Source organism: Orcinus orca, chromosome 3, assembly GCF_937001465.1.
Source record: "Orcinus orca chromosome 3, mOrcOrc1.1, whole genome shotgun sequence".
Lineage (NCBI taxonomy): Eukaryota > Metazoa > Chordata > Mammalia > Artiodactyla > Delphinidae > Orcinus > Orcinus orca.
Genome location: NC_064561.1, coordinates 140954593 through 141026681, shown reverse-complemented (window position 1 = coordinate 141026681; position 72089 = coordinate 140954593). Strand labels below are relative to the sequence as shown.

Below are 72089 nucleotides of genomic sequence, written 5' to 3'. Positions count from 1 at the left end.
TATGTAAGTTCCCTGCTTATTAAACCTGCCACCTGCCCATCTGGAATGAGGGGCCCGCCTCTTCCTTCCCTCTCTCCTTACCCTCAGTGTACGGGGCTAGTTTTCCAAGCAACACCCTTCTTCTTTGTTTTCTCCAAGGAACACACCTACTTCCCAAGGCCTGGGATTTTGGTCTCCTTTTCCCTCCCTTCTTTTACCTCCGCTGTGCCTACAAGCCTTTTAGTGCTTCTTTATCCTAAAACAAACTCTTCCTTGAACCTGTCTTTCTCTTCTTCTTTTTGCTCTTTATATGTTAGTAACATGAGGAATCTTTCATGATTGAGTCTCAGATGCTTTAAGAGATTCTTCCCTTCTGCAATTGCTAAGCCCAAGACTTCGAAATTACTCACTGCACTCTGACAAAATAAATATTTTTCACACTCACAGCCTAATCCCGCATGCCTGGAGTCATGCTGTTCCTTCTTGCTCCATTGCTTCAGTGCCTAATCTGGTGAAATACCTCTGACCTCCGCTAGGGTTAGGTGGCTCTCAAAGCACTTGGGGAATTATAATAAAAATTGTTAAGAGTTAAGAGCTACATCTATTAATTGCTTACTATGTATTAGGCACTGTGCCAAGCATTCTCTGCTTATTGTTTTGTTTAAATGCACCTTTGTTTAAATGCACAAATCCCATATGTGCTGTGCTCTGTTTATGTATCTGTTTCCCCAGAGACAGAAAGCTCCTAGAGGTCAGGGCCTGGACACTCTTCATCTTTATACTCCCAGCACCTAGCCCAGTGCCTGCACATAACAGGCACTACTACATTAGGGAGTGTTTGGTTTGATGTGAAATCTAACCCTCCTGGTAGACTGGTTTAATCCTTCTTCTTCTTTTTTTATTTTGTTATATTCATTAATTTGTTTTATAATTTAGGTTCCATATATAAGTGATAACATACAGTATTTGTCTTTCTCTGACTTATTTTACTTAGCATAATACCCTCCATGTCCATCCGTGCTGTTGCAAAGAGCAAAATTCCATTCTTTTTTCTGGCTGAGTAGTATTCCATTGTATATACATACCACAGCTTCTTTATTCATTCATCTTTTGATGGACACTTAGGTTGCTTTCATACCTTTAACCATGCTTCTCCTGGAGCCATTATTCCCCAGCCTGACCCAGAATAAGGCAACTCTCTGGTTCAAAGGTTGACAAATGTTTTCTCTGCAGGTCCAGAGAAATGTAAATGTTTTTGGCTTTGTGGGCAGCTACTCAACTCTACTTTTGTAGTGGGAAAGCAGCCATAGACAATATGTAAACAAGTGAGTGTGGATATTTTCCAGTAAAACTTTATTTACAAAACCAAGTGGCTTCCCCTGCTCTAGACAACTAGACTTATATCTGCAACCAACAGAACATGCACTTTCTTTCCAAGGGTCAGAGCAAAGGGCTAGAGGTACTTACTATTCGTCCTGGTATTTGTCCCCAAGTGGCTTGCATATTCCCAAAGATTTCTGGAAAACACTGTAATTTTAGAATATATATATTTTAATATTAGTAATATACTCTTTTTAAAAAAATTTATTTTATCTATTTTTTATTTTTGGCTGCATTAGGTCTTCATTGCTGTGCACGGGCTTTCTCTAGTTGCGGTGAGTGGGGGCTGCTCTTCATTGTGGCGCGCGGGCTTCTCATTGCAGTGGCTTCTCTTGTTGTGGAGCATGGGCTCTAGGCGTGTGGGCTTCAGTAGTTGTGGCTTGCGGGCTGTAGAGCACAGGCTCAGTAGTTGTGGCTCACGGGCTGTAGAGCACAGGCTCAGTAGTTGTGGCGCATGGGCTTAGTTGCTCCGTGGCATGTGGGATCTTCCCGGACCAGGGATCAAACCTGTGTCCCCTGCATTGGCAGGCGGGACTCTGAACCACTGCACCACCAGGGAAGTCCCTTAGAATATGTTTATATCTTACAACCTATGAAGGCCATAAGGTCTTTTATTTCCATGTCAAACTTAAATTCATTCTGCTTTTAACTGAAACGTGTTGCTCCTTATTGTACTTAAGGAAAGGAACCCACTAACCTGGGATCTTGGCTAATGCTTTATCAGGTAATTATTAATCTTGTGCTTTTAGTTAGCTCTATGGTTTTGTATAGTTTTCTAGTATATCAGTTGCGTTAAAAAATAACTTAAAATTACCTTCAGAAAGAACCATAATGACAAAAGCATTACTGGGAATTTGGTGAATTAGGCAGAATTTGTTTTAGGCTATGAATGATGAAAAACAGACTGAAATTGCCTTCAGACTCAGATTGATCAAGTGTGTAAACAGCATTGAGGAGGGAGCTGTTTATATCCATCTCTTAGCTCTGTCCATCTCTGTGTTACTCTGTTCTCAGGCTAGCTTTCCCCTCATGGTAGCCCTGGGAAATGCCAAACTTCTATGCTTTCAGGTAAAGTCCAGTGAAAAATAGAAATTCTGTTTAGCAAACAGTTCCAATACAAATTTTGGGTCTGACTTTCATAGGCCAATATTGTTGACCTGCCAATCCATGGGTCACATAGGCCTGGGGCATGGCATATGCTGACTACCCAAGCCTGGGTCATATGCCCTTGGCTGATTTTTCTGTATTCTCCATCCAAACTACAGAGTAGGAAGCCGGTGCTTTCCCCATACTAGTTTCTTTTGCTGCTGTAACAAATGAGCGTAAATGAAGTGGCTTAAAACAACACCAATTTATTATCTTACAGTTCTGGAGGTCAGAATTATGAAATGGGTTTCACTGAGCTAAAATCAGGGTATCAGCAGGGCTGCATTCCTTCCAGAGGTTCTAGGGGAGAATCCATTTCTTGCCTTTTCCAGCTTCTAGAGGCCACATGCATTCCTTGGCTCATGGCCCTTTTCTATCTTTAAAGGCAGCATTCATATCACTCCAGCCCAGATAAATCCAGGATCATCTCCCCATCTCAAAATCCTTAACTTAATCACACCAGAAAAGTCCCTTTGCCATGTGAGGTAACACATTCATGGTTTTGGGTATTAGAACATGAATATCTTTGGTGGCGGCGGGGTGGGTAATATTCTGCCCACCACCCTCTGCCAGATCAGGGAGCTGTTACTAGGTGAAGGGGGAGTGGATGCCAGGCAAGTGACTTGGGATCTAGTTTCCAGTTCATTTATTTAGGTGCTGTGTGATTTGGGTAAATAATTTAATAGCTTTAGATCGTAGCTTCTGCACTTGTAAAGCAAGGAGGTTGTAGTAGATGATCTTGCTTAGATGCTCTTCCAAATCTTGTATTTGGTAGTAGATTGATAACATCTAAACTGGTGAGCATATGTGGGGGAAATGGGAACCCTCGTGTATTGCTGGTGGGTGTGTGAGTGCCAGGGTGCAGAGATAAATAGTTCTGGTTCTTTGTTTTTCTATTTCATATGAGTTTATATTTCTATATATACATCTGTATTTTTGCTGCCATATTATATTTATTTCTTATTATTTTTTAACATCTTTATTGGAGTATAATTGCTTTACAATGGTGTGTTAGTTTCTGCTTTAAAACAAAATGAATCAGTTATATATATATACATATGTTCCCATATCTCTTCCCTCTTCCGTCTCCCTCCCTCCCACCCTCCCTATCCCACCCCTCCAGGCGGTCACAAAGCACCGAGCTGATCTTCCTGTGCTATGCGGCTGCTTCCCACTAGCTATCTACCTTACGTTTGGTAGTGTATATATGTCCATGCCTCTCTCTCGCTTTGTCACAGCTTACTCTTCCCCCTCCCCATATCCTCAAGTCCATTCTCTAGTAGGTCTGTGTCTTTATTCCTGTCTTACCCCTAGGTTCTTCATGACATTTTTTTTTCTTAAATTCCATATATATGTGTTAGCATACGGTATTTGTCTCTATCTTTCTGACTTACTTCACTCTGTATGACAGACTCTAGGTCTATCCACCTCATTACAAATAGCTCAATTTCGTTTCTTTTTATGGCTGAGTAATATTCCATTGTATATATGTGCCACATCTTCTTTATCCATTCATCCGATGATGGACACTTAGGTTGTTTCCATCTCTGGGCTACTGTAAATAGAGCTGCAATGAACATTTTGGTACATGACTCTTTTTGAATTATGGTTTTCTCAGGGTATATGCCCAGTAGTGGGATTGCTGGGTCATATGGTAGTTCTATTTGTAGTTTTTTAAGGAACCTCCATACTGTTCTCCACAGTGGCTGTATCAATTTACATTCCCACCAGCAGTGCAAGACTGTTCCCTTTCCTGCACACCCTCCCCAGCAATTATTGTTTCTAGATTTTTTGATGATGGCCATTCTGACTGGTGTGAGATGGTATCTCATTGTAGTTTTGATTTGCATTTCTCTAATGATTAGTGATGTTGAGCATTCTTTCATGTGTTTGTTGGCAATCTGTATATCTTCTTTGGAGAAATGTCTATTTAGGTCTTCTGCCCATTTTTGGATTGGGTTGTTTTTCTGTTATTAAGCTGCATGAGCTGCTTATAAATTATGGAGATTAATCCTTTGTCAGTTGCTTCATTTGCAAATATTTTCTCCCATTCTGAGGGTTGTCTTTTCGTCTTGCTTATGGTTTCCTTTGCTGTGCAAAAGCTTTGAAGTTTCATTAGGTCCCATTTGTTTATTTTTGTTTTTATTTCCATTTCTCTAGGAGGTGGGTCAAAAAGGATCTTGCTGTGATTTACGTCATAGAGTGTTCTGCCTCTGTTCTTTTCCTCTAAGAGTTTGATAGTTTCTGGCCTTACATTTAGGTCTTTACTCCATTTTGAACTTATTTTTGTGTATGGTGTTAGGGAGTGATCTAATCTCATACTTTTATATGTACCTGTCCAGTTTTCCCAGCACCACTTATTGAAGAGGCTGTCCTTTCTCCACTGTACATTCTGCTTCCTTTATCAAAGATAAGGTGACCATATGTGTGTGGGTTTATCGCTGGGGTTTCTATCCTGTTCCACTGATCTATCTTTCTGTTTTTGTGCCAGTACCATACTGTCTTGATTACTGTAGCTTTGTAGTATAGTCTGAAGTCAGGAAGCCTGATTCCTTCAGCTCCGTTTTTCGTTCTCAAGATAGCTTTGGCTATTCGGGGTCTTTTGTGTTTCCATACAAATTGTGAATTTTTTTGTTCTAGTTCTGTGAAAAATGCCAGTGGTAGTTTGATAGGGATTGCATTGAATCTGTAGATTGCTTTGGGTAGTAGAGTCATTTTCACAATGTTGATTCTTCCAATCCAAGAACATGGTATATCTCTCCATCTATTTGTATCTTCTTTAATTTCTTTCATCAGTGTCTTATAATTTTCTGCATACAGATCTTTCGTCTCCTTAGGTAGGTTTATTCCTAGGTAGTTTATTCTTTTTGTTGCAATGGTAAATGGGAGTGTTTTCTTGATTTCACTTTCAGATTTTTCATCATTAGTGTATAGGAATGCCAGAGATTTCTGTGCATTAATTTTGTATCCTGCTACTTTACCAGATTCATTGATTAGCTCTAGTAGTTTTCTGGTAGCATCATTAGGATTCTCTATGTATAGTGTCATGTCATCTGCAAACAGTGACAGCTTTACTTCTTCCTTTCCAATTTGGATTCCTTTTATTTCCTTTTCTTCTGTGATTGCTGTGGCTAAAACTTTGAAAACTATGTTGAATAAGAGTGGTGAGAGTGGGCAACCTTCTCTTCTTCCTGATCTTAGTGAAAATGCTTTCAGTTTTTCACCATTGAGGATGATGTTGGCTGTGGGTTTGTCATATATGGCCTTTATTATGTTGAGGAAAGTTCCCTCTATGCCTACTTTCTGCAGGGTTTTTATCATAAATGGGTGTTGAATTTTGTCAAAAGCTTTTTCTGCATCTATTGAGATGATCATATGGTTTTTCTCCTTCAATTTGTTAATATTGTGTATCACATTGATAGATTTGCGTATATTGAAGAATCCTTGCATTCCTGGAATAAACCCCACTTGATCATGGTGTATGATCCGTTTAATGTGCTGTTGGATTCTATTTCCTAGTATTTTGTTGAGGATTTTTGCATCTATGTTCATCAGTGATATTGGCCTGTAGTTTTCTTTCTTTGTGACATCCTTGTCTGGTTTTGGTAGCAAGGTGATGGTGGCCTCGTAGAAGGAGTTTGGAGAGTGTTCCTCCCTCTGCTATATTTTGGAAGAGCTTGAGAAGGATAGTTGTTAGCTCTTCTCTAAATGTTTGATAGAATTTGCCTGTGAAGCCATCTCTCCTGGGCTTTTGTTTTGTTTGTTGTTTCTTTCTCTAATTGCTTTAGGTGCAAGGTTAGGTTGTTTATTCGAGATGTTTCATGTTTCTTAAGATAGGATTGTATTGCTATAAACTTCCCTCTTCAAACTGCTTTTGCTGCATCCCATAGATTTTCGGTCGTCGTGTCTCCATTGTCATTTGTTTCTAGGTATTTTTTGATTTCCTCTTTGATTTCTTCAGTGATCACTTCGTTATTAAGTAGTGTATTGTTTAGCCTCCATGTGTTTGTATTTTTTAAAGATCTTTTCCTGTAATTGATATCTAGCCTCATAGTGTGGTGGTCAGAAAAGATATGTGATACAATTTCAATTTTCTTAAATTTACCAAGGCTTGATTTGTGACCCAAGGTATGATCTATCCTGGAGAATGTTCCATGAGCACTGAAGAAAAATGTGTATTCTGTTGTTTTTGGATGGAATGTCCTATAAATATCAATTAAGTCCATCTTGTTTAATGTATCATTTAAAGCTTGTGTTTCCTTATTTGTTTTCATTTTGTATGATCTGTCCATTGGTGAAAGTGGGGTGTTAAAGTCCCCTACTATGAATGTGTTACTGTCAATTTCCCCTTTTATGGCTGTTAGTATTTGCCTTATGTATTGAGGTGCTCCTATGTTGGGTGCATAAATATCTACAATTGTTATATCTTCTTCTTGGATCGATCCCTTGATCATTATGTAGTGTCCTTCTTTGTCTCTTCTATTAGTCTTTATTTTAAAGTCTTATTTTGTCTGATATGAGAATTGCTACTCCAGCTTTGTTTTGGTTTCCATTTACATGAAATATCTTTTTCCATCCCCTTACTTTCAGTCTGTATGTGTCTCTAGGTCTGAAGTGGGTCTCTTGTAGACAGCAAATATATAGGTTTTGTTTTTGTATCCATTCAGCCAATCTGTGTCTTTTGGTGGGAGCATTTAGTCCATTTACATTTTAGGTAATTATCGATATGTATGTTCCTATTCCCATTATCTTAATTGTTTTGGGTTCGTTATTGTAAGTCTTTTCCTTCTCCTGTGTTTCTTGCCTAGAGAAGTTCCTTTAGCATTTGTTGTAAAGCTGGTTTGGTGGTGCTGAACTCTCTCAGCTTTTGCTTGTCTGTAAAGGTTTTAATTTCTCCATCAAATCTGAATGAGATCCTTGCAGGGTAGAGTAATGTTGGTTGCAGGTTTTTCTCCTTCATCACTTTAAATATGTCCTGCTAGTCCCTTCTGGCTTGCAGAGTTTCTGCTGAAAGATCAGCTGTTAACCTTATGGGGATTCCCTTGTGTGTTATTTGTTGTTTTTCCCTTGCTGCTTTTAATAGTTTTCTTTGTATTTAATTTTTCACAGTTTGATTAATATGTGTCTTGGCGTATTTCTCCTTGGATTTATCCTGTATGGGACTTTCTGTGCTTCCTGGACTTGATTAACTATTTCCTTTCCCATATTAGGGACGTTTTCAACTATAATCTCTTCAAATATTTTCTCAGTCCCTTTCTTTTCCTCTTCTTCTTCTGGAACCCCTATAATTCGAATGTTGGTGCATTTAATGTTGTCCCAGAGGTCTCTGAGATTGTCCTCAGTTCTTTTCATTCTTTTTTGTTTATTCTGCTCTTCAGTAGTTATTTCCACTATTTTATCTTCCAGGTCACTTATCTGTTCTTCTGCCTCAGTCATTCTGCTATTGATCCCATCTAGAGTATTTTTAATTTCATTTATTGTGTTGTTCATCATTGTTTGTTTCATCTTTAGTTCTTCTAGGTCCTTGTTAAGTGTTTCTTGCATTGTGTCTATTCTATTTCCAAGATTTTGGATCATCTTTTTTTATCATTATTCTGAATTCTTCTTCAGGTAGACTGCCTATTTCCTCTTCATTTGTTAGGTCTGGTGGGTTTTTATCTTGCTCCTTCATCTGCTGTGTGTTTTTTCTGTCTTCTCATTTTGCTTATCTTACTGTGTTTGGGGTCTCCTTTTTGCAGGCTGCAGGTTCGTAGTTCTCGTTGTTTTTGGTGTCTGTCCCCAGTGGCTAAGGTTGGTTCAGTGGGTTGTGTAGGCTTCCTGGTGGAGGGTACTAGTGCCTGTGTTCTGGTGGATGAGGCTGGATCTTGGTGGTGTGTTTTGGGGTTTCTGTGGACTTATTATGATTTTAGGTAGCGTCTCTGCTAATGGGTGGGGTTGTGTTCCTCTCTTGCTAGTTGTTTGGCATAGGATGTCCAGCACTGTAGCTTGCTGGTCATTGAGTGAACCTGGGTGCTGGTGTTGAGATGGAGATCTCTGGGAGATTTTTGCCGTTTGATATTATGTGGAGCTGGGAGGTCTCTTGTGGACCAGTGTCCTGAAGTTGGCTCTCCTACCTCAGAGGCAGAGCCCTGACTCCTGGCTGCAGCACCAAGAGCCTTTCATCCACACGGCTCAGAATAAAAGGGAGACAAAGTAGAAAGAAAGAATTAGTAGAGGTAGAAAGAAAGAAAGAAAGAAAGAAACGAAGAAAGGAGGGAGAGAGGGAGGGAGGGAGGGAGGGAGGAAGGAAGGAAGGAAGGAGGGAAGGGAGGAGAAAAAGAAAGAAAGAAGATAAAGTAAAATAAAATAAAGTAAGGTAAAATATAATAAAGTTATTTAAATAAAAAAAATAATTATTAAGAGGATAAAAAAAAGAAAACAGATGGATAGAACCCTAGGACAAATGGTGGAAGCATAGCTATACAGACAGAATCTCACACAGAATCATACACACTCACAAAAAGAGGAAAAGGGGAAAAAATCATAAATCTCGCTCTCAAAGTCCAGCTCCTCAATTTGGGATGATTTGTTGTCTAAAGGAGGGAAGGAAGGAAAGAAAGAACGAAGATAAAGTAAAATAAAATCATTCAAATAAAAAGTAATTATTAAGAAAAAAATTAAAAAAAAAAACAAAAAACGGACAGATAGAACCCTCGGACAAATGGTGGAAGCAAAGCTATACAGACAAAATCTCACACAGAAGCATACACATACACACTCACAAGAAGAGGAAAAGGGGAAAAAATCATAAATCTTGCTCTCAAAGTCCACCTCCTCAATTTGGGATGATTCGTTGTCTATTCATGTATTCCACAGATGCAGGGTACATCAAGTTGATTGTGGAGCTTTAATCCGCTGCTCCTGAGGCTGCTGGGAGAGATTTCCCTTTCTCTTCTTTGTTCTCACAGCTCCCAGGGGCTCAGCTTTGGATTTGGCCCCGCCTCTGCGTGTAGGTCGCTGGCGGGCGTCTGTTCTTCCCTCAGACAGGACGGGGTTAAAGGAGTCGCTGATTCGGGGGCTCTGGCTCACTCAGGCCGGGGGGGTGGGGGAGGGCGGGGCACGGAGTGCGGGGCGCGCCTGCGGCGGCAGAGGTCAGCGTGACGCAGCAGCCTGAGGCGCGCCGTGAGTTCTCCCTGGGAAGTTTTTCCTGGATCCTGGGACCCTGGCAGTGGCGGGCTTCACAGGCTCCCCGGAAGGGGGTGTGGAGAGTGACCTGTGCTCGCACACAGGCTTCTTGGTGGCGGCAGCAGCAGCCTTAGCGTCTCATGCCCGTCTCCGGGGTCCGCGCTGTTAGCCGCGGCTCGCGCCCGTCTCTGGAGCTCCTTTAAGCAGCGCTCTTAATCCCCTCCCCTCGCGCACCAGGAAACAAAGGGGGAAGAAAAAGTCTCTTGCCTCTTCGGCAGGTCCAGACTTTTCCCCGGACTCCCTCCCGGCCAGCCGTGGCGCACTAACCCGCTGCAGGCTGTGTTCACGCCGCCAACCCCAGTCCTCTCCCTGTGCTCCGACGGAAGCCCAAGCCTCAGCTCGCAGCCCCGCCCGCCCCGGCGGGTGAGCAGACAAGCCTCTCGGACTGGTGAGTGCCGGTCGGCGCCGATCCTCTGTGCGGGAATCTCACCACTTTGCCCTCCGCACCCCTGTTGCTGTGCTCTCCTCCGTGGCTCCGAAGCTTCCCCCCTCCGCCACCCGCAGTCTCCGCCTGCGAAGGGGCTTCCTAGTGTGTGAAAACCTTTCCTCCTTCACGGCTCCCTCCCACTGGTGCAGGTCCCGTCCCTATCCTTTTGTCTCTGTTTATTCTTTTTCCTTTTGCCCTACCCAGGTATGTGGGGAGTTTCTTGCCTTTTGGGAGGTCTGAGGTCTTCTGCCAGCCTTCAGTAGGTGTTCTGTAGGAGTTGTTCCACGTGTAGATGTATTTCTGGTGTATCTGTGGGGAGGAAGGTGATCTCTGCGTCGTACTCTTCCGTCATCTTCCCGGAAGCCCTGCCATATTATATTTAAATGATACGTGTGTATGTCATATACTCAGGCGATACGGTAGCAAGAAATCACTAGAAAAAACTGAAATGTTCATAAATAAGGGAATTTTGAATAAATTATGATGCATTCATACTATGGATTATAGTGAAACTATTAAGAAAGAATGAAATATATCTATATATTACCTGAAAAGGTGTCTTTGAAATATTACTAAGTGAAAAAGGAAAATTGTAGAATATTATGTATAGTCTGATCCTATTTTAGATAATTAAAAAAAGAAAACATTGTATGTGCATGTATATTTGTATATCTTTGCATGAAAATAGAGAAAGTTATGGAAGGACTCTTAAGGTTGATTACTTCTGGGGAGGTGGGATTGGATGAGGATGGAGAGATGATTATCTTTACATTAGTTTTTAATTACTCAAGTAATTAATGAATCAATATTTTGTAAGTTGCCCCTTTTGAATCCTGGCCCTCCTCCCTTCCCATTCCCTTGTTATGTGTTTCGTATGTGGCCTTCCTGATATTTTCTGTGTATTTACATATGTACATAGAGAGAATTTATAGTATTAAAAATACATGATACCGGGCTTCCCTGGTGGCGCAGTGGTTGAGGGTCCGCCTGCCAATGCAGGGGACGCAGGTTTGTGCCCCGGTCCGGGAAGATCCCACATGCCGCGGAGCGGCTGGGCCCGTGAGCCATGGCCGCTGGGCCTGCGCGTCCGGAGCCTGTGCTCCGCGGCGGGAGAGGCCACAGTGGTGAGAGGCCTGCGTACCGCAAAAAAAAAAAAAAAAAAAAAAAAAAGCAACATGATACCATGCTGTGTGGATCTTTCTACAATACACTTTTTAATTCCACAGCGTTTAAAAAATATATATCCATGTTAGTTCATGTAAACTATCTTATTCTTCTAAATTGCTGAATAAGACACCATAGCATAAGTAATCAACCATCTGTTTAGCTATTTCCCTGTTGATGGGCAGTTAGATTGTTCCCATTTTTTAGCTATTACAGTGTCACAGTGGCCACTCTTGTGGCCTTGTACATGTGTTCCTGTTTCTATAGGAGAGTCACCAAATAGTGAAATTGATGGATCCATAGGGTATAAAACTAAAAAAGTTTTAAAATAGATCTGGAATTTCCTTTAAAAGAATCTTGCCAATTGAAAAAAATATTGTCTAACTTTTAAAGCAAGCATGTATTACTTAGGTACTCAGAAATAAAGAGGTAAAGGTATTCTTTAACTCTCTATGTCCTACAGATATGTGGGTGAGACTAGGTAGATTTTCACCTGTCTGAGCTCTCTCCAGGGAGCCATACCACCTGAGGCAGGAGATGGAGAAAATTGCCTCAAAAAGCAAAGAGTAACAAGTCTTCAGACAGCTTGTTTCTGTCCACTTGGCATCTGGAACTTACCTGACAAGGTTGAAAAATTCATAAGTTTACAATTTGCTGTTCTCTTTACTGTTCTAGCACAAGAGGAAAGCATCCCTGAGTATCAGAAAACAAGATTTTATTCGAGTATGTGAAAATATTGGCTGAGGGGAAATAAGATTTTTGGAATTCACAGAAAAGTATGAAACTTCTCCTTTTATGACATCACCAGTGAATGTGGAACATACTCAGAAAGCTTAATGGGATTTTTAATGGAAATTAAAACCACTCAGTTAATGAATTTGTTAGCTTACCTGAGGTTCTTAGCTAAGACTTTAATACTCTTTTACAAGTGTATCTCTTACCAGCAGAGGGGCCCAAAGAGCTTTCCATGATTTAGAAACACCCTGGCTACAGGAAGAGAGGCTCAGAATCACCTTTGCCTGCCTAAAGGTGCAGAATATACAGTGTTTAAACTTGGTGTTCAAGAAACAATGCCATAGTTTTCATTTTAAAAAATTAATTTTAATTTACATGTAGAACAACATGTACACTGTTTAAAATATAATACCAAAAATTAACATAAAAACCTTTTTGTATATAAAAACACAAAATGATATAAAATATGCCCTACCCTTTCCACCCCTTCATTCTCTCCAGTCCTACTCCCCAGAGGCCATCATTTTCAACTCTTACTTCTTTTGCCGTGGGGAAAAATATGTATCTTTTTAATAATACAGTAACAAAGTACAGATTTAAAAAGTACAGATCCCCTCCAAAAAAAAAAAAAAGTACAAATCCCTTCACTAGTGGCAACCACTGTAATTAATTCATTGAATATCCTGCCAGAGAGATTCCATGTGATGAGTCTTTTAACAAATATAACAGTTCCAGAAAGGCAATACATTCACATAGTTCAAAATTCAAAAGCTTCCAATAGGAATTCAAAGAAAAGTGTCCTTCCTATCTGTGTCTCACAGAGTCCACATACTAAGTCCTATGTCTCCACTTATCAGCCTGAGAATTTAGCTACTGGCTTGATAACATGGCAGATGAAAGTTTGCTCTTGTACTCCCCATCCTACTGCCTTCCCCCACCTCCTGATATAAACATAATAATCACATTGTTTTGATAGACAGTATTCTTACTGCTGAGCTAAATACTGGAGTAATTTTTTTCCTTTTTTATAAAATACTTGGTTTTCCTGGAGTTCATTGCTTCACTTTTTCATTGGCTTAGCTTTTTTTTAATGCCCTTGTCACTGATTTTTCCATGCATATCATCAGATTTGTCAAATGCCAATGTACCAAATGTACTGCATGTCTTTTTCCACTCTCTGTCTTCTTGCTCTAAGCGGAACTGCCTGTGTTCTGAGCCTGTACAGAGCTCTCACCCTCCAACTTGCCTTCTCCCTCTACTCGGTGGAATCTCCTCGTGTCTGGGTCCCTGTGTTAACTTAAGTATCAAGGAGTCCACCAGACGGAGGGGCTCTAATGCCTTGGAGCCTACGTGAACAAACCAAAACCTAAGCCTGTAAATGCCTCAAGGTTAAGAAATTGAAACCCAAGGACAACTCATCACAAACAGCTGACCAGGCTTTCAGCTATAGCCAATCAATAATCTTGCTTTGCTTCTGCACCTTCTCTGTGTAAGTCTTCTCCTGGCTCCTGTTGGCAGTGTGCTCCTAACCACTTCTGGTTTGGCGCTGCCCAATGTGAAGAGGTTTTTGCTCAAATCAACACTTAAAATTATTAATAGGCCTCAGTTTCTCTTCTACCACACGTTTTCCTTTTCTTGGTTTATTCCCTCATTTGCTTTAGCACATCTTCCAGGAACTTCTCAAGAGAGCGTGCGTGGTTACTATTTTGAGTTCCTTACAAGTCTGAACATGTTTTAATTCTTGATATATACTTTGGTGGGATATGTATTTCCAGGTTGGTAATCTTTTTCCTGCAGAACTTCTCCGTTGCCTTCCAGTCTCTCTCGTTGTAACTGAGCAGTTTGATGGCATTCTGATTTATGATCCTCAGTATGCGACCTGCTTTAATTCTTTCCAGAAGCTTTATTTATCTTTAGGCCCGTGGAATTTTCTGAGATATTACTTTGTGTGGATCTCTTTCACTTAATTCTGCTGGTCAGTGAGGTGATCTTTTCAGTTCTTGGAAATTTTCTTGTGTTTCTTTACTTTCTTCCCTCCAGGAGGACATCTGCTGTCATGTTCTCCCCTGTAACTCTGTCCCTGATGGTTTATACCTCTCATATGCCTTTCCTATTACTTTAGCAAAGTTGCAGAAGGGTTGAGGAGGTAATATGGGTGCTCGGTTGGCCATAGTAAACCAGGTGTCTTTATGTCATCACTTTGTGAAGGTTTATTGAAAGAGGAGTCCAGTGTAAGTCTGTGGAAAGTATCTTTTGAAATACTCAGAACCAGCAGAATATCTTTAAGTAAATGGCTTTGTAAGGAAAAAGCTTTAGAATAAACTCCTCTTTTGACCTTAGCTCCTGCCTTGATACCAGAATTAAAGTGGCAACTGTAGACACAGAAGAGTCACATTTCAGAGAGATCGATGAGGAAGAACTAACAGGACTGGGTGATGCCAAGCTGTGGAGAAGACAGAACAGCAAACTGTGAGGGGTGTGCGCCTTGGGGCCTGGACCAACTTGGGGCAGACAAGCAGCATGAGTCATCTTTCTTCAGAGCCCTCCACCCCTCCCATAAGGGCATTCCTTTCACCTGGGTGCCATCTCCCAAATCCAAGTGTTACCCTGTGTGGCCCCTTCTTGGCCCCAGACAAAGTCCCAAACTGCAGTAGGCTTCCTTACCCTTCTCTGCCATCAAAACTTGACTTAGATTTTTATATCCTCTCTCTTAGGCCTGTTCTGTACACATCAGTTCTTGCTCATGTAGTGGTTCAGTGTTTCTCAAACCAGAAAGTGTAGTGGAGTTATTGATAGTTGGGAAGTTTAAAAAAATACAGCTGTCCCAGCCCTACTTACTCAGAAGATCTGTGGCCAAGCCCCAGGACTCAGTATTTTATTTTATTTTCCTTTTTAAAAATTTTATTGCAGTATATTCATATACAATGTTGTGTTAGTTTAAAGTATACGGCAAAGTGATTCAGTTATACGTATACATATATTCATTCTTTTTCAGAGTCTTTTCTCATATAGGTTATTACAGAATATTGAGTAGAGTTCCCTGTGCTATACAGTAGGTTCTTGTTGGTTTTCTATCTTATATACAGTAGTGTGTGTATGTTAATCCCAAGCTCCTGATCTATCCTTCCCCCCCAACATTTCCCCTTTGGTAACCATAAGTTTGTTTTCGTTATCTGTAAAGTCTGTTTCTGTTTTGTAAATAAGTTCATTTTTATCATTTTAAAAAATTAGATTCCACATATGAGTGATATCATATGATAACTTGTCTTTCTCTGTCTGACTTACTTCACTTAGTATGATAATCTCTAGGTCCATCCATGATGCTGCAAATGGCATTATTTCATTCTTTTTTATGGCTGAGCAATATTCCATTGTATGTGTGTACCACATCTTCTTTATCCATTCATCTGTCGATGGACATTTAGACTTCTTCCATGTCTTGGCTATTGTCAGTAGTGCTTCAGTGAACATTGGGGTGCATGTATCTTTTCGAATTGTGTTTTTCTCTGGACATGTGCCCAGGAGTGGTATTGCTGGATCATATGGTAACTCTATTTTTAGTTTTTTAAGGAACCTCCATACTGTTCTCCGTAGTGGCTATACCAATTTACATTTTCACCAACAGTGTAGGAGAGTTCCCTTTTCTCCACACTCTCTTTAACATTCATTGTTTATTGACTTTTTGATGATGGCCACTCTGACCCGTGAGAGGTGACACCTCATTGCAGTTTTGATTTGCATTTCTCTGATAATTAGTGGTGTTGAGCATCTTTTCATGTGCTTTTTGGCCATCTGTATGTCTTCTTTGGAGAAATGTCTATTTAGATCTGTCCACTGTTAGATTGGGTTGATTTTTTTTGACATAGAGCTGCATGAGCTGTTTGTATATTTTGGAGATTAATTCCTTGCAGGACTCGGTATTTTAAACACTGTTCCTGAGATGCCCAGCTTGGTTTGGGAACCATTGGGGTGGCTGATACCTTCCCTCAGGGAGAGAATTACACTCTCCTTAAAGAGACCCAGTCAGAGTGACATGCTGGTGACTTTGTAGCTCTGGCTTTGTCGTGTGGGTCCTTGGATTCCTTCCCATCTGTGATGGCTCAGGTTGGTGAGTGGCGACAGGAGGAGAGGCAGACAGAACGTGTTTCTGTGCTGAGCAACTGTCATGTGTGTGATAAGAAGGCTCTTGTCTTTAAGTTAACTTTGTCATCATTTAATTTGGCTATTGCACTGACAGTCAAGGGATGATTTTCTTTGGAGAGACTGGGAGGGAAAGGAAAAAAGACGAATGATTTGTGAAACTTTTAATAAAAGAAAATGAACACTAGGGGGCAGCAAATCACCGTTCAGAGGACGGCCTGCACAAATTCAGGAGGGCAAAAAATACCCCACAAAAATTGTTTTCTTGAAAAATGTGATGTGTTTGTTAACTGTCTTCTATAAAGGGCAGCCCTGATGTCAGAGCTGCTCTCATCTGACAGTTTCAATCTTTTCAACATTTCCCACCACATCATCCCAATATCTGCATATCTTCCCATGAAGCACGTCCACACACTACACTCAATTGTTTCCTTTCAGGAAACTCCTGGTTCCTTTCCCAAAAACTCCTAGAGTTGATTCTCAAGGGCACATCACCTCTTCTGGAAAGAATCAGCTTGACTAGTACATTTCCTGCATCTTGAGGGCTGAGGAGCTGGTCTCCACCCGTGGGTGTCTCAGTTAATGCAGTGTCTGCTAAGACCTCCTCACAGGTGACAGGACTCCAGGAGACCAAGTCCACTGTGTGTTCACAGGCGCGAGCAGGAGGTGCTGCACTGTCCTGTGGGACATTCTGTTTAGTCAAAGGCTAAATTGCGTTTGGCTAGATATTTTGTTCTGAATCACCTAAGTCTGTTTCCTCTGCTAAGTCTGGGAATTATTACCCAAGATATCTTCTTAACTAGAACTTTCCGTAGTTCATCCAAACTGGAGGAGAAAAAGGGGTGTGCTGCATTCTGATTGTTCAAGTGGCCAGATGCAGTTGTTTTTGGCAAGAGAGTGGAGGTCTTCATCTGGGACTCGTAGAGGCCTTGGTACCATGTGATGCTTTCTCGTAAGTGCTTCTAATGGTGGTTCCAGCATAAACTGGAGGGGTGGGCTATGGTGTTGCACCCCCATGAGCTGCGTGATGTTGACAGGTCATGTAACCTCTATTTCCTCATTTGTAAAATGATGGCGTTGGCCTAGATAGTGGCTCTTAATCAGAAGCATACCTCTGAACCTGACCTGAAGCATGTAGATCCCCAGGCCCTTGTCCTCTCCCACAGAATGATAGTCTCTGGGGCTGGGTCCCTGGCACGTGTATTTGGGTGGTGGGGGTGAGGGAGAAGGGGAACTCAACCCACTACAGGTGATTCTGGTCAGCTCCCCGGGGTGTGAACATCCAGGCTAGAACATAGCAAGTATTCCTTCTAACTGACATTCATTCACTCATTCGTTTATTCATCAAAAACTTAGTAAAAATGTGTTGACGTAAAGGTCTTTATGAGTCCATTTGCAATTCAGATCCAGTTAAAAAATGGCTAGGAAGATTGTACTGACTATGCCAAACACACACACACACACACACCACTGTTCCAATTAGTATAGTAATAGACACTTGGTTAGGTACATTAATATCATTATTTTACTTTCTAAGTCTCACTGACCTGGTAGGTAAGTAGCTGACAAAATGCACCCCCCTAGGACACATGAACCGAGAAATGAGTGACATTGAATCAAGTAGCTGATGCATGAAGGGCTCTGGAGAGAGAATCTGAAGTTCTAGTGCCAGAAGCTACTCTGCCGCTGACTCTTCAGTGTGATCTTGGAAAGGTGTCTTGAGTTTCTTCATCTTTGCTCATTATTACTTTCCAAAGGGGATTATAAAAACTCTACTGGTTATTGCTCGGGATGAAGATTAGGATCAGATGAGATAATGTGACTTTGTAAATTATGAAAACCCATAAAACCTTGATGTTAACATTGCCATTATTGCTATCACAAATTCTATTGAGCAGAAGGGTTGGGATTTTTCCTTTCAGGCTGCATCTCTTAACGGTAACAACAGACTAGTTTGGATTTTAGTTTGTCCATGGTGAATGACCTTTCTGGGTTTTCTCTTTCACTTTCCATGAACAATAACAACCCATGTCTTTATACGGTTGGCCTCAGCTGCTTCCTCTCCAAAGCTCCCTTCACACGCATGTGTCTCATCTTCCAAAATATGTACCCTGTGGTCCAAAGTACCTCAGCTGAAGCCTTCCCCATTTCAGTTGTTTACTTTTTCTGTAAATGTTAGGTCTCATGGCTTTGGAGATACAAAAGCTCCATCTTGGTTTATTTGGGATAGGCTTTGCAAGAAAACAAACCCGTGAATCGGAGGAACTCTGACCCCAGTGTGTCCTGCACTGCCCTCTTCATCTCTCCCCTGTGGGGCAGGGGGGCTTTCATCTACCCATCTCGGGCTTCCAGTTAATCCTTTCTTGCTTTAGATGTTGAGGGTCCTTTTTCACTCTCCTTTCTTTCTTTCTAGACTGAGGAGAGGGGTTGGTGCATTTGTGTCCTGTTTTACAAGGAGGAGGGAACACAAACATATTTATTGGGAGAGGCATTTTGGGATCAGAGGAACCAAGGAAATGGGCTTGCAGGTGCCACAGCGACTGCTGTTGTTCCTGAGGAACGTGGTGCCTTGTCCCCTCATAGTTTCTTTCCCCAAGCGAGGAGAGGCATTAGATGACCTTATTTAGGGTCACTTATAGCGCTAACATTTTTATGGATCTCTGCAGGACACTGAAACACTATTTCTTCCTAAAATTACATACCTACTGTAGCAGGAGAGTTCTGGGATCACCAAAGAGAACTTAGGAGATGGCTAGCCTTGAACCCATGCACCCCCAACGTCCCTGGCTCCCATGTCTTCTTTGTGGTCATTCTCAGTGGGCAGGTGGCCCCTTCACAGGACACGAGCTCTGCCACTAACAGCGATCCCTGCTGGAGACAGATGGGAAGCCAGGGTCCTGCTCATCAGCACTGAACTTGAAGAGTCTCTGAGCTTTGGGACCAGTCTTCCTCACACTCTATGTGGTGAAGAACCTGCTTTTTTTTTTTTTTTAAAGCAAATAGATATTTATCTTTATTTTTTAAAAGTTTTTATCAGGGTATAATTGATTTACAATGTTGTGTTAGTTTTAGGTGTACAGCAAAGTGAATCTGTTATACATATACATACATCCACTCTTTTTTAGATCCTTTTCCCACATAGGCCATTACAGAATATTGAGTGGAGTTCCCTGTGCTATACAGTAGGTTCTTATTAGTTATGTATTTTATATATAGTGTGTATGTGTCAATCCCAATCTTCCAATTTATCCCTGCCCCCCTTACCCCCCAGTAACCATAAGTTCATTTTCTACATCTGTAACTCCATTTCTGTTTTGTAGATAAGTTCATCTGTAGCCTTTTTTCAGGTTCCACATATAAATGATATCATATGATATTTATCTTTCCCAATCCATCACAGACTGATACTTGTGTAACAAGGAATTTTTACCTTTGCAAAAAGTGATATTAAAAACCCTGTACTGGGCTTCCCTTGTGGCGCAGTGGTTAAGAATCCGCCTGCCAATGCAGGAGACACGGGGTCGAGCCCTGGTCCGGGAAGATCCCACATGCCGCGGAGCAACTAAGCCCGTGCGCCACAACTACTGAGCCCACGCGCCTAGAGCCTGTGCTCTGCAACAAGAGAAGCCACCGCAATGAGAAGCCAGCGTACCGCAACGAAGAGTAGCCCCTACTCGCTGCAACTAGAGAAAGCCTGCATGCAGCAACAAAGACCCAACGCAGCCATAAACAAACAAACAAACAAACAAATAAATAAATTTATTTAAAAAAAAACCCAGTACAAGCCCCATTTAAAAAATGATTCGATTTTAACAATAATAATATTACTCTGTGGCACATTTCTATAAAATTTTCTGAAGACTTACATTCAGTTGCTATCTGAAATGGAACCGTAAAAAACAGTCCTCTACCTGGGACAGGTGTGTGGACCACGCTTTGGGAAGCACTGTTGGACGACTTGGCTGGCAGCCTGCCGTCCTGGGCTGACCACCGAGTGACTGTGACAGGGAACCTACTCTGTGCCTTGGTGTCCTCACCTGTAGATAGAATTCGGGTAAGACGGTGGTGCCTCATGGAGTTGCTGTGAAGGTGAAGTGGGTTCTCAGACTGGAACATCGCTCTTACTATTAAAGTATGAGCCCAGTGTGATCAGTCCCAACTGGCAACCATCTCCTTATGTTGGAGGCTGTTAGTGTCCCTGGGAAAGGAGCCGAGCTGGGAATAAGGGCAGAGCCACATGCCTCGTGTTGTCCTCACTAGACAGCAAGACATTCCTTTTCTCACACATACTCATTTAGGTGCACTGGAACTGCAACATTTCAGGCCTTTGCTTTTTCTGCCTTGTTTTACAGTTTGCCTGGAGTTTTGCTTGGAAACTGAGAATCTGTTGAGCCAATGTGTTTATCTTCTTTATTTCTGGTTAGTTTCTCTTTCCAGTTAAAATATACATCAATTTTTAGGCTCACAGTACAGCAGGGGGATGTTTAGATCTAAAATAAACTGTTTTGTCAAAACTAAAAAACAGCAAGCACTCATTTAATCCATGTACCTTTTCCCTAGCGATCCCAAATTTTCCCTTAGACTAAGAACACTATTTCTTTTAATTAGCATAGATCATCTTATTTCTGGTGACATTTGAGGTTTTGACATGTTCCGAAGGTGGAACATATTAGTGAGATGTTTTAAACGACTGAGTCATTCTTATCAAGTCATCAGCCTGAAGCTGAAATCTATAACAGAAACACTCTAACATGACCATCTACTGTATTCCATCAGAACTTGGCCTCATGTTTGCATTAGATTTTCCCTAAAATACAACCAAAAATCTGGGTGAGAAATTTCTGTTTACATTGTGAATCCTCTTTCTCCACTGGCTTCTGTTTTGTTTACCAGTTGCCTTTTCACAGGAAGTGTTTTGACGTGAGCACAAAATAAAGGCTGTACAGTATTTCTGTATGGAAATGTTCCATTCAGTCCTAGGAAGGAAAGTTGGTCAGATGAACAATGGATCTTTGGCTCTCTGTACACCTAACAGAGTAAATACACCAGAGCAGATAGACCACAGCAAGCTAATTCTCGGGGATCTCCTTTTCCCGTGGTGATTCCTAAGGACCTCACCTGTGCATTGCTCGCCTCACCTGCTCTCGACTTATAAAGGAGCCACGTGAATGGTACTAATTCACAATTCCCAGGGTTGTGTGTCCCCTGCAAATGCAGGAGGGCACTTGCTTCACCATGGCCTCTGCCCCTGCTGCAGAGGGCTGTACCCTGAGCTCTTTGTTTGCTGTTTCCGACTTGCTGACTGACTGCTCCATTCTCTGAAGTCCTGCCTGAGGAAATGCCAAGTTGTGTTCCTTGATGAGAAGCTGGGGCCTGCTGCATCGCCACCTCTGAGCTATCCGCCATCCACGTGTACAGAGCAGTCTGCTGTGACTTCCTGAAAGCAGTTCCTTCAGCTTCTGCCCAGAGACCCTGACTGGGGTCCAACCCTGAGTCCTGGGTGTCAGACTGCGCTGATGGCCCCTCTTCTGTCTTTTCCCTCAGGCACAGCCTTAGATGTACTCATTCAGCTGCTAACCCACGTTCACATCAACCTCTTCAGAACCTTTCTTCCAAACTAGAGTGTTTCCTTTTTGTATAATGTGATAACCAACCACTGGTGTTGAATTTGTTATTTAAAGTAAGCATGAGGGAATTATTTAAATAATTGAAATATTTAAATTGTATTGGTTGAAACAGTTTTTTTTTGAAATGGATAAATGTGATTGGTTCCTCTCTATCCCACCCCATCCCCTTCCCGGGCACAGTGCCTGTCACTTAGTGGTTGATCATAGGGTCAGTTCCAAGAGCCCATGAAAGAGGTTCACTCCACCTGACAGAATAGGACATCGAATTGCTTCTGGCCCTTTCTCTCTCTCCTTTTTCTGGGTCTCCAACTAAACATAGGCTTGATCTTCTCATTGTGATTTTTTGTCTCTTCTCCACTCCTTTCTGTATCCCATTCCTTTTACTATTTTTGTTTAATTCTGTTTTCTTCTGACATATCTTCCAGTCCACTCATTCTTTATTCAGCTTCCTCTAATCTGCTGGTAAACCAGTATATTGTTTTTAATTTTGGTTATTGTATTTTTAAGTTCCTGAATTTCAACTTGTTTCCTTTTTAAATCTGCAATGTCACTTTTCCTCTCTTCCAGTTCCTTGCTGAAACTGTTTAGTTATGTGTTTCTCTGAGCACGTTAATCATAGTAGTTTTAGAGTCTGTGTCTGGCGGTTTCATCATCTGGACTACCCGTGTGTTCATTTCTGTTGTCACTTTGTGCTGGTTGTTCATATTGTCCTGCATTTTAAAAAATGAATTGTTATTGGAGTATAGTTGCTTTACAGTGCTGCATTAGTTTCTAGTGTACAGCAAAATGAATCAGCTATACATATACATATATCCCCACTGTTTTTGGATTTCCTTCCCACTGATGTCACTGCAGAGCATTGAGTAGGGTTCCCTGAGCTGTACAGTATGTTCTCATTAGTTGTCTCTTTGTCCTGCATTCTTGAGGCCTGGTTATATTTGATTGTATGCTGGACACTGTATTTGAAAACATTATTCGTAAAAACGGTTTGAGGCCTAGAATGATATCTTTCTCCAGTTTTCTTATGCTTCTGCTAGGTGCCTGGAGGTGCAACCCAGGATCCTGTTGATTTAATCGCTGGACTTGAGACTCTGTGGGCACCCAAATGACTTGTAGTTCCACTGCAAATGCGAGCAGGTTTATTTGTAGTTTGCACTTATTTCTAGATTGCAGCTTGCAAGATAGATACCAACACCAAGCACTGGACAGTTCAGTGGAGCCACCTTTTGGCAGGGTCTAGAGTCTACCTTTTGCCCAGCTATCCTCTGAGCCATCAGAGGTACTAACAAGGAGAGCTTGTTATGACACACCCCAGCCCTCCTCCCCCAAAGTTTTTTATTTAGTGGGTCTGGGCTGGAGCCTGAGAATTTGCATATCTCAGAGGTTCCATAAGATGTTGCTGGTTTGGGGACCACCCGTTGAGAATCCCTAGTTTACTTCTTTCTTTAACTAGATTATATCAATACATCTCTTGAAGGTGGAGACTATAACTTATCCTCCTTAGTCTCTCTCCCCAACTAGCTCAGTGCTATGACCCACATGGAGCCTGTGTATATAATACTCACAGACTGAATAAATTCAGAGTTGTTGTTGTTGTTTCTGTGTTTTGGCATTTCTTAAAGTGCCACACATCTCTAGCCACTGGCAGTAAAGAGAGAAATGCAACACACTCTGTCTTTTCATTCTAATGGGAGATGCCAGGGCACTGTGGCAGGGCAGGCAGGGAACAAGAATGAGTAAGTTGACTGTGTATTTCTTCATCCAAATTGTGACAGTGAAAGGGGACAGTAAAAAGTCACCGTGGAAAAAAAAAGTCACAGTGGAAAAGTGTAAAGAGGATGTGTGTCACCCTCTCTTACCAGGGGTTATGGGAACAAGAAGGGGCTGTTTAGCCCAACTTAGCCAATGGGTTGAGGGGTGGGGGCTTGGAGTAGAATTCCAAATAGTTACTTCAGGGAGATTGTGCTTGAGTTGTGTCTTGAAGCCTGAACTTTTGCATTTTTTTAAATACATTTATTTATTTATTTAATTTTGGCTGCATTGGGTCTTCATTGCTGCACGTGGGCTTTCTCTAGTTGTGGTGAGCAGGGGCTACTCTTCGTTGCGGTACGTGGGCTTCTCATTGCGGTGGCTTCTCTTTGTTGTGGAGCACGGGCTCTAGGCGCACAGGCTTCACTAGTTGTTGCACGAGGGCTCAGTAGTTGTGGCTCGTGGGCTCTAGAGCGCAGGCTCAGTAGTTGTGGCGCCTGGGCTTAGTTGCTCCGCGGCATGTGAGATCTTCCCAGACCAGGGCTTGAACCCGTGTCCCCTGCATTGGCAGGCATATTCTTAACCACTGCACCACCAGGGAAGTCCTGAACTTTTGCATTTTAAAGCAGGACCCCAGGAAAAGGTGCAGCTCTTTCCCCCAAATGCTAACTGGTGGAATTTAGGGTGCTATGACCCCTGTGAGTGCACAGGGTAAGAGCTTCCAAATTATACTACTTTGGGTGACTAGACCTTCTTTGCTTAATAAGCATTTATCATTTGTCAGGGCAGCAAAAGTCACTTGATAGTTCACTGTTCCTCATTTCAGAAAAATAAAAGGTCAGTTGATTCACTCAGAGCTCTTACAAACAAGGAGAAGCACCTTGCCCTCCTCCGCTTTCCTCACCCTTCCCATGCTTCTTTCTCTCTCTTAGTAAGAAGTAAGTAAAGCTGACCTTTCAGCCAAGGTTGTAACAAGGGCAGTCCCAGGCTAGGAGACAGCTGATCTCATCATGTAGCTCAGTATTTAGACAAAACTAAAGTCTTTGCATTAGAGCTAAGTGATGTCTACTCAGAGGCTGCAGTCCCTCATCTGGTCTCTCCCAAGTGCTAACTTCATTTCTAGGTTTCTTTCCTAATCCTTGCCTGGGTTCACTTTCTCACCTGCTGAGAGCACATTCTCACAGTAACATAATTGCAGAGCTGTGGCTTATATTTTGCTACTACTTTGGGTGCAGTTTGCTGCAAATAAGGACATTTACAGTACCTGGGAGAGGTTGAAACAGTCCCAAAATAGCAGACATGCAAACACAATGGCTGATTAGCTGCTACTTATTAAAACATATGGTTTAAGGACTGAGTTTCCAATTTTATATTTTGATAAATTACTGTATGGTCTTGTATAATGAGGAAAATTGCAGAATACTGATTTTATGGGGCAGTCAAATCTGTGGACTTTGCAGGCACAGACCATGAATTATAACTTGGAGTTTCATGTTAATATAAGCTTTTTGCATTATGTATTTTTAACATTTTTCACTCTTGTAAGGACTGAACTCTGTTTCCCTGGTTAGATTATACCTCAGTCTACTGTCTTTGACCTTATGGCAAGAGATGTTTTTGGGTGCACCCAAAATAGGAAAGGCTTAAGGTTTTCCTTTCAGAGTTTTTGCCCTAAAGTCCAGTGTCTGGTTAGGTAGATGGTGGTTATGGTTTAAATTGTGTCCCCCCGCAAAAGATATGTTGAAGTCTTGACCCCCAATAACTCAGAATGTGACCTTATCTGATTATAGGGTCTTTGCAGGTGGAATTAGTTCAGATGAGGTCATACTGGAGTAGGCTGGGCTCCTAATCCAATATGACTGGTGTCCTTACAAGAAGACGGCCATGTGAAGACACAGACATACAGGGAGGAAGCCCTGTGAAGACGGAGGGTTGGAGTGATGCATCTGCAAGCCAAGGAGTGCCAAAGATTGCTGGCAAACCGCCAGAAGCTAGGATTCCCCCGGAGCTTTCAGGGGGAGCGTGGCCCTTCTAACACCTTGGACTTCTAGCCTCCAGAACTGTGAGACCACAAATTTCTGTTGTTTAAAACCACCCAGGGTTTCCCTGGTGGCGCAGTGATTAAGAATCCACCTGCCAATGCAGGGGACATGGGTTCAAGCCCCGGTCCGGGAAGATCCCACATGCCATGGAGCGACTAAGCCCGTGTGCCACAACTACTGAGCCTGCCGCTCTAGAGCCCGCGAGCCACAACTACTGAGCCTGCTCTCTACAGCCCGCGAGCCACAACTACTGAGCCCACATGCCTAGAGCCCGTGCTCCACAGCAAGAGAAGCCACTGCAATGAGAAGCCCATGCACCACAACAAAGAGTAGCCCCTGCTCACCACGACTAGAGAAAGTCCGCACACAGCAACAAAGGCCCAACCCAGCCAAAAAATAAATAAATAAAATTTAAAAAATAAATAAATAAAAAATAAAAATAAAAACTTTAAAAAAATAATAAAGCCACCCAGTTCGTGGTACTTTGTTATGGTAGCCTTAGAAAACTAATGGCTAATGATGTCTGGGCCTGCGATTCCCTCTTTTGGAAGCGTCACTCACAGAAATGGCTCTAGGTGACCTGGATGGTATAATAGGTGTGACAGAAAGAGGGCTGGTAGGAGGGTGGGACAGCCATCCTTCACACAGGTGGATTCCTTTGCCTGGATTGTTTTAAGCCTCCTGCAGTGCTGACTGTTCTGCTCAGAGGCTTTCCCAGCTCCCTTTGTCTTGGTTTTAACCCCTTTGATGATGGGTGGGGGGATGGGCAAGGTACTCATGACCCTGACATGGCCAGTCATTGTACTGCATCCCCCGGCACAGCGGCACATAACTTAGAGGCAAGAAGGATCCTTCCTTGTAATTGATAGAGAAGCACTAAGCAGAGGAGGGTGGTGCTTTCTCCCCTCTGGCCGCTAAGCTGGGACTGCAGGCACCCATAAACAGTAGACCCTCTGTATCTGAGGTTCTGCATTCGCAGAGACAGAGGGAGGGCTGACTGTCAGGGACTTGAGCATCTGAGCATTTTGATACCCGCGGGAGTCCTGGAACCAGTCCCCGGCGGGTAACAGAGGGATGACTGTGTATTTTTTCTGTAGTACAGAGGGCCTGCTTTTCAGTGAGTGAACCCTGGAAGCCATGTTTCTGAGTCCCTGGGTCTCATCCCCAGGCCCCGCTTCCTGCAGTTCTGATCTCCATCCGGTGAGCTACTCTCGAACTCTTCCTAGCTCCAAGATGCACTACATCCCATTTCTGCTTGAGCTAGCTAGAATTCCTTCTTGTTGTTTATAACAACCTAGCCCCACCTGAAGACCTTTCCTGAATCTCCTCCTCGCAGGGAAAGACTTCCTTCCTTTTGCTTCCTTCAACTTATAAGTCCTTTTACTAGAGTACTGGACAGAAGGTTTTTTTGGTTTATATGTTGTTGGATCCCATTGGACCATAAATTTCTTGAGAACAGAGGCTGTGTCTTATTGGTTTTTATTTCTTAGTGCTGTGCCTGGATTATATCTGGGACCCCAATTTAGGGGGGATTAGCCAGCTAAATCATCAAATGAATAATGAACCAGCTCTAATGGGATCTCAGGATGTTTAAGCGGGAAAGGAACCTAGAGTTAATCTAGTGGTTTTCAAATTCTAGAAGCTGAAACCTTTCCTCAAAGTGTAATTTTAGGTGGAGGCCTGTATGTAAAGCATGGGGTGGCTTCCTCCTAGGAATGCTGCCCCCTCATCCTTTCCTCTGATCCCCCTCACCCCATCCAGGTGGCCTCTGTGGACCTTCTGGGATTTGGTGATCACCGTTCGGTAACCATCTTTCTTAGACTCATGGAGTTTCAGTTTCCCCATCTGGCTCCTCTTCCTTATAAAGTGGATGTCAGAAATCATAAGTTGATGCTACTGTACTACAACTACTTCCCTCATATGTGAGCATGATGTACACACATGCCCATGTATACCCCTCTCTAAAAATACTGAAGAGGGTGATTTGTACAGCTCCAAATCTCCTAGGATGATCTGTGGGGTTCACAAGAGCTACTGGCCTTCTGGGAATAGGACCAGCTCAAAAGATTCAAATTTGACTAAAGTTTATACGGGAGAATCTCCTTTCCAAATTATAACACTTTTCCAAACCCTTCTCAAGTGTACTCTCCAACCTACCACCTAACATCATCAGAACCCTTCATATCCTATTGTAAACCACTGACCTGTCATGAAATATTGAAAAGCAACATGGTAATATGATCTTCCTCCTCCATTAAAAAAAGTTTTTGTTAGGGTTTCAACTTACCTTCCATTTTTTAGGATTCTTGGTATCTGGTGTGACGTAGCTACTAGTTGCTTTCAACTGAAAAGTCCTCAGATAGACGTGGGTACTCCCAACATCTTGCCACCAGGATGACCCTTTACAATGCCTGATGTTAACAAATAACTGTAAATACTGAGACTGCCTGTTCTATCAACAAGAGACTGTACAGTTCATATTGAGGTGGGGTTTCTGAACTCATTTGACTAAAGGATACTTTTCAAATTATAGTGAACTGTAAAAGCACTGGAAGAACTTATTAAATAAAATTTGAATGTGAATTATAGTAGACAGGAAATATGGAATCAATATGAATAAATTCCTGCAAGAAATAATCAAATTTTAGTTAACATTTTTTATAATGGGACAAAATTAGATAAATGAAAATTTTAAGAATAAAAAATAAACTATATTAAGATTAAGCAAAATTTTATTTTGTGTTTTTTACTGAGAGAAGTATTTTTTTGAAGTATAGTTGACATTGTATATATTTTAATTTAAATATTTTATTTATTTATTTAATTTATTTGCTTAGCTGCGTTGGGTCTTAGTTGCGGCACACGGGCTCTTTCGTTGCAGTGCTCAGGCTTCTCTCTAGTTGAGGCACACGAGCTCAGTAGTTGTGGCGTGTGGGCTTAGTTGCCCTGCAGCACGTGGGATCTTAGTTCCCCAACCAGGGATAAAACCCTGCATTGGAAGGCAGATTCTTTACCACTGGACCATCAGGGAAGTCCCAACATAACATTATATTAATTTCAGGTGTACAATGTAATGATTCAATATTTGTATATTTGCAAAATGATCACCACAAAAGTCCAGTTAACATCCATTGCCGCTCCTTCCACTTCCGCGACTGCAGGGCCTGCGGCCTCGCGGGCGCCCGCACGCACCGACTTGTCAACGAGACAAGGCACGGGGGCGCGGTGCCGACGGCGACGCGTGGCGTCATGTGTCGCGGGGCGCGCCTCGGCTTGCGCGCTTGCGCGCGTCCTGGGGGCCGCTGACGGGCTTGCGCGCCGGTGCGGAGCCGGAGGCGGGCCGCGGGGCCCAACGACGGAGAGGGCGGGGCCAGCTCCGGGACCGAGGCGACTACACACCGAGCGAGCGCCTGTGCCCGAGGGCAGCGATGCTGTGGTTCCAGGGCGCCATTCCGGCCGCCATCGCGTCGGCCAAGAGGAGCGGCGCGGTCTTCGTGGTGTTCGTGGCAGGTGATGATGAGCAGTCTACACAGATGGCTGCAAGTTGGGAAGATGAGAAAGTGACAGAAGCATCTTCAAACAGTTTTGTTGCTATTAAAATCGATACCAAAAGTGAAGCCTGCCTACAATTTTCACAGATCTATCCTGTAGTGTGTGTTCCATCCAGTTTCTTTATTGGAGACAGTGGAATTCCCTTGGAAGTAATAGCAGGAAGTGTTCCTGCAGATGAACTTGTTACCAGAATCCACAAAGTCCGGCAGATGCACTCGTTAAAAGGTGAAATATCAGTGGCAGATAGAGGCCAGTCAAAAAGTTCAGTCTCTACTCCATCCACCTCATTTGAACATAACAACACTTCTGAAAACTGTCAGTCCAGAAATGTAGAGCTCTGTGAGACACCACCCACTTCTGATACAAAGTCAGATTCTGCAACAGGAGGAGAAATTTCAGGCCAGGCCACTGTGTCTCAAGAGCCTGGTGGATGTTCAAATCAGAGACCTACAGAGGAGCTCACCATCAGAGTGGAAAGACTAACCAAAAAACTTGAAGAAAGGAGAGAAGAGAAAAGGAAAGAGGAAGAACAGAGAGAGATTAAGAAGGAAATTGAGAGGAGGAAAACTGGAAAAGAAATGTTGGATTATAAAAGAAAGCAAGAAGAAGAATTAACAAAAAGAATGTTAGAGGAAAGAAACAGAGAAAAGGCAGAAGATAGGGCAGCTCGAGAGCGTATAAAACAGCAGATTGCACTGGACCGTGCAGAGAGAGCTGCTCGTTTTGCAAAGACAAAGGAAGAAGTAGAAGCTGCTAAAGCTGCTGCCCTGCTAGCCAAACAGGCAGAAATGGAAGTCAAGAGAGACTCTTCCACAAAAGAAAGAAGAAGATTAACAAGTGGGATTTCCCTGGTGGCGCAGTGGTTAAGAATCCGCCTGCCAATACAGGGGACATGGGTTCGAGCCCTGGTCTGGGAAGATCCCACATGCTGCGGAGCAGCTAAGCCTGTGTGCCACAACTACTGAGCCTGTGCTCTAGAACCTGCAAGCCACAACTACTGAGCCTGCGCACCACAACTACTGAAGCCTGTGCACCTAGAGCCCGTGCTCTGTAACAAGAGAAGCCAGTGCAATGAGAAGCACGCGAACTGCAATGAAGAGTAGCCCCCACTCACTGCAACTAGAGAAAGCCCGTGCGCAGCAATGAAGACCCAGTGCAGCCAAAAATAAATAAATAAAATAAATAAAAACTATTTTCCGAAAGTCATAAAATACTTAAGAATATATTTAACAGAAGTGTAAAGTTTGTACACTGAAAACTAGAAAACATTATTGAAATAATTAAAGAAGACCTAACTAAATACATGGAAAGATATTTTGTTTTCATAGATCAGAAGACTATATTGTTAAGATGGCAGTAATCCTCAAGCTGGTTTACAGATGCAACACAATCCCTATCAAAATTCTAGCTGTTTTTTTTTTGCCAAAATTTATGCAGGAATCTGATTCTAAAATTTATATGGAAATGCAAGGGACCCAGAATAGTCAAAACAATCTGGAAAAAGAACAAAGTTGGAGGACTCAAACTTTCTGATTTTAAAACTTAACTATGAAACTACGGTAACCTAGACAGTGTGGTATTGGCATAAGGATGGACATATGGGTTGATGTATAGGCATACCTCGTTTATTGTGGTAATGCTTTATTGCAGTTTTTTACAGATTGAAGTTTTGTGGCAACTCTGTGTTGTCAGTTGATAGTTAGCATTTTTAGCAATAAAATATTTTTTAATTAAAAAAAAAAAATCCATTGCCATGCATAGTTACAGTTTTTTTTCTTGTGATGTGAATTTTCAAGATCCACTCTCCTAGCTACTTTCAAATGTGTAATACAGTATTATTAACTATAGTCACCATGCTGTATATTACATCCTCATGACTTATTCATTTTATAACTGGCAACTTGTACCTTTTGACATCCTTCACCCATTTTGTTCACCCCCAACCTCTCACCTCAGGCAACCACCAATCTGTTCTCTATTTCCATAAGCTCCATTTTTTTTAAGGTTCCACATATTAGAGATCATATGATATTTGTCTTTTTCTACCTGACTTATTTAACTTAGCATAATGCCTTCAAGTTCCGTCCATGTTGTCATAAATGTCAGGATTTCATTCTTTTTTATAATGGAATTATATATATATATATACACACACACACACACACACACACACACACACACACACACATATATATAAAATATCTTCTTTATCTGTTTATCCATCAGTGGACATCTAGGTTATTTCCATGTCTTGATTATTGTGAATCATGCTGCTATAAACATGGGGATGCATAGATCTTTTTGAATTAGTGTTTTCAGATAAATACCCAGAGGTGGAATTGCTGGATGATATGGTAGTTATATTTTTAATTTTTTGAGAAACCTCCATACTGTTTTCCATAGTACCTGCACCAATTTACATTCCCACCAACAGTGCACAAGGGTTCCATTTTCTTGCCAACACTTGTTATTTCTTGTCTTTTTAATGATAGCCATTCTAATAGGTATGAGGTGATATCTCATTGTGGTTTTGATTTGCATTCCCCTGATAATTAGAGATACTGAGCATGTTTTCATGTACTTGTTGTCTATCTGTATGTTGTCTTTGGAAAAGTATCTATTCATATCTTTTGTCCATTTTTTTATTGGATTGCTTGAATTTTTGCTATTGAGTTTATAGGTTCTTTGTATATTTATCAAATATATTATTTGCAAGTATTTTCTCCCATTCAGTAGGTTGCCTGTTCATTTTTTAGATGGTTTCCTTTGCTGTGCAGAAGCTTTTTAGTTTTATATAGTACCACTTGTTTATTTTTGCTTTTGTCAAATCCTAAGACCATTGCCAACATTCATGTCAAGGAGCTTATGTCTATGTTCTTTTCTAGGAGTGTTTGGTTTTAGGTCTTACATGCAAGTTTTTAATCCATTTTGAGTTAATTTTTGTATATGGTGTAAGGCAGTGGTCCAGTTTTATCAATCTGTATGTGGCTATCCAGTTTTCTCAACACCATTTGTTGAAGAGACTCTCCTTTCCTCATTGTGTATTTTTGGATTCTTTATTGTAAATTTATTGACCATATGTGCATGGGTTTATTTCTGTTCTCTTTATCCTATTCCATTGATCTGTGTCTCTGTTTTTAGCCAATACCATACTCTTTTGATTACTGTAGCTTTGTAATATAGTTTGAAATCAGAAATCATGATGCCTCTTGCTTTGTTTTTCTTTCCCAAGATTGCTTTGGGTATTTGGACTTTTGTGGTTCCACACAAATTTTAGGATTGTTTGTTCTATCTTTGTAAACAAATGCATTGGAATTTTAAGTCTGTATGAGAGCAGTGTTTATGACCATTTTTCCATGTCTGCTAAATTTTATAATGATATTGCTGAGTCAGATTCTCGTATCAAAAGCAGTATAGAGTCCATTCTTACATATTTTAAAATTACAGTCTAATTTGGAAATTCCTTTTGCATTAGGAATGTTGTAGCAAAAGGAAGATGAACTTCATTTGAATGTTTTATAATATTCAGGTCAATATGAACTAGACTACTTTAAAATTCATGAATTATTTTGTCTTGGACAACCTATCTCTCAGTTTCTTATAAATCAAAGACAGAAAATTTTCTTTTTGTTTTTGTTTTTTGCCATACGTGGGCCTCTCACTGTTGTGGCCTCTCCTGTTGCGAAGCACAGGCTCTGGACGCGCAGGTTCAGCAGCCATGGCTCACGGGCCCAGCCGCTCCATGGCATGTGGGATCTTCCTGGACCGGGGCACGAACCTGTGTCCCCTGTGTCGGCAGGCGAACTCTCAACCACTGCGCCCCCAGGGAAGCCCGAAAATTTTCATTTTTACTTTGGAGAATTCCGATCTTTTACATGTTTGATTTATACACAGTTTGAGAGCCACAAACCTCTACATTTTATGCAAAATACTTTCTTTCAGAAAAAGCACCATGGGAAATGAGTGTGTAAGGTATGCATGTTCAGTATCCAATAAAATGAAAAATATCTGTTGGTATTTTAAGATCAAATCAATATTCCAGACCAGCCATAATTTAAGAGACGAGTGTAGGTGGGACAACCTGCCTTGGAGATATGATTTGCCCTGCCCAGGATCACCAAGAAGTGCCCTGTGGGCTCACAGTTTTCATGAATGCCTGGTGCCTAGAGTCCTAGCTGCCTGGAGGTCAGGTCATGAGACCTCTCATATGGTTACATGATACAGTCTTTCATTGCTTTGAGACTCCTGTGGCCCCACCATTGATTTAATAATAGCTTTTCAGGAAAAAAATTAAGTGCCACGTGTCAATTACTAAGTACAGGCTGATTTCAGAAGCATTAAAATGCAAAAAAAATTCTTCATCTTAGACAACTAAGATAAAGCTATATATACACATGTATTTAGCATTTTCTAATTTTTATATATCTAAAAGAAAAATATTGCCTTTCTCTATGTATCTCTATGTCTATCTATCTACCTATTTATCTATACACATTTTATTTATTATTTATTTGGACCCTAGTTTGGAAACACCACTGTAAGTTAAAAGGGAACAAACAAAATAACCCCCATAAAAGTGGTGCTGGTCAAAGAACCCAAGCTGGCGAGGAAGGCAGGTTTGAAATATTCAAGGCCCTGTAAGCAGTATGAAAGCATAGCACACTCTGCTCCCATGGAATGTTCCTACAAAAGGAAATTAGTGTAAAATTTGGGCAATTGTTTTGAACATCACAAAAAAGTATCTGAATCTTGTATTGTTTGCCATGTTTGTTTCTGCTTATCTGAGAACAGGAAGCTGCAGGTGGCCATTGGTCACACAAATTTTGAGATATGGGAGCCCTTTCCTGGCCATTGGGGCAACTTTTGGGAAGGGCCAGATTCTCGTGGCGCCCAGTCCAGTCAGTGGCCTCTCTCCCTCTTTCCCTGGCCCCATCCCTCTCAACCCAAGGTGCCCTTGCTGCTCTGTTCCTGTGTGGAATCTGTCTTGCCAGGGGCAGGGGGGGTTTCTCAATATAGCTCCACGCTTTCTTCAATCACAGCTTCTTTGCGGCCTGATTAGCAATTTGGAAAAGTATCAATTCCCATTCCCTCAACCCTCAGGCTTTCAGGTGTTATAAGCTTCATTAGAACTTCCTGCAGAAATTTGGCCCAAAGAGGGAAAGGACGTGGTTTTAAATGTATGTATTTTAAATGTACATATCTATTTTCTGTCTCTGAATTTGACTACTCTTAAAAAGATTTATTGGAGAAGCAAGTTACAATTGATGAAGAGAAGTTTTCATCAACTGTATGTTAGGATGTTGGCTGACTTCGTGTGATTATCAGGATTCAGGTTGGGGCTTAGAAGTGTGTGAAGGAGGGCTTCCCTGGTGGCGCAGTGGTTGAGAGTCCGCCTGCCGATGCAGGGGACACGGGTTTGTGCCCCGGTCCGGGAAGATCCCACATGCCACAGAGCGGCTGGGCCCGTGAGCCATGGCCACTGAGCCTGCGCGTCTGGAGCCTGTGCTCCGCAACAGGAGAGGCCGCAATGGTGAGAGGCCCGCGTACAGCAAAAAAAAAAAAAAGATTCTAGAGAGCAGACCACATTAACTGGGCATATAGAGGGCATTCAGTACTCATTGGATGATTCCTATTTTTCTGGTAACGTTTCTTAAAGTCTTTTAAGTATTTGTGTTTCCAAGTTCCAATAAGCAGGACCAGTTAGAATTCCTCGTGGACATGGATGATGGTGAAGGAGGGGACCAGGCTGAGTATGCTTTGAGAATTCCTGAATGGTCTCCAAATGGTCTCTTCCCTTGCTGACCTTTATAAGGAAAAACTTTCTTTTTAACTTTGAGTGGTGGTCTGAACTCAGGCAGGGCGTGATTCTGCCCTCCTCCAGGGCACATTTGGCATTATCTGTAGGCATTTTTGGATGTCATGACTCAGGGGAGGGGTGCTGCTGGCATATGGCAGGTAGAGGCCAGGGTTGCTGCCAAACGTTCTATGATGCACAGACAGCTGCTACAACAGAGAATGATCTGGTCCGAATGTTAATAGTGCCCACGTTGGGAAAGCCTGACACAGAGGCGGAAACTCAAGAAGGTCAAACTGTGTATGTAGGTTTAGTCAACAGAGAGCTTTCAATCATTACACACACTGATGCTTCTCCTCTTGGAGAAGGTCTGGCATGTACTGAAATAGAACAGCGTCCATCTACGTCAGATGCTCGAAGTGGATAGAAAAGATCACATCAACAGCGGCTTTCTTACCTAAACACCATTTGTCTAAACACAAAGCCTTCAAACAGCTGACATTCAGGGAGCTCAGCCTCTGTCCTGCTCTGGGAGCCCTAACCCAGACTATTTCACGCTAACATAAACAGGATAAGCCTTTTCAGCTGCAGTGCTGTTTACCAGGAACCTGCTGGAATAAACTAGGTTGTTAAGTTTTAGTCAGCAGCCGTAATCACCGGGGTTCTTCCATTGTTGAGAAGCAACAAATGTGTGGGCACATCTGACAGAGGCTATAATCTGGATTTGCCAAATGCTGAGGAGCACTTTGCAGGGCCTTTTTCCAAGCGAATGATGAGAATGATGAACTTATCAATGACAGACTCCCTCCCTGACAGGGAAGAGCCAACTTACTGGCGAAAGAAGCAAGTCTAAAGGCTCTCCCTCTCTGAGGGCGGGAATGGAAGTGTCCCCGCCCTGCTACAGCGGGGAATCCACGAGTTGCTGACTGAGTTGAAAATGAAATGTGGACGATTTGGATATTATTTTTCTCCTTCTAGGTGGAGAAAACACCGTTTAATAGAAATTGTACCAGACTTTTTCTGTTTGCCACATAGGAATTCCCCTCTAGAGAAGAGCAGGGGACAAGCTGTCAGTGGTGAGAGGATATACAACGCAGCCCAGCACCCCTCAGGGGTCCAGTACTATCGTACTTAGGAGCAAAGGCACTGCTTTTGATAGTTGTAGCTGTACTGCAGTGCTAAAATGGGCCGCATTTTGTGCGATCTCTGGCCAGCCTGGTTGAGCTAGAGAAAGGCTGTGTTGAAGTGCAGCAAACGCTTCACAGGGAAACACAAGTGAGTTCATGTCCACAGGGCCCCATTTCAGCTACACCTTTTCAATTATTTCCTCCTGTCTTTTGCTCCGTTTGACATATTAAAGTTACAGTTGGTCCTCCATGCAGTGGTTAAGACCGTGGTCTCTATATATTAGATGGAGCAGGTTCGAATCCTGGCTCTGTTACTTGCTAGCTAAATAAAGTTATTTACCATATTTGCTAAATAAATAAAATGACGTTTGTTACCAACCCAAACTTGGGTCCACTGGCCCGTGTGCAGTAAAGCCAATCTACTGACACTGGGTTATGGTAAAGGAAGGTGCAGTGTTTACTGCAAGGCTAAGCAAGGCATAAAGGTGGTAATGCTCAAAAGACCCGAACTCCCTGATGGCTTTCAGGGAAAGGTTTTTAAAGACAGGGTGAGGGAGAGGGTTTTAGGGTGCCTGATCATTCTTCTAATTGATTAGTGGTGAGGTAATTGGGAGTCCACGTCATCAGCCTTCTGGTTTCAGCTGGTCTGGGGTCTATGTGCTTGTGGTCAGCAATGCAGTTAACTTCTTCCACCTGGCGAGGGTTTTAGTACCTGCGAAACAACTCAAGGATATGGCTCAGGATACTATCTATAGCCCTTGAAGAGGAACTATAGGTCCTTGACTTTGTTTTATGGCTATACTATTATCATTTTGTATTGCTGGATGGTTTTCCTTTGTTTCTGCATTTTCTCACTTCTCTGATCGTATTTGCTCTTTGGAACTCCGGGAAGACCTAGGAGGCTAAAGCTTTTCTACAAACAAGAGGCGAGGGACATGGGGGTTTGTTCTAGGAAGCTCCCTGCTGGGTCCTGCTCAGTTTCAGTTTGACAAACCGGAAGTTCTAAATTCATGGATTAGACTGTAACTTAACAGATTTTGGAATCTGGAGCTAACATATTACAGGGAGCATATATACTCCCTTTTAATACATGTTAAAAGTTAATATGTATGGACGAAATAGCCCCCAGCTTCCCCAGGGCTGATTTTAATTGACGGCAAAGGGTTCTACCCTCTCAGGCCTGCCCGTGCTGAGGCTACCAGATGTCCTGGGAAAAAGTATCAGATGGTCTTCATCAGGTGAGACCGATTGTCTGCCTTTCCATCCACTGGGTGTGTATGATGTTGGACTAACTGCAAATTGGGTGAAATGGAAGCTTTGCTGGAGCAGGGAGCTGGGATGTCAGAGGACAAAACCTGCAGTACCTTTGATATGGAGGCATTTACAGCAATTCAGGCAGGAGGTGACAGGGCCAAGGTGTGGTTAAGATCTATAGGAGGGGCAGAATCAGGAGGTGGCCTAAGTTGAAGGACACGGCTGTCTTCATGGTCAGCTGTGATGGGAGACACCAGACAACTGACCTATCCAGTGGAGAAAGGGGAGTCATGAGAAGGGGCATTTGCTGCCTCTGTGGAGTGTTTTAATGCCCACTTCTCCTATCACAACCTCCTAGACAGTGAGGGCTTTACCCTCTTCCTCCTCTGGACCCTTGGAATCCTCCATCCTAGGCTTACATCCCCCAGGAGAAGGGGAGGTATCCTCTCTGGGGAAACTGGCATTTGGGGTTCCCTCAATAAAACAGTGAGGTTTGGCCTGATTACCCTACAGCTAAGCCCACCAGTTGACCAGCTGTGTTGGTGCCCCAGAGCTCCTGTCCCCGTTTTAGTGCTTTCTCCTTCGGTGTGAAAGCAGGTCAAAGACCGCTTGGGCTCAGCCGGCCCAGGCATGGCCATGGGAGAGGAGGCCGGCCTCTCCATCCTGTCCCTCGCTCTCCTGCACCTTCTTTCTCTAGAGTCCTCCTCTTGCACTGTGTAACAGAGGGAGGCACAGATGCTTCGAAGGAAACAAACAAATGACTTGGAAAAGGATTCTCCACAATAGCTTGCCTACTCCTTTGAGTCCTGAGGAAGTTCAATCAAAATAGAGAAGGAGGGCTTCCCTGGTGGCGCAGTGGTTGAGAGTCCGCCTGCTGATGCAGGGGACACGGGTTCGTGCCCCGGTCTGGGAAGATCCCACATGCTGCGGAGCGGCTGGGCCCGTGAGCCCTGGCCGCTGAGCCTGCGCGTCCGGAGCCCGTGCACCGCAATGGGAGAGGCCACAACAGTGAGAGGCCTGCGTACCGCAAAAAAAACCCAAAAAACAAACAGAAAAGGAAAAATATCCTCAGGTCCCCAGTGCCTGTGAACCGGCCAGCACCGCCGGGCCTCCATGTCTGTGGAATCCAAAGGAGCCAGGACTCAGAGACGTCAAACATGTTGCTGTCTGCAACATTGTTCTTTCTCACTTCACTGCTTTCCTTTGCATTTCCTACGGTCAGCATTCTCCGTATTCAGGGTTGAAGAGAGTGGAGGAGAAGGAAGCAGGAAGGAGTGACTGGGAGGGAGAAATCAGAGTGGAATGCAGACAGGCAACAAAGGCTGGTGATTAGTCCCCATCTCTACCTTCCCTCCTGCCTTGCATCTCTGAGAAGCAATGGGAAAGGCTGGTTCTGAACAGGGGAAGCCTGGCACCCAGCAGACCTGCAGCTCTCTCAGATGTAGCCTAGTTTTTGCCCACCTGCTTGCGGAGAGATGGGACCGGCACTCTGAGAACCAGAGGGCGCGGGGAGAGCTGCTCATCTTGAGTTGTCGGCTTTCTTATTCTTTAAGAGAACCTTTCAGCGCTTAGCTTTTCCCGGAGGATCCCTGCGGCTCAGAAACCAGCTCTTCACAGCCCAGGGAGGCCACAGTGTTTTTTGAAAGGCTGACACCTAATCATCCCACTGGCTGTTCCCTGGGCAGCGTTTTCAGCCTTGTGGTCAGGTGCTTTACACTGGGCAACATTAAGGATTGAATTGTGGTCCCCCCTCCAATTCTTATGTTGGAGTCCTAACCCCCAGTACCTGTGAATGTGCTCTTACTTGGAAAGAAGGTCTTTGCAGATGTAATTCATTAAGATTAGGTCATTAGAGTGGGTCCTAATTCAATATGACTTGATGTCCTTATCTAAAGGGGAAATTTGGTGATAGACATGCACATAGGGAGTATTCATCATGTGAACATGAAAGCAGAGATCAGGGTGATGCTTCTACCAGCCCAGAAATACCAAAGATTACAGTAAACCATCAGGAACCAGGCAAGAGGTGTAGAGCAGATCTTCCCTCCCAGCCTTAGGAGGAAGCAGCCCTGCCAACACCTTGATCTCGGACTTCCAGCCTCCAGAACTGTGAAGCAAAAATTTCGGTTGTTTAAGCCATGCATTCTGTGGTACTTTGTTACAGTAGCCCTAGAAAATGAATCTAGGCACCTACTTGAAGGTTTGGGCTTTCTGGAAGAAAACAAATTCATCACTGCAGGGTTAATCAGCTGCACATTGTATATACAACCTTAGATTTGGATTTTGCCCAGAATGTTTTGTGCAGTGACCCTTGGTTTTGCTCCGGCTCCCCCTGTATCTCTCTGGTGGAAAATTTCCTCACAGCTCGAGGGTATGTAGGGGGGACCAAGAATGGAACTCTTTGTTTAGAATTTGCGTGGTATACATAAATAACGAGCATATGGGGGATTTAAAAGCCAGAGGCATTTCAGAATTAGGCAAGGGAAGAGAGACTTCATTTGTTAAAGACATTTCCTGTTCAAATTCATCAAGAGCTTTCCTACATCCTCCCTTCCCCATGTCCTGCTCCCCCCCAAACCCCAAATATGTAAGAGGCTTTCTTAGCAGCATAAGCCCAACAGGATGTTGAGAGAAAGGAATAAGAAAAAATAGTACATGAAACCAGATGAATGGAAAAAGCCCTGTTTCTTTTTATGTGTATAACTTCGGAATTGTAAAAAAGAAACGAGTAAGAAAATTTCCTTCTAAGTGAACGTGCTCTTAAGTGTGGCTAAATTGTTTATACAAAGGGCAGCCTTTAGAAATTAACCCCGGTTGCTTCCTTTTAGATACAGGGACCTGCACTGAAAATTCTACCTTCAGGCTTTAAATGGAGACGTCTTATACTACTGGCTTATGTGCCTGTCTGCCCCAGGCTGGAAAGTAGGGTGAGTGGGTCAAGTTTAAGGTACAGAAGTTGGTCTACCCCAGCTCAGCCACTCCAAGAAAAGAGAGTTGGGCTTGGCCCTGGGCTGGGCGTAGGGATGATTTTGGACTCCTCATTCCCTGAATGCAGGCTGCCCCACGTAGTTAATGCTCTTGCCTATCATCGTGTGAATGCTCTATAGCAGCTTCATCTTTTGCTCTGGAAAAGCCCTTTCGAAGTAAAATATTTCGTTAGCTGCCAGGGACTTAGGGAGGGAAACTCTGAAGAAGGCAGTTCCGTTGGCTTGTGTCTGGGAAGGAGGTTGCCTCCTGGTTGGCAGGAGCATCCCAGTTTCACACCTCATTAACACGGTGTTTGTCTGATTTCTTCTTTTCAACCCAAACCACAGCCCTGGGGAAGCCAGCCAGCCTTCCAGTTGCTGCTGGTGCAGATCTTCATGGCTTCACGGTTCGACTTAGTCGAAGAGATTTCTTACAACGGTTTCAGAGGAGACATTTTCACATTCAAACGTAACCACAGAAACACATTTCAATGACATATAGACATTATATGTGATTTCTTTGTACTTTGAATTATGGTGCCTTCTGGACGAATCTCCTGAAGACCAGTGTGTGTAATTGATAATTTCCAGTAATACTAGAAACACAGAAGTAAAGAAATAGTCATGATTTATACAAATATAAATATTTATTACATGGTATGATGCAAGAGATAGAATATACAATGTAAAGCATAAAACTGAAGTCACATTTGGGGAAAATTTATCGAACACTTACAACGTGCCAGGAAATGCACTCAGTTCTTCATGTATCCTTAGGATGTGTATATGTGAGTGTGTGTGTGTGTGTGTGTGTGTGTGTGTGTGAGAGAGAGAGAGAGAGAAAGAGAGAGAGAGAGAGAGAGAGAAAGATTAGATCCCTTTGGAGAACTTATCCTGTATCATTGAAAGAAGGGCAATTTAGGGCTTCCCTGGTGGCACAGTGGTTGAGAGTCCGCTGCCGATGCAGGGGACATGGTTTCGTGCCCCGGTCTGGGAAGATCCCACATGCTGCGGAGCGGCTAGGCCCGTGAGCCATGGCCGCTGAGCCTGCGCGTCCGGAGCCTGTGGGAGAGGCCACAACAGTGAGAGGCCCGCGTACCGCAAAAAAAAAAAAAAAAAAAAAAAGGGCAATTTATATGAGTGTCATGAAAAGTCATTTAAGAGTTTGAGAGGAAGCATAAAGAAGGTAATTATGTTTCAAAAAAAGGCATTTTTTTCCCTGATTTTCAGAAGGGTCTAATCCTTGAATAATGTTTTTAAGGTCAAGGCCCAAACTTGGCTTTGAGATAATTAATTGGCCTATTGCCTGGAGTGAGGAGTTTGGCTTTTAGAGACATACACTATCCAAAAACAGCTTTCAGGAAGATTTTATTCTGTCCCAAGCCTACCACAGTGACTTGCACATAGTATGCCCTCAAATAAGTGTTTGTCTAATGAATGAAGAGAGGATTTTATATTGAAATGTTGTTTGTAGCAGGCAGTCCCTGTACTTCTTTTTCCACTAAAGGTGAAGAGGGACTTGTCTGAATTGCAGTAAGAGAAATATAGGTTAGAATTACCAGCTGCAAGCAGAAAGAAATATTGGTAAGAGCTTCAAGAGGGTTAATGTTCTTTCTGGAGATATCTATGGCAACAGAAAGGTTAAGCATAGCCCTTGTAGAAGAAAGGGATAGGACCCTGATGCTCTGCTCCCTACTCCCCCTTCCCCCCTCCATTTGCTACCTGCTAAGAGACACAGAGAAGCCCAGAATGGTACTAGATCCTCCTGAATAATGGGATTTTTTTTCTTATAGTCAAGATACTCTGCCTTTCTGAGGACACAGGGGTCACTCAGCTCATGTTGCCTGAACCATATTATAGTGTAAAGGGGGTACAAATCAGTTAGGAATTGGTTCAGCTGAGAGTGAAAGAAAACCCCAATTAAAATGGCACAAACAAAATAGAAATTTAAGAAGTCCAGAAGTAGATATCCAGTTCATGATGTTAGGAACCATGATTCTCATCATGTAGCTTCTACCTCATGCTCCAAGATGGCTGCTTGAGCTCCAGCCATCATGTCTACATTCTAGCCAGAAGCAAAGAAAGGATGAAGAATGGCATGCCTCATTCCTATAAGGACACTTCCCAGAAGTTGCAAAAGATGCTTTTGCTTACATCTCATTGACCAGAACTTCCATGCACACGCCGCCAGCTTTAGGGTGGCTGAGTAATGTGGTTTCTGTCTCGGGCAGTTAAATACCAGCTAAACACCAGGGGTGCTATTAAAAGAAAGCAGAGGAGAATGGTTAGTAGGGGACAACTTGTAGTCTCTGCCATAGGGGTAAAATGGATAGGTGGGATCTTTAATGGCAAGGCTTGTCACCCAGCTCATGAAAACATTATTTTCCTCTCTGTCTACTCTACACTCTGCTAGGTTCTTCTCTGTGTTTTTCTGAGTACCTTAATTTGATTTTGAAATCTTGACAGTAGGAATTCCTAGGCAGATCCTGAAGGCATTCACAAGGTTTGGGGTCAGCCTGGGTTCACTGGAGCAGAGCATGGTTTCCAAACTCTAATGGACAAATGGACTCTGTGGCTATAAGTCTGGCTGGGGCCTGAGATTCTGCATTTCTAACAAGCTCCCAAGTGGTGTGATTCTGCTGGAGCATGGACCACGTTTTCAGTGCAAGGGTTTAGAGAAGATTTTCGATGGCCTTCCGCGTCCCAGTCTGTAGTAGGGTATTCAGGTAGAGATGGGCTGGTGGTGGTCAGAGTGTGTGTCAGGGGTTCGCGTTTACTACTGTTCATAAGACTGCCCTGGGGAGTTGTTAAAATACAGACTTCTGGGATCCCAACTACTGCTTTCTATGTGACAGGTGGCAGACATCTGATTTTTAAAAGAATTTTTATGGAGTATAGTTGATTTATGATGTTACGTTAGTTTCTGCTGTACAGCAAAGTGAATCAGTTATATTCATATATCCACTCTTTTTTAGATTCTTTTCCCACATAGGCCATTACAGAGTATTGAGTAGAGTTTCCTGTGCTATACAGTAGGTCCTTATTAGTTATCTGTTTTAATATATAGTAGTGTGTATATGTCAATCTCAGTCTCCCAATTTATCCCTCCTCCCCTTACCCCCTGGTAACCATGTTTGTTTTCTACATCTGTAACTCTATTTCTGTTTGTAGATAAGTTCACTTTTACCCTGTTTTTAGATTCCATATACAAGCAATATCATATGATATTTGTCTTTCTCTGTCTGACTTAGTTTACTCAGTATGACAATCTCTAGGTCCATCCATGTTGCTGCAAATGGCATTATTTCGTTTTTTTATGGCTAATACTCCATTGTATATATGTACCACATCTTTTTTTTTTTTTTTTTTTTTGCGGTACGCGGGCCTCTCACTGTTGTGGCCTCTCCCGTTGTGGAGCACAGGCTCCGAACGCGAAGGCTCAGCGGCCCTGGCTCACGGGCCCAGCCGCTCTGTGGCATGTGGGATCTTCCCGGACCGGGGCACGAACCCGTGTCCCCTGCATCGGCAGGCGGACTGTCAGCCACTGCGCCACCAGGGAAGCCCTGTACCACATCTTTATCCATTCCTTTGTCGGTGGACATTTAGGTTGCTTCCATGTCCTGTCTGCTGTAAATAGTGCTGCAATGAACATTGGGGTGCATGTATCTTTTCGAAGTATGGTTTTCTCCAGATATATGCCCAGGAGTGGGATTGCAGGATCATATGGTAGCTCTATTTTTAGTTTTTTTTTTTTTGCGGTACGCGGGCCTCTCTCTGTTGTGGCTTCTCCCATTGCGGAGCACAGGCTCCGGACGCGCAGGCTCAGCGGCCATGGCTCACGGGCCCAGCCACTCCGCGGCATGTAGGATCTTCCCGGACCGGGGCACAAACCCGTGTGCCCTGCATCGGCAGGCGGACTCTCAACCACTGCGCCACCAGGGAAGCCCCTATTTTTAGTTTTTTAAGGAACCTCCATACTGTTCTCCTTAGCAGCTGTATCAATTTACATTCCCACCAACAGTGCAGGAGGGTCTCTTTTCTCCACACCCTCTCCAGCATTTGCTGTTTGTAGATTTTTTGATCCTAGCCATTCTGACCAGTGTGAGGTGATACCTCATTGTATTGATATAGTTTTGATTTGCATTTCTCTCATAATTATGCTGAGCATCTTTTCATGTGCTTTTTAGCCATCGGAAGATATCTGATTTTTTAAAAATTGAAGTATAGTTGATTCATAATATTGTGTTAGTTTCAGGTGTACAGCAAAGTGCCTCAAAGGTGTGTATATATATATATATATATATTCTTTTTCAGATTCTTTTCCATTATAGGTTATTATAAGATACTGAATATAGTTCCCTGTGCTCTACAGTAAATCTTTGTTATCTGTTTAATATATAGTAGTGTGTGTCTGTTAATCCCATACTCCCAATTTATCCCTCCACCACCCCCCTTTCCCCTTTGCTAACTGTAAATTGGTTTCCTGTCTGTGAGTCAGTTTCTGTTTTGTAAATAAGTCTATTTGTATTATTTTTTTTTAGATTCCACATATAAGTGATATCATATAATATATTATACAAGCTTTGTTCTTTTTCCTGAGGATTGCTTTGGCAATTCTGGGCCTTTTGTGGTTCCATATAAATTTTAGGATCATTTGTTCTAGCTCTGTGAAAAATGTCGTGGATGATTTGATAGGGATCGCTTTAAATCTGTAGATTGCTTTGAGTAGTATGGTCATTTTCACAATATTAATTCTTCCAGTCCAAGAGCATGGGATAGCTTTCCCTTTCTCTGAATCATCTTCAATTTCCTTTATCAATATTTTATAGTTCTCAGTATATAAGCCTTTTACCCCCTTGGTTAGGTTTATTGCTAGGTATTTTATTTTATTTTTTTTAACACAAGACATCTGATTTTTATAACAGACTCTCTGGGTAATTTCTGATAAAGGTGGTCTAGGAGCTACGTTTTGAGAAATATTGGCAGCAGGTTCCCCAGCAGTCTGTGCCAGTGAGGGTCTTAACCTCTCAGATCATAGGCCTATGAGATCCAGGCATTCTGGGATTTTTGGTTTTAAATTGTCTAATTTAATTCATTAAAGGAGAGACATTTTAGTAATCTTTATGGCCCAGGAGTATTTCGTCAAAGGCACATTCATCTTCCTTTCCTGTTTTGGAACTAAGAGTTTTATTCTTCCAGGAGGTTTAGGGTATCTTTATCAGCTAGGGATGCCACAACAAAATACCATACGCTGGTGGCTTGAACAACAGACTTTTATTCCTCACGGCTGTGAAGGCCAGGTGCCTGAGATAGGGTGCCAGCATGGTCAGGTTCTGACGAGAGCTCTCTTCCAGTCTTGCAGACCGCCGTCTTCTACCTCTGCTTTATGGCTGTGTCCTCACGTGGTTGAGAGAGAGGGAGATCTTGTGTTGTCCTCATCTTACAAGAGGACATGCCACTCTCATGACCTCATCTAAACCTAAATACTTCCCAGAAGCCCCACTCCAAATGCCATCACACCGGGAGTTAGGCTTCAACATACGAGTTTTGGGGGAAACATGACAGAGGGGAATTCTGCATCACTGAGAATGGTGCCGGCAGACTACCCAGAGGATTGGCTGGGTAAAGGCAGATGTGGAGGCAGGGCTTAGGGAGAATCAGAGAAGAGAGGAAGGAGGGGGTATGGGAAGAAGCTGACCTCTCCTGGCACATTCCATATGCAGGCACTGTGCTAGCCATTGTCTAAGTATTGCTTCATGTAATACTCACTACTGCCCTGTGAGGTAGTGGGGCTATTCCCATTGACCCCAGACGTATGTTTTAATATTCTTTTGCATATATTCAATATTAATTTAAACAAGAGTCAGAGAAAAGGAATGGCTTTTTTTAATTTAATGTAAAGAAGATAGAATTGATTAGAGGGAAGGGTCGCTGCCAGAACAGCGGGCCGACTTCCTAGCAGTCTGGGAGAGTCAAGCCCGAACATGTGCTATTGATCAGTTTTTATAGCCAGAAAACAAAGGAATGGTCCGAGGTGAAAATTTCATTTACTGATTGGTCAAGGTACATATACCTTCCTTCTATAGCGTGGGAGTGGGACAGGGCAGATGCCTTTCCTTATTTGGGACCAGTCCTGTTGCCCAGGTGGGCGTCGTCCAGGTGGGCTCAGGTGTACATAAGCATCGCAACATGGTGGGGAGGGCGATTAAGAGTCCGGTAGGGGGTGTAACGCTGAAACTGTTTCAGGCAGGGTCATCCTTTGTCCTTGAAGCACCATTGTCCTTGGAGCACCACATTCCCCCCTCTATTTATAGGGCCAATTCCTGGGCCCTACTGAACGTCCCCTGCTCATATCTACCTAACTGCTTAATTCCCTCTCAGGCATTCGGGAACCCCTTTTGCGAGGAGATGGGGTGGCGAACTCTCTCTGGCTGCTTCCTGCTGAGCGGGGCTGTCATGGGGCCCTGGGTTCCCATTGCCTGCTCTCTGTCAGAGTGTATCTAGGGAGGAGTGCGGGCCCCATGGAAAGTGATGGCGGCTTGTTCAAGGGTTGTACGCGTGTTGTCTGGCTGGTATTCTTGTTGCATCATCATTTGGAGCTTTGTTTGTTGTATTCTGGAAGAGACAAACTTAACCAGGAGGTTAAAAATACGTGGCCTGAAGGTTGGTCTGGACCTTGCCCAACTGGTTGACAATAAAAGAGCAATCCTCCTTTAACATTACACAAGTCCCTCCTTGATTAGCTGTTAGGAGGTCCAGAGCTCTTTTATTTTGTAAAACCACTCCTGCTAGAGAATTTATTTGTTCTTGTAGCGTGTTAATTTGGGCTGCTAGGTGGGCAGTCTGTTGTGTGAGTTCAAGAGAGAGCTGTGGGCAGTGAAAATAGAGTTTGACAGTCCTGCGGAGCCTGTTCCCATCCCAGTTAGGAGGATCGAGGAATGGCGAGTGGGACCAGAGAAGGAGGTCAGGGCTGAATGAGTAGCCCCAGTGTCAATCAGAAAGGCGATAGTAGCCCCTGCCACGTCCAGGGTTACCCGGGGCTCCTCCCGTCTTATGGGGAACATAGGGGCCTGTAGGTTGAGCCCTGGGCACCTTCAGCCGTCCACATCCAGGAGCCCCAGATCTAGAGTGCAATCCGGTTCTTGATCCTGATGGTCAAAACCACCGACAGGGGCAATCGGTCTTGACTTCGGCCCAGGGGCCGGGACCTGAAATACCTCGAGTGTTGGGTGGCTGTGGCGTTGGCCTCCCCGCTTGAGGGCAGAGGGACAATTCCTCTTCCAGTGGCCCTTTTGGTGACAGTAAGGGCACGGGGTATCGGGTGGTGGGGTGCGGCCATTCCTGAGAGTGTGCCCCTGCTGACCGCACTGGTAGCAGCTCAGCGGTGGTTTCTGAGACGGGAGAGGGGCTCCCGTGGGTCCCTGCTGTGGAGGGACTGAGTAACGGCAAGAGCCATGTACTGAGCGTGCGTTTTAATTTTCCCTCCTCTCAGTTCTCGGCTGTTCCTAGAAGCCTCCTCCCTGTTGTTAAGAACCCTGAAGGCTGTGTCAAGTAGGACAGAAGATGGGGTCTGTGACCCTTGCTCTAGTTTCTGTCATTTCTGTCTTATGTCTGGGGATGCCTGGCTTATAAAGTGAACTGCAAGTATAGCCTGACCTTCAGGGGTCTCAGGGTCTAGGTATTTCCTCATAGCCTCTGCTAATCAGGTCTGAAAAAGGGCCAGATTCTCAGAGGGTTCCTGTGTGACTTCTCTGAGTTTATTATAATTGACAAGTTTGAAGATTGCCTTTTTCATACCTTCTAGTAGACAGGTCATCATGTAATTTCTCCCAGTGAGCACACCTGCTGGCCCATTTTCACCTGCCTGTATCTCCATCCTGGGTCTGCCCGTGGCACTGCCTCTGCCCCTGCTCGGTTCTCATTAGGATTTCGGGCATGTGCCTCATCTCTCCAGGCCTGAACCAAGGCCCAGATCCCGGCCTTTTCCTTATGAGTGCAGTGGGTAGTTAGGACCACATGAATATCTTGCCAAGTTAAGTCAAAGGCTATAGTTAGGGCCTGGAATTCCCTGATGAACGTGGAGGGGTCCTGGCGGAAGGAGCCCAGTTTCCCTTGAATATGAGAGAAGTCAGACATGGGGAAGGGGCCATGAACCCTAATAGTACCTAGGTCTCCTTTAGTGACCTGTTGTAGGGGAAGCACATTGGGACTCGATTCAGAGCGTTGGGCCTGTCATGACTGAGTGTGGGGAGGGGAGGGAAGGTCTGCTTCTGGGTACGCAGGTGGGGATTAGGGGGCAGAAGGCTGGGGAGACGGGGGACAAGAAGCCTCATCCAAGATACCTGGTGGAGGGGCAGATGGGGAAGGACGAGGCAGTGAAGCTGAAGCGGAGGGGGGAGGGGCGGGGAGGAAGAGGCATTAAAGCGGCAATGGAGAGACACCTGCGGCAGGAGCCCCCAAGGCTCGGATTCTGACTGAGAGCCACGAAGGCCTGGACGTACAGAACCTCAGAATCCTTTCCTAGTTTCCGACAATAGAGATCAGGTTGGAGGATTGTGTTGTAATTTAGCATCCCATTAAGAGGCCATTGTTCTTGGTCCCCCAGTTTGTATCGGGGCCAAGCCGTGTTACAAAAGAAAATGAGCCTCTTCTTTTTTGAGATTGCCCGGGTCAAATTCCTTCCAATTCCTGAGAACACAACCAAGAGGTGAGTCTAAGGGGATAGACGTACCTGAACCCTTTCTTAGCCTCAGTGCCATAGAATGGGGGTACTGAGAATCACTGACGGGCAAAAAGGCGTCCCTCTTTGCCTCAGTGACGTCTCCATGCGACTGAGGCACAAAAATGCCGACCGTCTCAGCAGTTGCGTCCAGAGAGGTGGCCAGAGCAGCGAGAAACCGCGCGGCCAGGGCACCAGTGACCAGAGAGGGGAATCCCCGCAAGCCAGCCGGGAATTGACTCGCGGTTAGAAGATTCTCAGGGACGGGGGGTGGGGGGTGGTGGCGGTGGCGGGGGGACGGGGCGCCATCCAGAGGCGGCGAGGTCCTTTGGAGTCAGTCAGAGACGAGGGGAAAGAAGCAGAAGCGACAGGAAAGAGGACTGAGGAGTCCCCTTCTAACCCTACCGAGGAGGCGGTGGCCGAGGATTTGTGCTGCTTCGTCTGCGATGTGCTTTGCGTTGCACGGAAGTTGTCTCGATGGGGCAGATGCTCTAATAACCTGGTCCGTTCCGTGACCCCCTTATCTTTTCACGCGAGTCTTCAAGCGGCAGGCGCCCTAATCATTTTTTTTTTAACATCTTTATTGGAGTATAATTGCTTTACAGTGGTGTGTTAGTTTCTGCTGTATAACAAAGTGAATCAGTTATACATATACATATGTTCCCATATCTCTTCCCTCTTGCATCTCCCTCCCCCCTACCCTCCCCTAATCATTTTTAAATACCTGACCCGTGCCCACACGATGCCAATCGGCCCAGTCCTCAGTCAGAAGGAAGACAGAAGGATCCTCACCCGTTCTGCGTGGCAGTTGCTGGGGCGAAGTGAGTCGTGGAGACTTCAGAACACACCAGGGTGTGGCCCTGGCCAGAGTTCCTCTGTTGCTCTCACGGCAGCTTGCCTGTTCACAGAGGGTCCCAAAGCATGAGGAGACGAGGTGGGGAAAGAGATCCCCGTACGGGCCACCAAATGTCGTGGTCCTAATGCGGGTAGGAAAAGAATTTCCAGACATAAGGCAGAATGTAAAGAAGATAGAATTGATTAGAGGGGAGGGTCACTGCCAGAACAGGGGGCCGACTTTCCAATAGTCTGGGAGAGTCGAGCCAGGAATGACTTTTGAGATCACAGGCTACTAGCGGATCTGTTTGCTTCTTCACTTTCATACCATTTTCACTGCCTGGGAGGTGTTCTTCCCTCCCTCCCTTCATTGCCTCCTTCCTATCCCAGCATCTCTTTACCACTTTTATCTCCTAATCATTTCTACTTATAAAGGCCTAGTTCACGTTCTAGGTAGATTTCCCTGTCACCTTTTCCAAGAGTCCCAGAGTGCAGCCCCGTCCTTGGACTCAGTCATCCATTCACGTGGAATAGGTTGCTGCAATCAGCCTGGGGACTCATTATATCTTTTAATTTTCTGTATTTTTTTCTTATTATCTGACTTTATTTATTTGTTTTTTTTTACCTTTATTTTATATTGGAGTATAGTTGAAACATGTGTATGTATAACCGAATCACTTTGCTGTACACCTGAAACTAATTTTCTGTATTTGTGATGCTTTGATATCTGGGGCTTTGCTGACACTGGAGGGACTGCCTCTGTCAGGGTTGGCCAATTCCCAGAGATAGTAAATGACAAGCCTGCTAGGATGCCTTTCATATGCGAACCAGCCAATCCAGAGCCCACACCCCCAGCCACCTCCTTTATGGAGCTTTTATATCCTATGCCACTGTCTGCCTGCCCTAATTGCCTCAGGGCCAGGTACCTGAGTAAGGGCAACCCCTATACCGCACAACCTACTGAACTCATTCAAACTAGCCAGCCTGAAGCCTGCTTACCCTGCCTCTCATTCCTTCCGGTAGAAACCACAATAAAAGCTCTTGCCTACATTTCCCCACCTCCATCTACCTCCTGACTGACCCTGGTGCTTCCCGTGTGGCCCCCCAGGGCCAGACATGCCCGTCCTTTTGGTGTCTGAGTACCCCAAACTATCTTTTCAATGGCAATGACCTCCTGATCTGTTGGTCTACCGTACCTGAAAAGGAATAAAACCTACATTTTATTTATTTTTTATTCAGATATAACTGACACAATATTATATTAGTTTCAGGTGTACAACATAGTGATTTGATATTTGTATATATTGTGACATGATCACAGTCAGTCTAGTTAATATCTGTCACCATATATAGTTACAGAATCTTTTTTCTTGTGATGAGAACTTTTAAGATCCACTCTCTTTGCAACTTTCAAGTATGCACTACTCCATTGTTAACTGTAGTCACCATGCTGTACATTACACCCCCATTACATATTTATTTTATTACCAGAAGTTTGTACCTCCTTTTGACCCCCTCCACCCAAGTGGCCCTCCCCCACGCCCTGCCTCTGGCAACTACCAGTCTGCTAACTGTATCTGTGTGCTTGATGAAGCTTACATTTTAGAACAGCCCGGTCAAATCCCATAGACCATGAATCCCAAACTGTTTGGCTGCTGCGCTCTCCTGAGATTGAAGAGCTCATGAATTAAGAACCCTCACTGGCTTCTTCTCCAGTGGACTCAATACCTCTAGGCTCTGCTTACTGAGAAATGAACCCATTTAGCTTCTAGGGAGAGAAAAGTCCCATGGGCCTAGAGGCTCATTTTTTTTTTTTCACCTGGCTCAGCCGGTCTGTGTTAGCTAGATTGATGAACAGGCTGATTCTGGCCCGAGTTCCACAGCTTCCATTTCTAAAAGGGCCACTTCCTCGACACGAGAGCATCCTGCAGAGATATTCCCTGCCCTGTGTCCTTGCAGATCTTTGGAGCTTGATGGTACTGGGCTCTACTCTATTGGAAGGCTGATGTAGTGAATATATTTAAAAATTTTATGTATATTATGATTTTTGACATCTTAGAAAACCTTTCTGGTGGGGGAGAGACTGCCAATTCTTAGAGATAGCAAGGGGTCAGCTGCGAGTATGCCTTTGATATCCAGAGCCATACCTCTTCTCTCTGGCCCGAACACCCCAGGAGGCAATATTCCTCTGTCTTAATCATCCCAGGGCCAGGTACCGGGCAACTGGGGACCACCCCTAGAGCCCAAAGCCTGCAGAAAATTTTCAAACAGCTGATCCTAAGCTGTTTCCCCCTGCCTTGCCTTTCCCAAGGACACCCCAATAACAGCCACGGCCTAAATGCTCCCTCCCTCCTGTCTTCTGCCTCCTGACCATGTTGGTGTTTTTCCGTGTGGTCCTGCGTGGTGTGGCATGCCTTCTCTCTCTAGGGCCTGTGAGTGTAAAACATTTTATTTTCCTGAGCCTCTCCTGTGTCTTTTCTCCTGGCTGCACCTCTGAGTATCTCATAAAAGAATATAAAACAGTTGACCCTGGGGCTCGGGGTTAATATATGCCTGGTTGAAGTTCTTGGGATAAGGAGAGCAGAGGACTGTATACCCTCTGCTACTTCTCTGCTTGGCATCTCTCCCGGCCCCCAATCCTATTTTCTGTTTGTACCATGTAGCATAAGTGATGCGTGTCATGGCCTCTTTGTATAACACTTTCCAATCTTTGGTCATTAGCCACTCCTGCATTTGAGGATACGGTGACTTCTGTGGTGACAGGAAGTTAATTTACTCCTCTGATAGACTGTGGATTAATAACAAATGGTGGAACTATTGCTTCCTTCCCACCTAATAAATATTCCACGAATAATTGAAGCTTATTGAATTAGTTGGGCCACAAAGGCTGCTTCCTCCTTTGCTGGGAATGCAGCCAGCATTGTGCTTTGAAAGACACATGCACACGTGCTCACGCTGAATAAATTCTCTGGTAGAAAGAAAGCAGAGGAGTTAGGCCGGGAGAAGCAGAAAGCAGCAGCAGAGGAAGGAAATAAAAGCTTCAGGAGATTATAAGGAAGGAGTGGTGACATATTCCCCGGGAGAAAGAGATGATGCTGGTTGTGGCTTTGTACACCCTGTTTCGTTTTGTGATTCAACTGAAAGATGAATACTGTGGGGAGGGAGAGAAAGCTGGTACAAGTCCAGAGCCTGATATCTCGGGGTAGTGATGCTGTCTTTGTCTCTGTCTTCTGAAGGCCAACAGGAGTGGCTTCTCCTGCCTCGTGGAGAAACAGAACTAGTTTCTACATGGCCTAGAATGGCTGGGACTGGAGATAAGGTGCAGAGTTTCCCTTTTGTGGCCCAGCGGCATGCGCCTTTTCCGTCAGTTCAGCCAACCTGGGTGGGGACACCAGAGATACAAGTGTGAATGTCTGCTCTGTTCTCCATCCACAGAGGCAGACTGCACACAACATTTGTGATCTGCTCCTCACAGGGAGGGGAGGACCATCTTAGAGGCAGTCCTGGTTGCGGGGAGGGAAGGGGGGAGAAGAGGGAGGACTCTGCACAAAGACTATCTGGGTGCAAGTCCTGCCCGTTCAGGACCCCAAGTCCTTAAACAAATTCCACTATCTGTTTCTTGCCAAGTAGAGTTTTGGGTGCTGAGGATAGAGTGCTGAACAGAGGAACTTTGATTCTAGTGGGGAAGACAGTCTAGGGACAGGTAAAGAGAAAACAAAAGAAGAGCAATTATAATAAAGATTAAAAAGGAGACACAGGGGCTGAGAGAGTCAGATATGGTTCCTGCAGTCAGGGAACTCATGCCCTGGTGGGAGGTGTGCGCGCACACACGCACACACACACATACACACGTCATGAAAAGCTATGAGGCAAAAATAAACAACGGCCCAGGAGAGGGAAAGAAAGGGGTACATTGGTGGTTGAATCTACTTTAGGTGGGTGTAGGTGAGGGTGGGATGGTCTGTAAGGAGGTGACAGCTGAGCTGATAAAAGGTGAAAAGGCTCTTGCCCTACAACAGTGGGAGGACTTTATGATTCTGGGCAGCAAGAACAGCATCACAAAGGCCTGGAGGAGAGAGAGCTTGGAGCACAAGAGGAGGTGAATGAAGGAAGCCCAGCGTGGTTGGAGTGTGTGAAACAGGATGTCTGAGTCTGGCCTGGAGCTGGGTGCCAGGTGGAGGTCTCATCACACCCAGCCATGTAGGGGATTTTGGAGTCTAAGTGCAGAAGAAAGCATTTTAGGAAGGGAAGTGATATAATACAGTTTATTTTATTTTATTTTACTTTTATTTTTTATTTTCTGTGGTACGCGGGCCTCTCACTGTTGTGGCCTCTCCTGTTGTGGAGCACAGGCTCCGGACACGCAGGCTCTGGGGCTCTGGCTCACGGGCCAGCCGCTCCGCGGCATGTGGGATCTTCCCGGACCGGGGCACGAACCCGTGTCCCCTGCATCGGCAGGCGGACTCTCAACCACTGCGCCACCAGGGAAGCCCCAGTTTATTTGTAAAAGAAGGTTCTATCAGTTATTTTTTAACCTCTGCCAAATGGCTGTGATACTGACTTCAGAGGGCTGTGAGAGGAGTAAATGAGATCTGATTATAAAGCACTTAGCTCAGTGTCCAGCACACAGCAAGGTGAAGCATATTGTCATCATTATTACTCTACATGCAAAGCTGGCTTTTGGATACATGCACCCCAATGTTCATAGCAGCACTATTTGCAATAGCCAAGACATGGAAGCAACCTAAGTGTCCATGGACAAATGAATGGATAAAGAAGATGTGGTATACATGATTAATGGAATATTACTCAGCCATAAAAGAGAATGAAATAATGCCATTTGCAGCAACATGGATGGACCTAGAGATGATCATACTAAGTGAAGTCAGTCAGACAGAGAAAAACAAATACCATATGATATCACTTATATCTGGAATCTAAAAAAATGATAAAAATGAACTTATTTAAAAGCAGAAATAGGGCTTCCCTGATGGCACAGTTGTTGAGAGTCTGCCTGCCGATACAGGGGACATGGGTTCGTGCCCCGGTCCGGGAAGATCCCACATGTCACGGAGCGGCTGGGTCCGTGAGCCATGGCCGCTGAGCCTGCGCGTCTGGAGCCTGTGCTCTGCAGCGGGAGAGGCCACAGCAGTGAGAGGCCTGTGTACCGCAAAAAAAAAAAAAAAAAAAAAAAGCAGAAATAGACTCGCAGACATAGAAAGAAAAAATCTTACGGTTACTAAAGGGGAAAGTGGGGGAGTAGGGATAAACTATGAGTTTGGGATTAACAGATACACACTACTATATATAAAATAGACAGCCAGCAAGGACCTACTGTATAGCATAGGGAATTAGATTCAGTATCTAGTAATAACTTATACTGGAAAAGAATCTGAAAAAAAATATATGTAACTGAATCACTTTGCTGTACTCCAGAGGCTAGCACAACATGGTAAATCAGCTACACCGTACTCTGATGTTTAAAAAAGCTGGCTTTTGGAGCCACTAAACTCATCCCATTCTGACCATGGTTGTTTTCATCCAAGCCACTTGGAGCTGCCTGGGGGGACAAGGTGATGTTAGCCTCTGTTTGTCTATATCTGTCTGTCTACCTGCCCATCTACCTATCTCCATCATATGTAGGTGGAATAGCTAGAGGTAGAGTTAAGATTATTTTTCAGAACACAAATTTGGATCTGATCTGACACTCAGACAACTGGGCAATCAAGTTCAAAATTCTGGTCTTTCCTGTTTGTAATAATTTTCTTCTAGGAGCTATGAAATGTCTACCTTGGTCATAAAAGTGTCGTAAGGCAACCACAAAATCACTAACTTTAAGCTAAAGCTTTTCGGCTTTCTGGCGAACCCTCAGTGTTGGGTATTCTCTTTCATGCCCCACTCCGTTGTCCACTCTGCTCTGTCCTGGGGAGCTGGCTCTATGGGCCACATTCCCACCACCAGCGTGGCATGGGCAAAGGCAGGAGGTTGGAGGGCAGACAGGCAGAGGGGTTCGGATGTTTATTCCCTCTTCTCCTTGCCTGTCCCACTGCCTAGAAGAAACTGCCTTCCTCTACCAAAGGCCTTAGCCCCTGTTGGAAAGGCCCCCTTCTACACTGTGGGTTTCTCTGTGCTCTGGGTTCCCTCTTTCCTCTTACATCTGTAGGTCCAAACTTTGTAGTAGTCTTCTGGTTCTGCTAGCCAGAGATGCTTGCTGGTTTTCCTTAACCTACTCACACCTTGATAAATAGTATCTTTATGAAATTCTCTTTAATCACCCCTTTTTGCCTACGCCATCTATTTTCTGCTGGAACCCTACCCATGTACCCTTTAAGATCAAATGTTTTCAAAATGTACCCTTATCATAGAGTACTAGCCAATAAAATGTAGTTATATTTAAATATATATCATATTTCAGTGATTCTAAGATGTGCCCCACCTCTCCCACATATGTTTCAGCATCTCCAAAATTAGGATGATTTGCAAGTGGTGGTTTTTACTCTTGCTACCAGCGAGGTAGTGGTTGTTGTTTCCTGTGGATGTGTGAACGTGGTCATTGCTGGTCCCAGAGTCCTCATTTTAAGTGAGTTATGTTCATTGTTGGTACTACTTAGTGCTGTTTAAAATGTTTTCAGAACATTTACCTTATGATTCAGCTCTGGAATGAAGTAATTGTGTACACAAAGGCACGAAATAGAGCAGCGAGGCATAATTTTTATGTTGTTGAAGCAAATATTCATCTTGGCAGAATGGATACAATTCCATATTTTTAAAGGGTTTTATGGGGAGTAAGAAAGAAAGATCCCATAGCAGCTGGAGCTGTGTTATACGTGTTACCGAGATGGGTGCAAAAGGATTGCCTAAACAGGACAAGTGATGCAGCTAAGGGCAGGAGGCGTCTCCAAATCCCTTAGAATAAATCAAAGAAATTTTAACAAAGCAAGGAGTTGGTGTCACTGGTTGGTGGTGCTTTTTCTTTCTTAGTGGTTCATAAGATAATGGTGTGTCCTACAAATTGCTGATGTCCTAAATTCAGTGAAGTACATTATTTCCTAGAGTGCCATTTCCGGATCTCCAGTTCGTTTATTGACCCCAGTCCTACCTCTCTGGCAAATTTACAGAGAAAAAATAAAGGCATAGCATTCATCCCCAGTCTGGCAGAGGATGTGTTCCTCAATTTTCTCCCTCCCAGCCCCTGGTCCAACATACTATAAAGGTTTTGACTTTGAGGCCTGTTGAGGTATGGAACCTCTAGAGGGATCCAGATCTCCCTAAGTAGCCTGGAGTAGAATGGAGAGGAGATTGCTGCCTGGGTGGACAGTTCTCCTTAGCTGAAGTAACTGTACACTTTATTTCCATGTCTTGGGGGAACAACTGAGAATAGGACTTAAAATGTGATTCCAGGAAGAAGTCAGGGTGCAGTCAAATACAAGTTTAATGAAGTAGGAACATGTGACCCATGGCATTGTCACTATTTTTCATCAAGCTCCCAATGGCCAAGACCACAGTGTCTCATGGCCCTGCTGGGCAAGCTGGAGGGAATTCCCAACAAGGCAGCTCCTCAGATGTAGGCTATGAATTCATAGCACTTTATTCAAGAAGAGTTGAAGGCACTTAAACATACCTTTTCCCCCCAAATAAAAATAAACATGATCTTTGTATGTATGTGTTTAAAAGGTAATACCCTTTTCAAATATGATCTTTCCAGCAGCTATGTGTTAATGGATAAATGGCTTGAGTGTGGATTGTATTTGTGAAGATGACTTTAGATCTCTGTCCTCAAAATTGAAAAAAAAATCAATGAGTAAAATCTAGAGGTCTGTTAATGAGTCATATGCATGAGGATGAAAAACAGAGTCAGAAATGGATGGAGACGCTATTAAGGTACATCTATTCTAAAGATAGTTCAGGTGCTGTGCCAGACCTCCTCTTTTTGTCACCTGGTTCCTACCACCTCCTCTCTCCCCTTCCCCCATTCTCTCCTTTTCTTCCCCCCACCTGGCTCTGCTCTGAAAAGTTGATCTGTGTGGATCACGCAAAGGGTTTCCCTGTCTTCTGGCTTCCAGTTGTGCCTGTTCAATGAGGAGTCCCAGCAGATCAGAGGAGAGGGATGAATGAGGTCCAGCATTCATCCCCCTGGTTCCCTGCTGCTAGGTTGACTGGATCGCTGTATCCATCCATGAGTCACAGCTCTTCCCAAGACATGTCCTCTACACATTCTCTTCGGTAACTTCTTTTTTCTCCTCTCTTTAGGCCTGGTTCGTAACACTTTGGCTACTAATAAGCCTCAGGTTACTGCATTGTCCCTGTGGTTCCTCATATACCCACAGTTTTGTAAGTAAATCTTCCCTAGAGTATCTTATTTCAAGTGTGCCATCTGTTTCCCCACAGAACCCTGATGGTTACAGGTCTAGATACTTCTAATCTCCATGGGAGATGTCATGCTTTACAACACTTGAAAGTGAGAAATTGGGATTACTGTGGTTCAGTTCCTCAGCCCTGAATTTCAGGAGATAAATGCAAAGACCTGACAATAATGATCTAATTCCCTGACCTCTTCTGGGTGTCCAGCAGTTTGGATGAGTTCAGAGCATTGATTTTGGGGAGGTTGGAGCTCTAGGACTGGGACAAGGAGGATGATTTATTTGGAAAGTGATGTGTTGGCTTTAGTGTTCATCTGAATAATGTTGGCTTTAGTGTTCATCTGAATAAAATAGTTTAGTGATGATCATTTCCACATCTCTTATTCTTTAGCTCCTCCAACCCTTCTCAGAGTAGCAAAATTATAGATAATTTCCAGGCTGAAAATTAGGGTGAAAAGCTATTTTTTTTGTTTGTTTTTCTACAATGGACCTTTGAATAATAATACAAACTTGCTGGATATGGAATTTGGGGAGTTTATCTTTCTAAAGAGGATTACACTTTAACATTTTGTAGTCACAATTGCAAGTGATGTCCAAGAGGGAGTAGGACTGCTGTGGAGAGTTGTTGAGGATATGTACTGACACCTGTAGGGGGCAACATCCGTACATACTATTATGCAGTGCACAACCTGCACAACTGAGTGCAGTGGCCCAAGGAGGGGCCACAATCACCTCCAGCACTGATGTGGCAGAATTCAGGTGAAGTTTAACCATTGCCCTCATTGGCTCTGGCCTCTCTGTATAGCTTATGCCTTAACTTCAATTATCTGAATTTTGCTTTAACTTTAGCTCTTTATATAGTATAGCTAAACATTTCACTTACAGTGTTTCAGTGTCGGGGAGTACTCTGTGGTCAGTTTAATTTGGAGAGCACCAGGATGAGGAGAAGGATCACTGGACCTGGTATTCGGGGACCTGGATTCAAACCTTGGCTGGACATTTATGAACAGGTTTCTTGGGCTTCCCTGGTGGCGCAGTGGTTGAGAGTCTGCCTGCCGATGCAGGGGACACGGGTTCATGCCCCGGTCTGGGAAAAATCCCACATGCCGCGGAGCGGCTGGGCCCGTGAGCCATGGCTGCTGAGCCCGCGCGTCCGGAGCCTGTGCTCCGCAATGGGAGAGGCCGCAGCAGTGAGAGGCCCGTGTACCGCAAAAAAACCAAAACAAAACAAAAAACATGTTTCTTTAGGACTCTCGGAACCTCAGTTTTTTTAACTGTAAAACAAGGTTAACTGAGGATTTTTTTGTAGGTTTCAATGGATAAACAAGATTACATGTTTGAAAGAGCCTGACACACAATAAATGCTTAGTAAATATTGGTTTACTCTTACAAGGCAAAGCTCGTAAAAGTGAAATAGCTTCTTATAATGCTGTTATATGTGAATTTTTAGAAAGGTGAGCCTCTCAGACGCCAGTTTAGAGATGTCTTCATGCAACAAGAACTGTTTGAGAGGCTTAAGAGGGCTGTTTAGTTGGAGTTGAGGCCGCCTGCACATGGCATTCATCTCCAGGGACAGAAGTGTAAAGTCCTTAGATTGTTGAAAAACTGTTCCCTGGTTGGTGCTTTTCTCTTTGACACCTTGAGTTGTTATATCTATTGACAGGGCCGTCTGGTGAAGAGGCATTCCTCTTGTTTGCACAGCCTCCTTTGGTGATTAGAGAGGTCACATAGTTAGAGCTAGATCTTTCTTTCTCCTGATGGGCACACAGCACATGTCTACCTCTGGAATTCATCTCATCTATCGATGCTGGACATTGGGGAGGTGATATTTAGGCCAAATTGTCTTTAAGGCCAACATTTTGGGGCATCCCCACTGGATAAACGCTCTGAAACCCAAGAGGTGTGAGGTCCAAAAACATAAGCTAAAACTGTTGGATGAGACCCCTATGTACGGTCATCTCCACAACGGACTCTCGTTTGCTGGCTTCCTGCTCTTAGCTCTTCTGGTCACGTCTCTAGGATATTGTTGTCCTTGGTGAGGGAATTGAGGAGTGGGAAGTGAAGGATGTTATAAAGTAGAGAAGGGTTTGACCTGAAGAGGGCCACCATTTACTCTGATAATAGATGACTCCTGATTCTCAAAGCCAAACTTTTCTATCTTTTGCGATTCTAGGAGCCAAAACAACCGAGGAGGACAGATTCCAATAACAATAAGGATATCTTACATTTGTATAATGCTTTGTACTCTGGAAAGCAGCTTTGCCTCTATAATCTTATTTGACCCTCATGTAAACCCAATGAGGTGGGTTGGGAGGCATTATTTTCTTTATTTTACAGCTGTGAAATCCAAGAAGATGTTAAGTGTCTTGCCATGATCTCATAGCACGTAAGCGATAGAATCCAGGTCTCCTGGGTCCTTGTGTAATATTTTTCACATTACACCAAATCATCTTGAGCATTCATATTCTTTTTAAAAAATTAAATTAATTTTAAATTATTATATAATGTGTGTCTATGGTTTTAAATTCAAAAAGTTTCAAAGGACATAGAGTGGAAAATAATTCTTCCTCCCTCTTTCCCACTTCTTCAGCAATGTATTGACCCTTACCGGATGCAATCACCATTCCCTGTTTCCCTTGTGTTCCTTTGGTAATATTCTATGCGTTTATAAGTATAAACATATATCTTCCCTCTTCCTCCATGGACTTAAAAAATAGGCAGTAAGAAACACCCTAGAGAAGTGAGCTTGGAGAAGTTAGTAAATAATCTCACTTGGGGTTTCATGAGAAATATAGGTGATCTGTGTAGGTTACCTTTTGGGGGTCTAAATGGTACATTTTAGCTTTTCATATATAAAAAACCATCACTTTGCACTAGGTCTTGAAAGAAATTGAGACAGGCATTTTAAACAAGTTCACACTGTGAAACTTTTTTCTCAAATGATGTTAATAATGGTAAGTAATATTAAAAGATTCACTAAATGCAAGTTACTCTTCTAATAACTTTTTGTGTAATATTTCCTTTATTCCTCACAAAACTATGATAAAGTTATTATTATTCATTTTTACAGCTGAGAAAACTGAGTCTCAGCAGGGTTAAGTTACTTGCCCAAGGGCACACATATAGTAGATGTTGGAGCTGGGATTCAAAGCCTGACCCCAAGCCTCACATTCTGAGTGCTTTTATCAATGTGAAGAAAAGAATTCTCACACGTTGAATAGCTCCTGGGAATGACTCCATCAAGGAAGCAGACATGTTTGGATAGCTTGCCCTTTTCACTCTGGCTTACTTCTGGTGTGAAAGTTGTCACCTAATCTTGGTCTGCTTTTGCCTTCGAGCCAGAGTCAGTCCCTTTCCTGCCTAAGATTGTGCTTGAGAATCAGGAATTCACTCTCTGGTTCATAAGGTCATTTCCTATCTTCCCCCATGGTCCCCAAACCAGGGTTGTAAGAGCTTTCTTCTAAGTATTTGACACCGTTTTCTAAAACATAAAATCATCTAGGTGGGACTTGAGAAATAGCAGCTGGAGAAAGCACCTACTATAACAGAAATTGGGGTCCTTACATTCCGAGTGTTAGAGTTAGGGCCCCTGACGAAGCCTCATTATTCCACAGTGTCACAAGGCAACAGCTCTTCTGATACAGTGTATTGGTTTTTCTTGCGGTATGCGGGTCTCTCACTGCTGTGACCTCTCCCGTTGCGGAGCACAGGCTCCGGATGCGTAGGCTCAGCGGCCATGGCCCACGGGTCCAGCCGCTCTGCGGCACGTGGGATCCTCCTGGACCGGGGCACGAACCCGCGTCCCTTTCATTGGCAGGCGGACTCTCAGCCACTGCGCCACCAGGGAAGCCTGCGTATTGTTTATAGTCGTGCTCTCAAACCCTCTGAGGCATAGGACCAGGCTGGTTTTTCCCAATCCATTGCATACCTGTGCTGATACTCAGTTCACTCCATCTGAAATTCACTAGGTGAGCTCCATACCCGCACTGGTCCACAGCTTGTTCAAAGAGATGAGATGAGTCCGCTAGTTGTGCACCTGGATGGCATGACTGTCAAATTGCTTTAGAAGTTTCTAGGTGCTGACTCTCTTTGTAATTCAATGGTATGAGGATCATTCTTTGAGCAGCCCTGTGTATAAGATGCTGTGTTCCGATTAGCCAAGTAAATGAGTGCTAGCACTGGCTGCTTCATTGGGGGAATTAAAGCCAGTGCTTTCATCTTCTTATTTCTTTACAGCTTTTAATGCCCGTATATGCGTAGTCTCTGTTTTTACGTTTCCTTTTTTGGGAGTGGTGTAGCGGGTGGACATAACTTGTATCTGAACCTACTAGGACAGGTATTCATGCTACAAAGATGAAATAGTTACCTGTGTATTTGAGCCCACAGTTTTCACCCTTACGTGATGATATGCCAAAAAAACAAAAAAACAAAAAAAACAAAAAAAAAATTCAATACGTGCCAGCTGGGGAAAAACAGACAGACAAATAGCCAAAGAGAAGCCTGGGAGTCAACACACCGCAGAGAGATACTCAGTCATCTGTTCACCTGAGAGCTATGGAAGGCTCAGCCTGCCGTGTACTTGTTAACCATTCCAAATTGCCTCGTTGCTACCCACCAGGAAGAGAGCCTGTCATTTAACTGACATTTGGAAATCTGGGCACTTAGTCTCTAGGGTCAGAGAACTGGATATTCCATTGAAAAACTGAAATCCTCAATTGGGATTTCTCTCTCTTGAGTAAATGAAAAAATTTCCCCTAATACTGTTGATCATTTCTGAGTATTTTTAACCTGTCAGTGGATGCCAGAGACCTTTTGCTCTATAGAGAAGAAAGTCTTTATGATACTTTATTGGAGGCTGGGACCAGTCAGGCAAATGTGGAAAATTCTGAGACGCAGCTACGTCCTCCTGCAAGTTTTGCTGCGTAACATTGCAAACTGCCTTCCTCGTCGTAGACAGGTAAGACTAAGTCGAAACTTCATGAGAATTAGTAGGGAAGCTGGAACTGCTTTTGATGAAAGGCCAAGAAAGACAAAGCTCTTCCGGGAGGGTTCTCAAGGTAGGATCTGAGTACTGTCCAGACCAGATCACCTGGTGCTTGTAAAAATGCTGACCTCAGAGTTACTGAATCAGAATATCTAGAGGTGGGATTGTAGCATCTAAATTTTAACAACCTCCCAATAGAGTCTTAAGCATATAAAAGTTTAATAACCGCTGATTTAGGGACAACATTCATTTTAGCTTAATCATTAGGCTCTGCCTATGTATCTCCAGGTATTTCTCTAGACTCTATTATCCCACGTGTGCTGAAATGAAGGAATTTGTGTCAAAATAATACTAGCAGCAATGAAAGGCCTCATCTTCCCAAATGTCCCAAATGTCCTCCCGCCCCCCAAGGCTGTCACCGTTGCTAGGTTCCTAGTTATGGCTTCCCCTCACTGTTTTCCTCACTCAGACGGTGCAACCCCCCCTGTGCTGGGCTGTACTCTGCCCCTAGCCCAGACTACCAGTCCCCGCTGTGAGTTTATCACTAGCAGGTTTCTGTCAGTACGTAAAAGCTCAGCTCTGGAGGTCTGGCAGACTTGGGTTGGGTCCTGGCTCTGTTGCTTAGCACCTGTGACCTTGTGCTGGTTAAAATTCTCAGACTCAGTTTCCTCGTTTCTAAAATGGAGAGAATAATAGTTCATACCTTAGGGACTTCCCTGGTGGTGCAGTGGTTAAGAATCTGCCTGCCAATGCAGGGGACACGGGTTCGAGCCCTGGTCCAGGAAGATCCCACATGCCACGGAGCAACTAAGCCCATGCGCCACAACTACTGAGCCTGTGCTCTAGAGCCCGCGAGCCACAACTACCAAGCCTGTGCTCTAGACCCCGTGCTCTGCAACAAGAGAAGCCACCGCAATGAGAAGCCCACACACCGCAACGAAGAGTAGCCCCCACTCACTGCAACTACAGAAAGCCCGCACACAGCAATGAAGACCCAATGCAGCCAAAAATAAATGAATAAATAAAAATTAAAAAAAAATAAAATTGTTCATACCTTAGAGGATTGTGTCAGGACTAAATGAGATAATCCGTGTGCCTGTCACATAATAGGTACTCGGTAAATTTTAGCTGTCATGGTATTAACACGAAATGTGGAAGCACAGCATTTATCACTATCATTACAACATCCTTGGATACAGAGCCGTATCCTTGGACTTGAGCCTCAGTGCAGGTGGGGACCACTCAGCCCACTCCCTGGCAGGGCAGTTCTTGCCTCTTGGACATTGCATCTCTTGGCCAGAGCATTGTTCACAGACACACGGATCGGCCTATTATCCAACTGCCTACTCAGCGTCTTTGGATCTCCCAAAGGGCACCCAGGCTCACGTGTCCAAAGGCAAGCTTGCCACTTCCCCTCCCAGGCTGCCCTCTTCCAGGTTCCCTTTCTCAGTAAAGGGCACAATGATTTCGCCAGCTGCATAAAACCAGAAACCTGAAAGTCGTCCTTCATCCTGATACTGCGTTATCCTTTAAGCCCATACTCAGTCATCACCAAGGCCGGTAAATTTTACTTAATACATTTCTCTCCGACCCATCTATTTCTCTCTTGTCCACTGCCACCACCCTAATTCAAGCTATATTAATTTTTAAAAAATAATGTGGGCCACCTCAATAGCCCCCTAACTGTTTTTCTGATCCCACACTTGCCTTCTCCAATATATTCTCTCCATGTCAAACAGAATAATTGACACAAATCTGATTCTAGCACCATCCATCACTCTCTAGTCATTTATTCTAGTATATTCTTCTTGACATTTATTTAACTTGACATTATTGACAAGTATATTACTTGAAATTATATTGCATATTTTTTGTTTGCAGTTTGACTCCCCCATGGGGAGGTAGGGATGGACCTATACACAGTTCTAGCTCACCCCTTTTATTCTCGCCTTGAATATGGATGTGATGTCTGCAACTACAGCAGGCATTTATCAACCATGAGGTGGCAAACAAGTGGGAAACCAAGAGAATCTCAGAGAGACTCTAACATCCTTAAGGCTGGTGTACATTAAATTTGAAAAATCCTGTCCTCAGGTGTTGACTTACTGAATTCACTTTTGTTAGACAATCATTGAGCATCTACTAAGTGCTCGGCTTTATATTAATCACTGTGGATGCAAAGATGGATAAGACAGATTTGCCCTCAAGGGGCTTACATTCTGTTTGTAATTTCAGTACAAGGTGGTAATGGCCAAAAAAATGTACGCAAAGCATCATGCCAGTGCGGGAGATGAAGAAACTACCTGAATCGAAAGGATATTTCAATCCTGCAGTTCCAACCAAGTAGATTTTTTACCCTGCTCACTTGATTCTGTGGATGTTCATTCTTTGTATTTGTGAATGTAACATATTTAATATTATCCCCACTTTAAAATTTTATGACAGCATATTTTATGGAGCTAATTCTATACAGTCAATTCAGTGCCTTAATTTTATTGTCAGAACAGTTAAAATAATCCATTATTTTCCATTTTCATTCTTATTTTATCAAAATTATTTTCCTTTGGAGCAATTCTTTTTCATGGGAAATTTACAAAGACTGCGTAACAACCTCCCAATAGAGTCTTAAGCATATAAAAGTTTAATAACCGCTGATTTAGGGACAACATTCATTTTAGCTTACAGTTTACAGTTGTTGCATTGTTTTATTTTGTTTTATTTTGTGGTCATTATGTCAACCAAGCCCAGTTTGCCCAATTAAAATATTACAGACCCAAATTTAGTCAAGAATTGTTGATTTGTCTGTCAAATTTAATCCTTCAATTTTAAAAATTTATTTATTTATTTATTTATTTATTTATGGCTGCACTGGGTCTTTGTTGCTGCTCCCGAGCTTTCTCTAGTTGTGGCGATTGGGGGCTACTCTTCGTTCCGGTGCATGGGCTTCTCAGTGCGGTGGCTTCTCTTGTTGTGGAGCATGGGCTCTAGGCGCGCGGACTTCGGTAGTTGTGGCGTGCGGGCTCAGTAATTGTGGCTCACGGGCTGTAGATTGCAGGCTCAGTAGCTGTGGCGCATGGGTTTAGTTGCTCTGTGGCATGTGGGATCTTCCCGGACCAGGGCTCGAACCCGTGTCCCCTGCATTGGCAGGCGGATTCTTAACCGCTGCGCCACCAGGGAAGTCCTTCCTTAAATTTTTTTACCATGTGAAATTTTAGTTGTGGCTAGTTTCATATGCTTTTGATTATTTTTCACAGGACAGCTTTTAGTTTTCAACAGAATAGTAATTCTTCAATCAGGTTTTTTTTTACAAAAACATTTTTCCATGATCATTTTTTACTTTGTCAGTTATTTTTAGTTGATTATTTCTACCAGTGATATTTATCATAAAATTAATCAAAATTAAGGGTTTTTATATATATTTTTCTAAGCTAATATATGAGAAAATTAGAACCATATTTCTCAGCTATTCCACCCCAGGCTGAACTTTTAGGCAGGACTGGCCTATTTTTTTGAGAATTCAGTTATTCTATTTGTTTCAGATCACTTTACATGCTGTGTACCGAGGGTCCAGCCTTGGCGGAGAAGAGCACAAGGTGATGCCAAAATGGTGCGGGTCAGAGAAGGTGAGTCAGCAGGGGAAGGGCAGTGGGGACAGGAACAAGGTTGCTATGACATTGAGGGGATAATGGGAAGCAAGTATGGAGACTGAAGTATACCTTTAAGAAGCTTGACTGAGAAGAGGAGAAGAAATACAGGCAGGAGCTAGAACTTTTTAGGATGGTGCAGACTTGACATGTTTATAGGTTAATGGAAAGATCTCAGTTGGGAGGAGGAGAATGAAATGCAGGGAAAGGACAATAAAGCAACAACAAGGAGGAAGAAGGAAGGAACAAGACCAAGGGAACAAGTGGAGAGCTGGCTTTGAACTGGAGGAAAGGAGACAAAGATTAGTACAGGTGTAGGGAAAATTAAAAGGTTAATTTTCTCAGCGTGGCTGGAGGCAAAGTCCTCTGCTGGGTGACAAGGATGGTTGAGGGCTGGGTTACCTAGGGGCCCTGGGAACAATTGCTTTGGCTTATCCGGCAGGCTTTCCCACCTCCCTACTGGAAATAACATTCTCTTCATTTGGCAAACTCTTCCCCTATGGGTCATGGGATTTTGCATGTGACCCATATCCAAAGGAGATGTTAAGTGGAGAGCTTGATACATAAGTAGGCAGTGGATATATAAATTCAGACTTCAGGGGAGAGGTTAGTTGCCATCTGAGTAGACGACATGTAGTGACCTAGAACTGGATGAGCTCACCTATGGAGTGAGTCTCCATTAGCTGCAGAGAGGGCCAAACGAGGAGTCCTGGGGCATCGTCTAGCACTACAAGATGACGGAGAGGAGAAAAAGGTTCTGAACCATAGAGAAACCTTGAGAGGATCAATTTTATCGAAGGAAGGTGAAGCAAGTGAAGAAGGAGGGAGGCATGAACTGCATACATGATGCTGAGCTGATGTAAATTGAGGACTGCACTGATGTTGGATTTGGCAAGGTGAAGGTCATCAGCTTCGACAAGAGTAGTTCTGGTGGAGAGGTGGGGATTAAAAGCCATATTAGAGGGGGATGAAAGAGAGAGTGGGTTGGAAGAGAGAGTGGGTTGAAGAAGAGGAGAGAGTGAGCTTAACTAATCCTTTGGGGGAACAGAGAAATGGAGTAGTAGTTGGAGGACGGATGTGGGTTAAGGGAAGAATTTTGATTTGTTTTGCCTTTTAAAGAAGAAATATTACAGCATACATATATGTTGGTGGGAATGATCCTATAGAAAAGGGAAAATTGAAGATGTAGGAAAGGGAGCGAATAACTATAATAGAAAAGACCTTGAGAAAGTAAGAGGGGATACGATGACTGTCAAGTGGAGGGTTTGGATTTAGATAGGATTAGGGACAGTTCATCTTCTGTCATTGACATAAGGCAGAGTATATGGTACAGATGAAGCCAGGTTGGTAGAGTTACTGACTGGAAAATGAGGCAGTTTTCTATTGATTGCTTTTAGTTTCTTAGTGAAGTAAGAAGCAAGATCATTAGCTGTGGGATTAGATGCAGTAGTTTCCTAGGTTAAGGTGAACCATCAAGTTGGATAATGTGAGGAGTGTAAATAAATAGACCATTGGATTTGGAAAATTGAGGTCATTGGTGACCTTGACCAGAGCCTTCTCCGAGGCAGTTTGTAGGGGAGAGGCGAGTGGTGTTGAGGCTAGAGAAGGAACAGGCTCACCAGTGGCTGGAGCTCTGTGTGTCTCTGTTATCTTGCCGAGGCCAGGATTCAGACTGGAGGAGGGGCAGCTGGCTGCAGTGACAGTGGTGGTTGATGATATTCCCAAGGTGAGGGAGGAAAGTTCTTTTTCTGCTTGGGTTCCTAAGCTGTACCATGTAAGCCTGGTCCTTTGCCCACATGTATGGAAGAAGCCTGACTCCAGAAGGGGAGAAAAGTGCTTATACCCAGAGGAAGGCTAAGGCAGGCAACATGGGGAGAAAGAGTTAGGGGCACATCACTTGAACTGCTGGATCCAGCCATGCCCTCCACTCATCCTCCCATGGTTTTCAAGGTATGAGATGAACAAAGACCACCAAAATGAGAACAGGCAAAGGCTATTTATTTGGAGCACAGAAGTCAGCCACCACCACTTGTATTTGGCAAAGAGTCAAAGGCAGGCAGAGGAGTGGGAAGGCTTTATAGTGGAAAATGGAAAGGCTTAGGTGTGCCCTAATATAGAGATTGTTGGCCTAGGGAAACTGGGGGCAGGCTAACTAGAAGTAGATCATCCTATATGATTGGTTAGGGGAACATATTTGATTTTCCCTGGTTGGTCCTAAGTTGGAGGCTCAGCCAAGAAACCTGGGAAGTTGGGAGTTTTTGACCAAGGTTTGCATGTTTGGGGCTGATTGCTGCAGAGGTTGTGGTTTGACTTCCTGGGTTGGTTGAGAGGCTGTGGATCAGAGTTCTGTTTTTACATACGGTCTGACCATTGTCCATTTATATATCCCGTTTCTTAATCCCTATATATATATGTTCTCTTTTTGCCTAAGCTGGTTTGCGTTGAGTATCTGTGGTTTGCGATTGCAAGAGTCCTGACTACTACAGAGGAGTTTGGGAGCAATTTGAAAATGAACCTGGAGGTTGGAGGGCTGGGAGGGTAAGCAAACCCCAGAGGTGATAATCACCACTTTTAAACATCTACTTTTAACCAGGACCCTATATATATCATCTCACTTAATCTCCAACAACCCAGTGATATAGGGTTATTTTCTCCATTTTTCACATGGGGAAATAGCCTCACAGCAGGCAAGTAAGTTGCCTCAAGTCACACTGTAGCAGAGTCAAGGATTCAAACTTGAGTCCTCTGTTCTGAGTTCCAATGTTTCCGCTCTCAGGTTAGGATATTTTGGATGGAATAGGAAATGGAATTTCCTCCTTCCACATACCATGAGACTCAGAAAGACAGCTACGGATTTTCTTCAAGTTTGCTGCATCATATTTACCGGATTCCTATGAACATGTGTTAACACATCCTTTGTGATTCATTGGGTAGACATCTATTCTGTGATCATGACTTTATTAAGAGCAGTTGTGATATGAATGAAAAGTTAATTTTGAATCTTTGACAGAATTTTTTTTCTCATCCCCATCATACCATTCTGAAATGCAGTGTTCAAAAATGAGTTATTGGGCTTCCCTGGTGGTGCAGAGGTTGAGAGTCCGCCTGCCAATGCAGGGGACACGGGTTCATGCCCTGGTCCGGGAAGATCCCACATGCCGCGGAGCGGCTAGGCCCGTGAGCCATGGCCGCTGAGCCTGCGTCCGGAGCCTGTGCTCCGCAACGGGAGAGGCCACAACAGTGCTCTCACTGTTGAGAGAGAGTCTCCTGCGTACCGCAAAAAAAAATAAAAATAAAAATAAAAAAAAGAGTTATTGATCTTATCGATGATTATGACAGATAATTCTTCCGTGAAGATTGATCTGTAAAGCTCACATCTTAGAATCCCCAAAACATCATGTCTTGATGTTAGTAGGTATGTGTTAAAATAAATACGAACAATAAGAAAAACTATTAGGATAATAATTTTATTATTTTGTTGTATTATTGAGGGAACACTTGGTGGGAAAGTTATTTCCAAATGTGAAGAAGAAGAAGAAAGTCTGTCCCTTGGGAGGGCTATGGGGCAAGGAGAGAAACCGTCTTTACGGGGGTAGAAGAGTTTGTTAGAACCTATTAGAAATTGGCCTGATTTGAGGGCTCCTCTCTCCACTAGGACCAGATTGTGGGGCTTTAGCCAAGAAAGAATCTGTTTTTTTTTTTTTTTTCTTTTTTTGTCTGCATGGATGATTAGGAAAGTTCACTGCTTTCTGGATCTGGACAGAATAATTAAAACAAACCCATCTTTCCTCTTATGTAAGATCCTTGTTCAGAACTCTTGATTCTGTCTTATTTCCCTCCCCAATTTTGTTTATATCATTCTCCCTTAGAAACTTGTGCTAAAGCTAATATGTTCATTATGTGCAGGTGATAAAATTACTGATGTCCCTAAAGAAGCACTCTTAGTCTCCAACACGTAGACAATTTTTTTTTTAGTATTGGTATGTGTGATAGATTTAATGTAGCTTGGCATATCAGTACATTCCAGGAGGGGGTGGAAAGATGCACCTGGAGGGAGGACAATGATTGGTAGGGCTGATACAGATCCTCAGACCTTGCGAATTTGTTGTAGTCTATGATGTGTGAGTTTGGTTAATACTTCATTAATTTATTAAAGCCAGAGAACAAAAAACAATAAAATAATGGCTGTGTTCCCAGTACAATCTCCCACAGATGGCTGAGTGAGTCTAGTAAACAAAATAGAAATCAAGGGTATCATTTGGCCTGTCTGTTGATGGTAGCTTCTAAAATTTCATATTCCCTTTTTAATGCTTTGGAATTGGGGCGAATAACCAGCCAGTTTTCCTGCAGTAAATAGTATTGGTCTCAGCAGTTGTCAAAGCAGCTACTTTGTGATAATGTATAACCAAGGTTAGATCTCTGAGCTTTCACTGGATCCTGTCCTCTTAAACTCACAGTGGCTTTCTTTTGGGGATATTTTTATCTGGTGTCCATATGGGTACAAGTGACTTCAAGATAATGACATGTAAGCTTTAATGTATAAACAACCTTTGATGGAAAGGTTGAATATTGATTTTTTTCTTGACAAGAATATCTTATTGGCTTGCTTTAAAAATTATGAATTTTTTCATATATGTAAGTTAATGTTGATAATGTAAAGAATAGCAAAATAACACTCATGTACTCACCATTCAGCTTAAAAACTAGAACATAACTGATAGGTATTAACCCTTCCCATGTAAGTCTCTCTCCCCAGTCTCATTACCTTCCCATGCTATGCACCCCCCTTCTTCCGTGAAACCACTATCTTGAATTGTGTGTTGACCATTCCATTGATTTTTTTTTTTTACATCTTTATTGGAGTATAATTGCTTTACAATGGTATGTTAGTTTCTGCTTTATAACAAAGTGAATCAGTTATATATATACATATGTTCCCATATCTCTTCCCTCTTGCGTCTCCCTCCGTCCCACCCTCCCTATCCCACCCCTCCAGGTGGTCACAGCACCGAGCTGATCTCCCTGTGCTATGCGGCTGCTTCCCACTAGCTAGCTACCTTACGTTTGGTAGTGTATATATGTCCATGCTTCTCTCTCGCTTTGTCACAGCTTACCCTTCCCCCTCCCCATATCCTCAAGTCCATTCTCTAGTAGGTCTGTGTCTTTATTCCTGTCTTACCCCTAGGTTCTTCATGACATTTTTTTTTTCTTAAATTCCATATATATGTGTCAGCATACGGTA

The 72089-nt window shown here is 43.5% G+C and overlaps 1 protein-coding gene across 1 annotated transcript; it reads left to right on the top strand.

Moving 5' to 3' along the window:
- Window positions 1–28779: 28779 nt before the first annotated feature.
- Window positions 28780–30889, top strand: LOC101278337 (UBX domain-containing protein 4-like). Its single transcript, XM_033437912.2, has one exon. The coding sequence runs from the start codon at window positions 29042–29044 to the stop codon at window positions 30128–30130; it is 1089 nt and encodes a 362-aa protein (XP_033293803.2). The 5' UTR covers window positions 28780–29041; the 3' UTR covers window positions 30131–30889.
- Window positions 30890–72089: the final 41200 nt, after the last annotated feature.

What these genes read in the sequence shown, in the direction of transcription:
- LOC101278337 (XM_033437912.2), top strand. Translation starts at nt 29,042, where the DNA reads ATGCTGTGGTTCCAGGGCGCCATTCCGGCCGCCATCGCGTCGGCCAAG.